General features: G+C 40.9%; 1 protein-coding gene across 4 annotated transcripts; it reads left to right on the forward strand.

Annotated features, from left to right (window-relative positions):
- The first annotated feature begins 21,673 nt into the window (after positions 1-21,673).
- On the forward strand, positions 21,674-58,380 carry cnr1 (cannabinoid receptor 1). 4 transcript variants are annotated; one of them, XM_043686833.2, is made up of 4 exons: positions 21,674-21,751; positions 22,090-22,205; positions 23,909-24,025; positions 53,661-58,380. In XM_043686833.2, the coding sequence occupies exons 3-4, from the start codon at positions 23,942-23,944 to the stop codon at positions 55,107-55,109; spliced, it is 1,533 nt and encodes a 510-aa protein (XP_043542768.1). In that variant the 5' UTR covers positions 21,674-21,751; positions 22,090-22,205; positions 23,909-23,941; the 3' UTR covers positions 55,110-58,380. The 4 variants fall into 4 exon arrangements, with proteins under 4 accessions (XP_043542768.1, XP_087838396.1, XP_043542775.1 ...); XM_087982270.1 differs by lacking the exon at positions 21,674-21,751 and adding an exon at positions 21,773-21,789; XM_043686840.2 differs by lacking the exon at positions 21,674-21,751 and having other exon boundaries at positions 21,992-22,205.
- Positions 58,381-72,089: the final 13,709 nt, after the last annotated feature.

Raw genomic sequence — 72,089 nt, forward strand, 5'->3', positions numbered from 1 at the left:
TGAGGGCAGGAATAGGAGGATAGAGCAGATGAATGCATGGCTGAGGAGCTGGTGTATGGGAGAAGGATTCACATTTTTGGATCATTGGAATCTCTTTTGGGATAAAGGTGACCTGTACAAAAAGGACAGGTTGCACCGAGATTGAAAGGGGACTAATATACTGGCAGGGAGATTTGCTAGAGATGTTCAGGGGGATTGAAACTAGTAAGGTGGTGGTGTGGGGGTGGTGGTGGGACCCAGAGAGATAGTGAGGAAAGAGATCAGGTTAGAGACTGGTACAGTTGAGAACAGAAGCGAGTCAAACAGTCAGGGCAGGCAGGGACAAGGTAGGACTAATACATTAAACTGCATTTATTTCAATGAAAGGGGCCGAACAGGGAAGGCAGCTGAACTCAGGGCATGGTTAGCAACATGGGACTGAGATATCATAGCAATTACAGAAACATGGCTCAGGGATGGACAGGACTGGCAGCTTAATGTTCCAGGTTACAAATGCTACTGGAAGGATAGAAAGGGAGGCAAGAGAGGAGGGGTAGGGGCATTTTTGATAAGGGATAGCATTACGGCTGTGCTGAGGGAGGATACTCCTGGAAATACATCCAGGGAAGTTATTTGGCTGGAAGTGAGAAATAAGAAAGGGATGATCACCTTATTGGGATTGTATAATACCCCCCCCTAATTGTCAGAGGGAAATTGAGAAACAAACTTTAAGGAGATCTCAGCTATCTATAAGAATAATAGGGTGGTTATGGTAGGGGATTTTAACTTCCCAAACATTGACTGGGACTGCCATACTGTTAAGGGTTTAAATGGAGAGGAATTTGTTAAGTGTGTACAAGACAATTTTCTGATTCAGTGTGTGGATGTACCTACTCGAGAAGGTGCAAAACTTGACCTACTCTTGAGAAATAAGGCAGGGCAGGTGACTGACGTGTCAGTGGGGGAGCACTTTGGGGCCAGAGACCATAATGCTATTAGATTTAAAATAGTGATGGAAAAGGATAGACTAGATCTAAAAGTTGAAGTTCTAAATTGGAGAAAGGCCAATTTTGACTGTTTTGGGCAAGAACATTCAAAAGTTGATTGGGGGCAGATGTTCGCAGATAAAGGGACAGCTGGAAAATGGAAAACCTTCAGAAATGAGATAACAAGAATCCAGAGAAAGTATATTCCTGTCAGGGTAAAAGGGAAGGCTGGTAGGTATAGGGAATGCTGGATGACTAAAGAAATTGAGGGTTTGGTTCAGAAAAAAAAGGTAGCACATATCAGACACAGACAGGACAGATCGAGTGAATCCTTAGAAGAGTATAAAGGAAGTAGGAGTATACTTAATCAGGAGGGCAAAAAGGGGACATGAGATAGCTTTGGAAAATAGAATTAAGGAGAATCCAAAGGGTTTTTACAAATACATTAATGATAAAAGGGTAACTAGGGAGAGAATGGGAGCGCTCAGAAGGCAGCCTTTATGTTGAGCTGCAGAAAATGGGAGAGATACTAAACAATAACTTTGCATCAGTATTTACTGTGGAAAAGGACATGGAAGATATAGAAAGTAGAGAAATAGATGGTGATATCTTGAAAAGGTCCATATTACAGAGGAGGAAGTGCTGGATGTCTTGAAACGTATAAAGGTGGATAGATCCCCAGGACCTGATCAGGTGTACCCTAGAACTCTGTGGGAAGCTAGGGAAGCGATTGCTGGGCCTCTTGCTGAGATATTTGTATCATCGATAGTCACTGGTGAGGTCCGGAAGACTGGACGTTGGCTAACGTGGTGCCGCTGTTTAAGAAGGGTGATAAGGACAAGCCAGGGAACTATAGACCAGTGAGCCTGACGTTGGTGGAGGGCAAGTTGTTGGGAGGAGTCCTGAGGGACAGGGTATACCTGTAATTGGAAAGGCAAAGACTGATTAGGGACAGTCAACATGGCTTTGTGCGTGGAAAATCTTGTCTCACAAACTTGATTGAGTTTTTTGAAGAAGTAACAAAGAAGATTGATGAGGGCAGAGTGGTAGATGTAATCTATATGGCCTTCAGTAAGGCATTCGACAAGATTCCCCATGGGAGACTGGTTGGCAAAGTTAGATCTCATGGAATACAGGGAGAACTAGCCATTCGGATACAGAACTGGCTCAAAGGTAGAAGACAGAGAGTGGTGGTGGAGAGTTATTTTTCAGACTGGAGGCCTGTGGCCAGTAGAGTGCCACAAGAATTGGTGATTTGGATGTGAGCATAAGAGGTATAGTTAGTAAGTTGGCAGATGACACCAAAATTGGAGGTGTAGTGGACAGCGAAGATGGTTACCTCAGATTACAACAGGATCATGACCAGATGGGCCAATGGGCTGAGAAGTGGCAGATGGAGTTTAATTTGGATAAATGCAAGGTGCTGCATTTTAGGAAACCAAATCTTTGCAGGATTTATACACTCAATGGTAAGGTCCTAGGGAGTGTTGCTGAACAAAGAGACCTTGGAGTGCAGGTTCATAGCTCCATGAAAGTAGAGTCACAGGTAGATAGGATAGTGAAGAAGGTGTTTGGTATGCTTTCCTTTATTGGTCAGAGTATTGAGTACAGGAGTTGAGAGGTCATGTTGCGGCTGTACAGGACATTGGTTAGGAATATTGTGTGCAATTCTGGTCTCCTTCTTATCAGAAAGATGTTGTGAAACTTGAAAGGGTTCAGAAAAGATTTACAAAGATGTTGCCAGGTTTGGAGGATTTGAGCTACAGGAGAAGCTGAACAGGCTGGGGTGGTTTTCCCTGGAGTGTCGGAGGCTGAGGGGTGACCTCACAGAGGTTTACAAAATTATGAGGGGCATAGATAGGATAAATAGACAAAGTCTTTTCCCTGGAGTGGGATAGTCCAGAACTAGAGGGCATAGGTTTAGGGTGAGAGGGGAAAGATATAAAAGGGACCTACGGGGCAACTTTTTCACGCAGATGGTAGTACGTGTATGGAATGAACTGCCAGAGGAAGTGGTGGAGTCTGGTACAATTGCAACATTTAAAAGGCATTTGGATGGGTATATGAATAGAAAGAGTTTGCAGGGATATGGGCCGGGTGCTGGCAGGTGGGACTAGATTGGGTTGGGATATCTCGTTGGCATGGATGGGTTGGACCGAAGGGTCTGTTTCCATGCTGTACATCTCTATGACTCTATGATAGCTTTGGCCAGCAAAGAATGTATTTATTCAACATAAAAACTAATAATTGAGAAAATATTTAATTTTTTGTGGGCAATTTCCACATTTCGTGAATGATGAAATGTTTCATAATGTGTCTCTTCAAGATGACAGCATTTAAATATGTTATGTGACTGTTTTAGAGATTAATGATAAATAATGGCGAAAGGAATATCAATTTATTTTCTATTTCTTGTATATGTCATATAGATTTATGCAAACTGGAAACAAATTCACAGACTCTATGGTGGCATCCTTCCATCTTGAAAAATGATGATTTGTATTGTGGCTATCAATTCTGAGTTAAGTGTCATCGACGTGAGCTCAGGAGCCGCACTCTGTGTGGTAGTCTCAATTGAAATTCCTACAGAAGATGTCAGTGGGCTCGAACAATGTATGATTTACTGGCACTTGTTTTCCTTGGGTCTTTTCCATGACTAGTGGAGGTTTTTTTTCTCTGCTTGCCTCTTTCACTACTCTTTCAACTGTCAAGCTTCAGTGGCCATGGCCATCACTAGCCATCTCCCAGTTGCATCCAAACAAATTCTTAGCATCTCTTAGTAGGACAAGGTCACCGAGTTAGAATTCACAGAGTGTACTGTTTCTATCAGCATACATTCACTGCTTAGCCAATAATGCCTGTACTGGTTCAGCCATTTTCATTGCTAGAAAGACAGCTGTATACCCAAAGGCCTTGTGTGTGTAAATTTGCCACTAGGTTACAACCTCCTGAGTATTCATACCTCCAGTTCAAAAAAAGCTACACGTGAGATCTGAAGACAGTACATATTGACATAGACAACTAGGAGACAGTCTCACTTTGTGACCTATACTTTATCATGATAAGAAGTCAGTTTTATTCTTTCTCACATGGATTCACATACATGCTGGATCGAGGGATAAAGATGGTAATTTGACACATTACTAGTATGCATAGTTCCATGCCAACTTGACATTTCCAACTGTAAAAAAGAAGTTTCCAAATCTATTAAAATGTATATTGAACATTATTGACAACTACATATAAACAGTTGAAAAACAAAAAGTGAACAATGTCTATTTGGCTCATTCCAATAATTTTAATCTTACTAGCCAATATAAAGGATTGACACTGTACGTACAGCTGGGCAAGAACCCTGAACTTATATTATATGCCAGGGTTTGTTGGCTCTGGAAGGTGCATTTGTAATGTGTCTAAAACAGGTTGTTAGCCTGTATATCACACGAAAACACACGATGGTAAGCAGTAAGATCAGCATAGTGTCCTAGTTAACCACCCTATAGAGGCAATGGCAAATGATTGCAGGACTTTGCCTGCATGTGTAGACCAATACAATGGAAACCCATAGTCCAACTCCCGGTAGTTATAGTGGTTAAAAAAGACAGATCTAGTATGTCGGAATATTCCAAATATTATTAGCCTCTGATTTAAGATGTATTTCCTATATCTATACATTTTCCACTTTATCTTTCACCATTTTAAATTTATGCTTTCTGTTCTTAATGACCTGTCTTACTTTTAAGAGTTTATCTGATCTATAGCATTCATTTAAATATTTCCCTCTTGCTGAGTTTCCCTCTCCTTCTCCAAGTTGGCTTTATGATTAATTTCCCTTCCATCTGGAATAATCCTAGTTGCTCTTCTACATATTCTGTCCAATGAAGCATATCTAGCTTGGAGTTTATTAACTTAAAACATATTCAGCACACCAGTGTAATCTAATTATGCAGTACAAGTTAACATAACCTCTGTGGACTTGTTTGATATTGGCAATTCATGTCTCTACAAATTGTGAGAGATGCTGAGAATACTTGCTGCATGGACCCAGACAACAACAGGTGTTGTAAAAATATTTCACCCTGTGAAGCGTTGTGGGATGTTCTAGCTTTAGATGGTTAAAAATCACACAACACCAGGCTATAGTCCAACAGGTTTAATTGGAAGCACACTAGTTTTTGGAGCGACGCTCCTTCATCAGGTGATTGTGAAGCGACGCTCCTGATGAAGGAGCGTCGCTCCAAAATCTAGTGTGCTACCAATTAAACCTGTTGGACTATAACCTGGTGTTGTGTGATTTTTAACTTTGTACACCCCAGTCCAAAACCGGCATCTCCGAATCATAGCTTTAGATGGTGTTTGAAAAATGCAAATATTATTAATTAGATTTGTTAGCATTTTCACTGATTTTACACACATTCTTGACACTGAAAGTATTAAGGGGGGGATCCAAGATGGCGGCGACCCAGCAAGTCTGAGTCTACAGTGCTCCTCCCAAGACTTGGGCTAAGTGGGTCACCCACCCCCACCACACTCACCAAATCATTTAAAATAGTTGTTTAATTTAATTAGTTGTTTAATACTGAATTTAAATAATTTAATCTTTAGTAAAAATGACCAAAGGGAAGGGAGCCCGCAGCTCTCAGCAAGTGGGAACCCCTCCCCCACCCTCTCCAGCTGCAGCAGAGGCGTCCGCAGCCGCCTCGGGGGAGCTACAGTGGCGAGCCTCGTGGAAATCATCTCTAAACTGGATGCGAAGATCAACGCTTTTATTGAAGAATCCCGAAGCCGATGGGACTCACTCTCGGCCGTGCTGCAAAAGCACGACTGAGACATTAAAGAAATCGAGCGCCGAGTCGGAGGGGCGGGGCTAAAGGCCATGACCTCCAAAACTACAGCGCAATCGGCCGTGGATCGGGTCCAGACTCTCGAACTGCGAGTCCGGACCTTACAGAATCACATCGACGACCTCGATAATCGAGGTCGTCGAAAAAATATTCGTTTGCTGGGCCTTCCCGAACAGGAAGAGGAAGGCCAGCTTACAGTGTCTCTCGAACTGTGGCTGCCACAGCTTTTAAACCTGGAGGCTGGATCAGGCCAGGTAAGGGTGGAATGGGCCTACTGGGTCGCAATACGCGGGCCAGGCTCAAACCAGCGCCCCCGTCCGTTCCTGTTCCGGCTGCCGAGCTATAGAGAGAGGCAGATACTCCTAGAAGCTTCTAGAAATCTTGGAAAAGATCCCCAAGCCATCATCTATAAAGGATCCAAGATCATGTTATTCCAGGACTTTTCCCAAGCTCTGGTCCAAAAGAGGAAGGCATTCAATGAGACAAAGAAGTGTTTAAGGGACTTAAATATTCAGTACTCCTAACGCTTTAACCATGAAGGATCCGTGTATAACTTTGGATCGCCGGAAAAGGCTAAGGAATTTTTGGACTCTCTTAGATAAATTGTAAGAGATAATTGATGTTGGTTTGCCTTCCCCCCACTCCGGTTTATATTCCCCCCTTTTCTTTTTTTACCTTACTGTTTAATATTATCTTGGGGATTGGGAAGAGGGATTTATGTATTTGTTCTCTATTTAACGATTTTCTCTCCCCCACTTGGGTTTTTTTTTATTATTCTATATATATATAGGCCGGGGGGGTCTAGTTAATGTTGGTGGGGGCAGGTGGTTACCTTATTCTATTTTACCTCTGTCTCTAGGAGCGGGGTTGTTTTCCCTTGTTATTTTGTATTATTATATTTAATTATTACTTTTTGAGGTTGAAATTTTATAGTTATATATGTTTATACATGGTATTAACATTACCAAATATATCCAGGTGTTGGTGTGGGTGGGGGGGTGGGGGTAGGGTGCTCACTGTTAACTCTAGCTCTGTAGTATATTTGAATTTTCCTCGTCCTATTGAGGAGCGCCTGGATCAAGGGTGGGGCACTGGTTGGGAGAGGATATGATGGACCTTTGGAAAGGAAGTGATACCCCCTGCGACCAAGGGGAAAATCTCCATTTAAATACGTTTTATATTTTTTTTATTTAGAAATAGTTTTTTATTATATTGTTGTGAGTGTATCAGAGAGCCTTTATTTTTGTGAATTTTATATGCTCTATGCTCGGGATGTTCTGGATAGGGTTTCCCCTCCCGAGGGGTCTCGGAACTGCCCGGACGATAATGGTTGATCAGTCGGTTAAGTGGTGCACCTGGAATGTCAAGGGGAGTAATTCGCCAGTCAAAAGGAAGAAAATATTATCAAATCTCAAGAAAGAAAGGGTTGATATAGCTCTTCTACAGGAGACACACTTGTTGGATAAAGAACACTTGAAATTGTGACAGGGTGGATTTGATCAGGCCTTTTTTTCTTCTTTTACCTCAAAAAGCAGGGGAGTTGTTATTCTGATTTGGAAGAATTTCCCTCTCAAAATTCTAAAACAGATAAAAGACGAATCTGGATGATATATTCTGATTAAAACCCTTATAAATGGAGATGAATATGGGCTTTTAAATTTGTACTGCCCTCCAGCACACCCCTTTAAATTTATAACGGAAGCCTTTTCAAAATTGATGGCTCTCGGTGCCTGTCATACAATTATAGGGGGAGACTTTAATTGTATTATGGATCCAGAAATAGATAGGATTCCCAAGAGTACTGCAGGAGTATCCAGACAATTGGTGGATTTGAACAAAGAATTAGGATTAGTAGATGTATGGAGATGTCTTCACCCACAGGGCAGAGATTTTTCTTTTTACTCCAATCCACATAAATGTCATACCAGAATTGATATGTTTTTTTGCCCCCTCGATTTTTTAAAATTCCATATCATCCTGTAAAATAGGTAGTATAGCAATTTCCGACCACGCTGCTGTATATATGGAAACCAAGGCGAGGAACAATGGGACATCCCCTCGGCATTGGCGTATGGACCCCTTCCTGATGAAAGATAGTAAATTTGTAAAGTACTTCTCTCAAGAATTTAAAACTTTTTTAGAAATTAATTTAGGTACGGCTAGCAACCCATCAATGATGTGGGAGACCATCAAAGCTTACGCGCGAGGTTTGATCATCTCATATTCAGCGATCCAGAAAAAAATTAAAGGGAGAACAACAGCGTCTGCTCAAAGCTTGCTTAAAAGCAGCTGAAACAGCATACGCCGATAGACCTTCTATTATCAAATTGCAAAGGATTACGGACCTTAGGACAGCTCTAAACACTACGCTTACCCAATTGACTAAGAGGGAAATATTATTTGCAAAACAAAGGTTATATGAATTTGGCGACAAACTGGGTAGATACTTAGCATTTCTTGCAAAGAAAAAAAGGCCCCTCAAGGAAAGTACGGGTATTTTGACTCATGATCATAAAAGGATTAAAGCAATCTTTAGAAAATTTTATTCTGATTTATATAAATCGCAGGATTGTGAAGACAGGACTAGGAGGATGCAATCATTTTTTAAAAATTTGACCTTTCCGGACCTAACTCCAGAACAGGTATCGGTCCTAAATGCTCCCCTAACAGTCCAAGAAATACTTGACGCAATCAGGCAACTTCAGAGCGGCAAGGCACCTGGCCCAGATGGTTTTCAAGCTGAATTCTATAAAGAATTTACAGGAATATTGGCTGGTCCTCTTATGGAGATGTATAACTACGCAACAGTCAGGGTTGTCTCCTGCCTTTGTTGAAAGAGGCAAATATCTTTCTTATCCTTAAAAAAGGAAAGGATCCAGAAGATTGTACGTCATATAGACCAATATCCTTGCTAAATGTAGATTTTTAAATCCTTTCTAAAACGTTAGCATTGAGACTAGAAAGGGTACTGCCACATATCATAAAGGAGGATCAGACGGGGTTTATTAAGGGCCGTAGATCATCCAATAATATTAAAAGGGTTTTGAATATGATTCAAGCCTGCCATCAGGGAAAGATACCAGGAGTAGTAGTTTCATTAGACGCGGAAAAGGCTTTCGATAGGGTTGAATGGTCATATTTGTTTTACACATTGGAAAGGTTTGGCATTGGAAAAGTGTTTACCAAATGGGTCTCAACATTGCATAGTGATCCCAAAGCAGCTGTGGTTACCAATGGATTAGGCTCGGATAGCTTCAGTGTGGATAGGGGCTACCGTCAGGGATGTCCTCTCTCGCCATTGTTATTTACGCTAATAATTGAACCACTAGCAGAAGCTATACGGGCTGATCCTAATATAACAGCCCCGAGGATTGGTACAGGTAAACATAAAATTACCCTTTATGCAGATGATGTTCTTCTATTCCTCAGTAATCCTCTGATGTCCGTACCTCGCCTAATCCAAGTTATTAATACATTTAGTGCATTCTCAGGCTATAAAATTAATTTCTCAAAATCGGAGGCTATGCCAATGGGTGGCCTTGCTATGATACCCCACTTAGTGGACGGATCCCATTTTCCCTTTCGGTGGTCCCTGGAGCGTTTCTTATATTTGGGCATTTTTATTGCCCCAGTATTTGGTCAGTTATACAAGGCTAATTTTGTGCATTTACTGGAAAGGATAAGGCAGGACCTCCAGTGATGGGGAGACCTTCCAATTTCCTGGCTGGGTAGAATAGCACTAATTAAAACGAATGTCCTGCCCCGTCTCCTATACCCTATGAGAATGCTTCCGGTGATGCTGCCGAGGCTGGCACTACGTAAATTATATGGCTGGTTGGGTTCCTTTATCTGGAATCATAGACGGCCCCTCATTAAGCTGAAGAAGCTACAGCTTCCACAGGAAAGGGGAGGATTGGACTTCCCAGATTTTAGGAAATACCAGCTAAGTTCCCTATTAAGTTACATAGCTGATTGGGTCTTGTCTGACCCGCAATCAATCTGGCTGGACATCGAGGCTTCTCAAGTAAAATGCCCACTTATTAACCTTTTATTTTCAGACAAGAGGAAAATCATTACGGATCACTGTAAAAAGCCTATAATACTAAACACAATTAAAGCTTGGAATATAATGCGGCAAAATGAGGGCAACTCACATAAAACATCCCCCTATGCGCTGATAGTGGGAGCATGGGGATTCCAACCGGGGTTTACAGATGCCACTTTTAAACTCTGGAGATCCAGGGGTATCTCATGTTTAGGGGACCTATTTAAAGAAAGGGTCCTGATGTCTTTTGAACAGCTGCGTCAGAAATTCGGATTACCTAATGGAGACCTCTTTCGATACTTCCAAATTCGAGATTATATACAGAAGAAGACTACGTTATTAGATAGTCTTTATAAATCAGATAGAGAATGTAGAGTGCTACGACAAATGGGGGTATCTTCCGTCAGTACTATTTATCATTTACTACATGATGAAGTATCGGGAGATATGGACAATCTGCTTAAAACATGGGATCGGGATTTGGGACTAGAAATCTCTATAGAAATGTGGAATGACATTTGGGAAAATGCCAGAAGAATCACCATCTGCAACAGAACTCAGGCTATCCAGCTGAAGATACTTCATAGGGCCCATATAGCACCGGATCGATTGGCAAAATTTAAGGCAGGAGCATCTCCAAGTGTCCCAAATGTAAAATAGAGGTGGGCACTCATGTACATTGCCTATGGACCTGTCATAAGATCTGTAGATACTGGACTAAAGTAGCAGGTACCCTGACAGAAATGTTAGGAACGGAAATTAAAGTGGACCCTATCTCTCCTTTTGGGCTTTTCGAACTTAGCCTCCCTGGATATGCATTGGAAGAGAGTATTTTCTATTCTCTCTTTCTGTGCACGGAAAAATATTTTGGTAAACTGGGTGGCTGAGGGCCCCCCTGGACTTTCAAATTGGCACAGATTAATTATGGAATGTATTCCCCTTGATTTCCTTACAAATATGGTGCACCGAAAGACCGAATTATTTCATAAAATATGGCAGCCCTTCTTGAATTTTATAAATACAGATATTTCGGCCATCCTAACAAGGGCTTTTATTTAATTGAGATTACGAACCTGGCTGGTCCGGGGCCCCTTAGGAGAGGAATCCCGCACGAATATGGGTTTTGTTATATTTGATGTTAACACATTCTGAGCATGTATCTCACTATCCAATTTCTGTGTTATCCATTTTTTTTCTATTTCTCTTAGTTGAATAATGTAAGAGACTTAATTATACACTTTGGTTAGTTGGAGGTTAGATTAGTCGTTAGTTGGGTTTTGTTGTTTGTTTTTCTTTTGGGTATTTTTCTTTTGTTAAATTTGGGTTATTATTTATTTAAGATTTAATTGTATATCAATGTTTGTACTTGAGATTTTTGTTTATTTTTGTAAACTTGTGAAAATGCTAAATTTCCAATAAAAATATCTATTAAAAAAAAGAAAGTATTAAGGTATTACACCTAGTTTCACTTCTATGTCACCATATATACATTCTTACTATTATTTTTAGGATGTCATGTTCATTGCAATAAGGCCATTTTCATAAGCAAACCATGTCCCTATGAAACCTGCTTTTTAAAAATATATATTCTATCTGAAATAGTAAGAACCCTATGACCGCAATGGTATATGGCTGATCAGGTAGGTTTGCCATCAAGTATCTCTAGTCATCTTAATTTTGAAAATGCCCACACCATTTGACCAAAATGCATATCCTAAAACTAACAGTCAGATTTATTTACAAATACAGTTGATGCAGATAGTAATTCACAGCAAGTTCTGTAAAGTATACTATTTAAAATAATATAAAAAGAATCACATGACACAAGGGCTCAAAACACTGCTGTTTTCGGACGAATGACAAGGTTCTTGGATGGAATAGTCTCTCACGGACCATCATAAAGCAAATTAACTATTTGACAACGCAAGTAACCCAGCCAAAGAGGTCAGGGCCATGAAATTCAATACGACCAGAAAACAGGCACAAAGGCCATCACTGGTGATTAACACAGACTTGTTGAATATAGGAACAGGAGCAAGCCATTCAGCCCATCGAGCCTGCTATGTCACTTAAAATGATTAAGACTGAGTAAGCACATCAATTCCTCTGACCTGAACTATCCCCATAACCTTTTATGCCATTAATAATCAAAAATGTATCAACCTCTAGTTTAAATATATTCAAACACTGAGCTTTCACAGATCTGTGGTCTATAGAATTCAAAGGTTCACAACCTTCAGAGTAAAAAAAAATCTGCTCTCCTCATCCTAAACATCATCCACTTTATTTTTAGATTGTGATCCTCAAACATAGACAACTTGGTTGAATCTCTTAATCAATAGAAAGAGTGTAGGGGTATTCTTAAGAAGGAAATCAGAAAGGCAAAAAGGAGATATGAAATAGCATTGGCAGATAAGATTAAGGATAATCCAAAGAGATTCTACAAATAAATTAATAAGAGGGTAATAGTGAGAGGGTAAGACCCTTAAAAATCAAGGAGGTCACTTTGTGTTGAACCCCAGGTGATGGGAGAGATATTAAATGAATATGCTGTGCTAGTTTTTACTGTGGAGAAAGAAATGGAGGCTAGAGAATGCAGAGAAATAAATTTTGATGATTTAAAAACAGTTCACAATACAGAAGAGGAAGTTTGGGAGGTCTTAGAGAATATAAAGGTGGATAAATCTCCAGGATATGATCTAATGTAACCCTGAATGCTGTGGGAAGTAAGTAAGGAAATTGTGAGTCCCCTTGCAGAAATATTTGCATTACTTATAATTATGCACAAGGTGCATGATGATTGGAGGATGGCTAATGTTGTACCTTTATGTAAGAAAGGTTGTAAGGAGAAATCAGAGAATTTAGACCTGTGAGTCTGACTTTGGCTATGGGTAAATTGTTGGAACTGACTTTAAAAAATAGAATTTATGGACATTTAGGAAGGCAAAAATTGATTCGAGAGAGTCAGCATGGTTTCGTATGAGGAAAATCATGTCTCACAAACTTGGTTGAGTTTTTTTGACAAAGTTACCAAAAGATTGATGAGGGCAGAGCAGTAGATATTGTTCACTTGGACTTTTGTAAAGCTTTTGACAAGTTTCTGCACATTAGATTAACTAGTAAAGCTAGGTCATATGAAATTCAGGGTGAGCTTGCAAATTGGTTGCAAACTTATCTTAATGGCAGGAGACAGAGATTGGTGGTGGTGGGGTAATTTTTGGACTGGAGGACTTTAACCAGTGGTGTTCCTCAGGAACAGTTCTAGGTCTTCTTTTGTTTGTCATTTATATAAATGATTTGGATGAGAATATAGAAAAAATGGTTAATAACACCAAATTTGGTGGCATAGTAGACAGAGAAGAAGGTTTTGAAGTTTGTGTCACATCTGAAGTGAATGGTTAAAAAGGCATTTAGCATGCTTGCCTTCATTGCTCAGTCCTTTGAGTATAGGAGTTGAGAAGTCATGTTGAGGTTGTACAGAACATTGGTGCGGCCACTTCTGAAATATTGTGTCCAGTTCTGGTCGCCTAGTTACAAGAAGGATATTATTAAGCTGGAGAGAGTTCAGAAGAGATTTACCAGGATATTGCCAGTAATGGGTGGTTTGAGTTATAAAGAAAGGCTGGATAGGCTGGGAATTTTTCACTGGAGCATAGGGGATTGAGAGTTGACCTAATAGAAGTTTATAAAATAATCAGGGGTGTAGATAGAGTTAAAGAAGGTTGTCTTTTCTCTAGGAGAGGGGATTTCAGGACTAGGGGCACATTTTTAAGGTGAATTTAAAAAAACATGTTAGACAAATATTTTACACAGAGGATGGTTCACATGTGGAATGAACTTCCTAAGGAAGTGGTGGATGTGGTTACAATTACAATATTAAAATACATTTTGATAAGTACATGAATAGGAAAGGTTTGGAGGAAGGTGAGCCAGGAGCAGGCAGGCAGGGCTAGTTTAGTTTGGGATTATGATCGGCATGGACTGGTCTGACCGAAGGGTCGGTTTCCACGCTGTATGATTCTATGACTCTTGGGTTTTAGACTCCCCAGCTAGGTGTAACATCTTAACTGCATCTATCCTGACTGGCCCTTTAAATATTTTGTAGGTTTCAATGAGATTACCTCTCATTCTTTGTAGCCCTGGAGAATATAGACTCAATCTTTCTTCATAGTTCAGTCCCCAAATTTAATCTTGTGTACCATGACAGCAAATTTAACAAAGGAGTTGTCACAAGTCATTCACCAAAAGGCAAGAAAATGTCACAAGATTGAATTAGAAGTAGGAATGGAATGTTATGGAAAACAGACAATGCTGGAGAAATTCGGCTGGTCTGGTAGCATCTCCAGAGAGTAGAAATAGAATTAATGTTGTGAGTCCAATGTGATTTTCATCAGAACAAGCTCAAAGAAGAATCATATTGGACTTTATGTTTGTCTCCACAAATGCTGCCAGACCTGCTGAGTTTCTCCAGCATGTACTTTTTTTATTTCAGATTTCCAGCATCCACAGTACTCTGCTGCAATTAATGTGGGAAATGTAGTCTCTCGTGGTGAGCTAGTTGACATCAGTCATTCCAGATACCACCAAAATTGAGTGTTGTCTCCAGCATTAAACACCAAAAGTGAGTGTTGTCTCCAGCATTAAACGCAAGAGACAGGCTTTCCTGTGCATCCCAAATGCCTCCTGCCTTCAGGGTGAAGTCCGTCAATGTCTGCTCAAAGGATCCAGGGTTAGAACTCAGGGTGGCTGTTGAAAGGCATACCCTCTGCCCTTCTCTCTCACTCACTTTGCCAATCCCTCTGCAACCCTCATCCAGCCCTCACTCAGCTAAGTGCAGGATCCAGATCTGGTTTAAAGCCCAGGAACAACTGATCCACTGATCCTGATGATGCTGACAGCTTTGGCATGTGGGATTTCCATTCCCAAGGTTCAATCTGCAAGGGAAATCCTGACAGATATTTACATTGGTCAGGCCTGTCAAATGAAAATGATGCAGAATCCTGGCCAAGTTCAGAAGGGGATATTAAATACTGCCAGTTATTTCTGACATAAATTTCGCTGATGTTGAGATTGAAGAATGGTGCCCTGGCAGATTTAGTTTCCTTCCTTTAATCACTTCCTCTTCTGCCTCCTTCTTTGAGCAGCTTGTTCTCCTCCGTGTCACCTCTGCTCATATTTGCCATCATACTGCTGGCAAGGGATATACAAGCTTTAGCTCCCTATCTGGGACAAATGTCTTGAGCACCACAAAGTCAGAAACAAAGCTATCGTTGCGCATCTATTCAATGCTTGCAACTTAAGCAGTTCTAAATAACATTGCAAATTACCAGGCATGTCTCCAAGCTCGGTAACAGCCAATAAAAAATAGTAGTTGATGATCCCTTTAAAGAACACTATTGAGGGCAGTCATTTTGATGACGATTGCACATTTAATTGTGAGATGTTAAAGAGGGATATTAGTTTCATGAGGTCAGCTTTGAACGCTGCCCGATATCAGAGGCTGTACATAAAGTTATAGAGCCTTCAGGCCCTTCAAACCAACTCAGAGAACGTGAGGACTGAAGATGGTGAAGATCAAGATTGTGGTGCTGGAAAAGCACATCTGGTCAGGCAGCATCGAAAGAGCAGGAGAATCGACATTTTGGGCATAAGTCCTTCATCAGGAATTCTTCAGACCAACTCTTCCATGCTGACCAGATATCCAAAATTAAACAAGTCCCATTTGCCAGAATTTGCCCATATGCTTCTAAATCCATCCTATTCATGTACCCACCAGCCTCCACCACTTCCTCTGGCAGCTCATTCCAAACACGCATCACCCTCTGCATGAAAACGTTGCCCCTTAGGTCCCTTTTAAATCTTTCTCCTCTCACCTTAAACCTATGCCCTCTAGTTTTGGACTCCCTCACCCTGGGGAAAAGACCTTGGCTACTGACCCTATCCATGCCCCTCATAATTTTATAAACCTCTAAAAGGTCACCCCTCAGTCTCCAACGCTCCAGGGAAAACAGTCCCAGCCTATTCAGCCTCTCTCTACTACTCAGACCCTCCAAACCTGGCGACATCCTTGAAGATTTTTACTGAATCTTTTCAAGTTTCACAACATCCTTCTCATGGCAGGGAGACCAGAATTGAACGTAGTATTCCAAATGTGGCTTAACCAATGCCCTGTACAGCTGCAACATGACCTCCCAATTCCTATACTCAGTGCACTAACCAATAAAGGCAAGCTTAACAAATGCCTTCTTCACTATCCAATCTACCTGTGAGTCCACTTTCAAGGAACCCATAAACCTGCACCCCAAGGTCTCTTTGATCAGCAACACTCCCCAGGGCTTATCATTAAGTGTATAAGTCCTGCTCTGATTTGCTTTCCCAAAATCCAGTGCCTCACATTTATCTGAATTAACCTCCATCTGCCCCTCCTTGGCCCATTGGCTCATTGGCCCATCTGATCAAGGTCCTGTTGTAATCTGAGGTAACCTTCTGCATTGTCCATTACACTTCCAATTTTGGTGTCATGGAGTCATAGAGTCATAGAGATGTACAGCACAGAAACAGACCCTTTGGTCCAACCCGTCAATGCCGACCAGTTATCCTAACCCAATCTAGCCCCACCTGCCAGCACCTGGCCCATATCCCACTAAACTCTTCCTATTCATATACCCATCCAGATGCCTCTTAAATTTTGCAATTGTACCAGACTTCACCACTTCCTTTGGCAGCTAATTCCATACGCGTAACACCCTCTACATGAAAAAGTTGCCCCTTAGGTCCCTTTTATATCTTTCCCCTCTCACCCTAAACCTATGCCCTCTAGTTCTGGACTCCCCCATCCCAGGGAAAAGACTTTGTCTATTTATCCTATCCATGCCCCTCATAATTTTGCAAATCTCTATAGGGTCAGCCCTCAGCCTCCAACGCTCCAGGGAAAACAGCCCCAGCCTGTTCAACCTCTCCTGATAGCTCAAATCCTCCAATCCTGGCAACATTCTTGTAAATCTTTTCTGAACCCTTTCAAGTTTCACAACATCCTTCCGATAGAATTGTTCACATCCAAACCATTTATAAAGATGATGAAAAGCAGTGGATCCAGCACCGATCCTTGTGGCACAGCATGGTCACAGGCTTCCAGTTTGAAAAGCAACCTTTACCACTACCCTCTGTCTTCTACCTTCGGGTCAATTCTGTATCCAAATGGCTAGTTGTCCCTGTATGCCATCTGATCTAACCTTGCTAACCAGTCTACAATGAGGAACCTTGTTGTATGCTGAAAAAGTGTTGCTGGAAAAGCACAGCAGGTCAGGCAGCATCCAAGGAGCAGGAGAATCGCGTTTCGGGCATAAGCCCTTCTTCAGGAATGACCTTGTTGTATGCCTTACTGAAGTTCATATAGATCATATCCACCGCTCTGCCCTCATCAACCTGCTTTGTTACTTCTTCAAAAAACTCAATCAAGTTTGTGAGACATGATTTCCCATGCATAGTCATGTTGATAATCCCTAATCAGTCCCTGCCTTTCCAAATACATGTAAATCCCATCCCTCAGGATTCCCTCCAACAACTTGCCCACCACTGACACCAGGCTCACCACTCTATAGTCTTCAGTGTATGTTCCCTGAAACTGCCCTTACCGAAATGGCAGGTGTGTGGCCAGACCTTGGATGCCAGTTTGCATCGGAAACAGTGCTCCTTGGCATTGAAAGTACAGAAGTCACACAACCAAACTTTGTAACCTAGATGTCCTCTTGTGGAGAAGATACTAATATCAGAATGTTGCTGCTATCCTCAAAACTCTCTTATTAACATTTCAAATATCAACATAATTGAGATCAGCTATCCTCAGTCTGTTGATTTTCATACTTTCCACAACAGTTAGTGCCAGTTGTTGAGCATGACTTAATTAATTTCTGGGCACAGATATTGACACTGTTAGAGAAACCATCCAAAACAGATACCTTCTTTGCCATGTATAATTACATAGCCAGTTGTAAGTATCGACCTCCTTCTTTTGCAATTGGCTGAATGTTGAATTCATATCTCCCTTATCTAGCTGAGCTGTTTGAAATTATAATAAATACATCTTCTATTTTATTATGTTTATCTTGCTTGTTTCTCATCAAGTAAAGAGTGCTTTAGTACAAATTTTATCTGTTTCTATCTATTCAGTTACCAATCTAAATTCCTCTGTAAATTGATTTTAAAAAGTCTATTTATCTCCACTGCCTTCTCTGTTTTAGTTTCGTCTATAAATTCAACAAAATTACAAATAGTTTGGTGACCAGGTTATCTGTGTCAAGAAGTATTTTGTATTCCAGCACCATCAATGAAGAGCTCCCAGCTCCCAATTCAAAATTACATCTCACAATGCCCTTCATGTCATTACCCCTTAACCACTTCCCTCAACTGTCACTTAATCTCCCATTTAATGTTGGTTTGTTATAGTTTTTAGTTTAACTAGAAGTCTTCAAGGTGGATTAAGTTTTTGCTCTTTTTTTCAAAATTGTTCACATGTTTGTTACAAATACAATGGGAATCTATCAGAACCCTTTGATTCTGTCATGGTTCTTGTCAGTACCCCAAAATCTCTGCCTTTCCACATCTTCCAATATATTCATGCACAACAGTGTACCAACACTTTGATCTTTGGTGAAAAACTTTAAGAATAATTCATGATTTGGAGGTGCTGGTGTTGGACTGGGATGTACAAAGTTAAAAATCACACAATACCAGCTTTTCGTCTAACAGGTTTATGTGGAAGCACTAGCTTTTGGAGCGCTGCTCCTTAATCAACCACCTGATGAAGGAGCAGTGCTCCAACAGCTAGTGCTTCCAAATAAACCTGTTGGACTATAACCTGGTGTGGTGTGATTTTTAATTATGTCAATTCAGCATTTTTCCTTTATTTCAAGTTGCTTGTTACTCCTACTTTAAGATTTTTACCTCTATTCAGTTTTGCACCAAGGTAACAAAACAAAACAGTTTTCATGAGTTTTGCTACATTCTGCTCTCATTGTCCTGGATTGTGCTATCTCTGTTAATTTCCTTCAGAAATATTCCATATTCCTTCCAAGATTCCACTCTTGCTCTTTCTCAATAGGTGTGGCACAATTCAAAAAGTTAGTGGGTGGCACAATGGTTAGCACTGCTGCCTCACAGCTCCAGAGACCTGGGTTCAATTCCAGCCTCAGGCGACTGTCTGTGTGGAGTTTGCACATTCTCCCTGTGTCTGTGTGGGTTTCCTCCGGGTGCTCCAGTTTCCTCCCACAGTCCAAAAATGTGCAGGGTTAGGTGAATTGGCCATGCTAAATTGCCTGTAGTCTTAGGTGTAGTGGTCTGGGTGGGTTGCGCTTCGGCAGGTTGGTTTGGGCTGAAGGGCCTGTTTCCGTGCTGTAAGTAATCTAAAATATGGAAATTTTCAATTTAATTTGAGTATTGCTGAAAAAGGCGCATTTCATCGAAGCTTTCATCTTGACCCGCATCAGAACATTTCACAAGAAATATCAAAGAAAAAACAACATTTATAATGTTGCTTTCCTTCACTTTGGCATTTTTTTTGTCAATCTAATAAAAGCAGGATGTACAACTTCAACAAAATGTGTCTTTTTTTTCAACAATACTGAAGTTCTGTCCTTCCAAGCAATTTAATTTCTTGATCCATCTACTTTGAGGGTTCTATCTTGGGGTTACAGCTATTCCTTTGTATGATGCATTTGTTTTGTGCATTTTACTTGGAAATTTGGGAAGACAGCTATGGTACCTTGGAAAGTGTGTTCCTCCTCCATTCTAGGGACATGGTAAGGGTTTCAGGACCACCTTGTTGTAATCTTCAGTTAGTTGGCAAAGGACAAATTGGTCAGTTACCAAAAGTACAAAGCTACATTACCCACATCACTGTTCCTACAAATAAATTATGATTCTGGAGAGAAGTCTAAAACTTCTAAGAAAAATATCAATATAATCATAGTTTTATCTTTCCAAAAGCTTTTGATAAAAAATAAATTGTACTTTTTTCTCATTATACCATCAAGTAATATGAACACTAATCTCCTCGCGGGTAACCCAGTGAGATATTTTTCGGTCAATCCATGTCGGCTCATTCTGATGTTTTGAGTTGTCCTTTTAGATGTGTTTTCAGGTTTAGTGTTTTAATTGGGATAAGAATTTCACTTCCATGTTCCTTTTGCAAACACGTTTGAGTTCGTGTGCTCTCTTTGTGTCTGCTCCCTGTCCTAAAATGTCAATCAGCCAGAGGTTTGCCCGGGATTATCGCATATTGCAACACAATGAGAGCAGCACTCTGAAATCTTGACGTTTGTCTGGAATCCGTTTGAATGACCATAATGTCCTACTCAGTGACAGTAATGCGACATGAATACCCGGCTTTAGTCAGACAATGTTTGACAGCAGGCAATGAAAGGGCTCGGAGGCTGCAGTGACAAGCGGTAGTACAGTGTACACTCGGGCAGAGATGCTGCCAACATATTAACTTCCAGGCGAGCTGTTGGTAAATTTGCCGTCCACTGCATTTAGCATGTCCACTCCGGAGGTCTGATGGGACATTACAGGGAGTCAGGGAGGATGGGGGTGGGGGGTGGGGGGGGAGACTTGGTGTGCGGAGGGTGTCATTCACTCCAACATGCACTGGAAATGTTATCAATTGATTCACTTTCACAAAATGCAATGGAGACAGTGAGAGACTTCACGGCAGGACTGTAACAATAAGCAGTTACATATGGATAGGTTAAAAACAAAGCTCGTGCTGTTAGGTAAAACAAGTCACGCCTTAAACGATTGAGTTCCTCTTTGAACCCCACCCCCCGACCACCCTCACTATTCCAGATTCCGGGAGGTAAATTAACCAGCTTGTGCCAAATGGGATTGGGAGACTGCCCCAAATTCTCAGCAGGTCAGGCAGCATCTGTAAAGAGAAACAGAGTTAGCAATTCAGGTCGACAGCTTTTCAAATGCAGCTCGGGAGTTCCCTAAAGTTCACAAGAGATTGAGTGCGGTCCAAGGTGGAGGGGGTATGGGGGACCTGGGTGTTTATTTTAACGGCAGGGAGCTTCTTTCAGGACACTGGACAGCAGCCTGAAGGTGTGGGTGGGATTGTGTCTGCTGATGGTCGATGTGTTATTGACATTCCCCCCCCCCCCCCGCTGAGGTTGTGCTGGGGTGTATTGTTGGTCTCGATTCAGACAACAACAATTAAATCGCTGGCCGGAGATCAAATGCCAACCGGCCGCCCCTGTCAGTCCTGTTCATTCTCAGTCAGGTCTTCAGGAAGACTGCGGTTTGCCGGACTCCTCAGCCCTGTGGCTTTTTGCAAGCGTTTCCCCCTCTCGAGCAAACTTGGAGCCGGGGCATTTACGGGAGCCCGCTCTGTCACCTTAAAATGACAATGGAGATTTGTTGGTGATAGGATGCAGGAGACGAACAGCGAAGTCGGTCTGGATATCCTCCCCAACGCCTCAATATTCATTCCCCCACCCACCGCCCTGTCCCAAGCCTCACTCTCCTGCGGTTTTGTTGCTCGCCTTCCCTCAGAAAGTCTTCCGTTAAAGAGCACTCGCCTGTGACTGAGCACTAAAACCAACAGCAGATGAACAGCAACACGTTAAAACCGTTGTGTGCACAAATTATTTGTTACAGATCTAGGAGGTGGGCTGTTTTAAGGATGTCAGGGGGGAGAAAAACTAGGGAATTGCATTTGTTCTAGGAGCTGTAAAGCGGCTGTTGGATTTATTCCTTGGCCAAGGTGACAGGATGGATTCCAGATCTTTTTTGTGCATTTCATCCTCTCACAGCATTCCCCCCCCCCCCCTCCCCCCGCCCCTCCTATGATTTACATGCGAGGTCCACAGTCCTGCAGAGAGCTCCCGGCGCGGATCGAGCATGTAAGAGTCTCCTTGACAGGGTGTCAACACGTGATAAGGTGACAAGGGCTTCATAAATGTGCCGGAGAGAGAGAGATAGAGAGGCGGAAAGCGAGGGAGGGAGGGAGGGAGAGAGAGAATCCCAAAAGCTAGCCCAGGTCGGGAGGGGGCAGCGGCGTGAGGTTCCCGGGAGAGACAGAAAATAGAGAGTGAGTATATGTGGGGGGGGTTGGGGGTGGTGAGAGAGATCAGTCAGCACTGGTACAAGCTCCCAGCAAATCAACTATGGAAATCTAATCGACCGAGCGCAGTATGGGAGGCAGCAGCGTTTTAATCCAGTCTCCAATTCCTTTCACTAGAGAAATCTCTTAGAAGAGGAGGGGGTAAAGAACACCACACAAAGTGCTTGAGAACCAGATCAATCCAAGCTGACAAAAGAGATCCCGAAGCTGTAAATGCAATTCGTCAATTAACGGTAAGTTCATTTTGAGGGAATGCTTTTGTACATCTCATATGTTTTATTTTTTGTATTATAAAAGCTGTTAACTTTCGAATGCAACGAGGCTGTGAATTGCATTTTCCAGGGGAGAGAGGTATTTCAGCATATTTTCCCTCGTGATCCAGTTGAATGCATTGTAGTTTAATGATGTTTGCTAATGATTGCTATCAAAACGACATTGATGACGAACATGATTAGCTTGGAACTACAGCACAGAGTTTGAAACACAAAACAAAGGGAAATTTTTGATGCAATGTTCCATTCAACTTCTGGCACCTTGCAAAATGTGAGAAGGAGTCAGAAATGGAGACAGCTCCATCATTTCCAAGGTGATTATCTTCGGCACTGGTCCTTGGGCATTCTTGCACCCTTTGTGTGAGTGAATGCTTCTCTGCTTGAAGCCTTTCCTTGGAGAGGCAGGTGCGAAAAATCTAACCACCTCTTTCATGTCTCCAATGTTAAACTGTTGTGATTTTGCACAGAAATACCATCGGCCGAGTCCAATTACTGTGTAGAATAGAACTATATAAATAAATCCTAGTGGTTAAAATTATGAAAAAAATTACCTTTGTTAAAAGAACCTTTTAATTTGTAATCATATCATAAATCTACAAAATGCAGCAGTTTTTTATGAATAATCTAAATATATTTGAAACAACTTTAGATACAAAGGGGAAAAAATAGTATTCTATTAGACCTGATTATGTTATTAACTTTTTATAAAATGTACTTTTGAGACCTGGGATTCTGTTTTAAAAACTAACAAACAAAAAGATAGAATTTCGGAATAAGAAGCTGGAGAATTCTCTCCCTGTAAAGAAAGAATGAGTTGTGTAGCATTCAAAGTACAATCATTTTTAAAAAAAAATACATCATATACAAAAATCAAACTTTGAAAATGTGAGACGTTATAGCGACGATTATCCCGTGCGCGTATGTAACTCTCATTCACTTAAATGCACTCGACAATACTAGTCATCCAGTACCTTGAACCTAAATGTTTCATGTCGCCAAAACAATCAATCATCACATGATCCTATCTTGGCAATGATCAGTCAGCCATTGAATGAGTGGGCGAGTCGCCCATCAACCTGAAAACCCAAGAGATTGATTGACATTTCAGCAAAACATAACTACATCAGTCAAACAACCCAGCAATTAAACGGAATTAAATTGTTTGATATATGTGTAGCAAATTCTCTTTTAAGAAAAAAATGCTCTTGCTTCTCTTAAATCTACGGACGGCTTGTCACCCCATTAGACGTCTGACTGAACGGCCGTGGACTGGCCCTAGATGATCACTGATTCGTGTTAAACAGTAACGACTCTGTCCTGGCACCGCGTGCCAGTTTGTGAGTTGCCACAGACACTCCTGAGTCTATCAGTCATCAGTGTGAATCATGATTCAGAAGGATGACTTCTTCCATCGCTGATAATTTAAAACAGCTCACATACCACCAGATCAGGTTATTAGCTTGTACACACGCATATTCTTGAAAGGTCTTTACAGTTAGTTTGTTCAGAACGGACGCATAGTGGGAAGTTATTTGACCCAATACCGAAAGAGCGCTGAATTTACTACAAACATCAATCAATGTCCCTGAGAACTCTGGAGGAGAGGAGTCCATTTAAATCTAGAGCTAACTGTACAACTTATTATTCACAATTAATACCCGCAGATTCTTCAAGACAACCTAAGTTGACAGATCAAGATGAGAGTACAGACGAAAAAAAAGCATTGGCTTCAGATATTGTACTTGGCGTCAGTTGAGTGGCTGACGATCATCGATGCCATGGTAAAGACTGAATTAAGATAGAACAATAGGATTTACAGAGGGATAATCTATTACTTCATGAAATCTCGCCAGAAGAACAAAGTTTCGTTTGTCCTTTGCAATATCGTCCTCACAATCTACTTGTGTAGAACGATTACCCTAATTTCCATACATCGTTGTAACCAGCTGTAAAAAAGACTTTGCAATGCTTCTTTTTAATATTTTCCAGCGGACTACAATCCTTCACATCCATTCATTTAAAGTACCTTTTTTCTTAAATCAGTTGACATAAGAGACAACGCACAAAAGAAATCTCAAACCATAGACATCTACAGCAACTCATATTATTCATGTCAATCAATTTTTTTTTACCCACTAAGGGTTTCTGGCAGATTAGATGCATCATCTGGTGCTTGGAGGCACAGGCAATAATTGAAAGAAAACATAGATACACTTTGTATGCAGTATACCAAGAGGAAAGCTCATAATTCCTCGTAGTGTAAAGGGAAAGTATTTATGCTCCATGTCTTGTGGGGAATGAGTTTTGGTTCTCCATTGGGGTTTGTTCCTGTGGATTTCAGTTGACTATTCTGTGCGTATAATTCCTGGATATCACTTGCAAGTAGTCGTATGATTCCTGACATAGATGCTTACCTTGATTCATTGGCAGTATTCTTGTCTTTGGTTTAGTAAGTTGTGGTGTCAAAGTCCCTCTGCAGAGGTTCGAGTCTATAACCTCGGCTGACAGTTCAATGCAGTACTGAGGCAGGGCTGCACTATTGCAGGTGCTGATGGTTTGGTTGCGACTTTAAATTGAAGTCCCATATTCTCTTGTAGATGGAACTAAAAGATCTCAAGGCATCTCAAGATACCTCAAGGTATTCTGAAGAAAATTATAGGATTCCCCTAGGTCCTGCCCAATATTTATCCCTCCGCTAACACCACAAATATGGATTGCCGGGTTATTTATCTCAGTTGTTCTTCTGAGATCTTGCTGTGCACATGTTGACTACTGCATTTTCATGCATTACAAAACTGATGATAATGCAGAAGTATGCAATTGTTTGCAATGCACTATGGGAAATCCTGAAATTATGAATGTCCCTGTATAAATGCAAGCTCTTTAATTCCTTGTTTCTTAATTGGTGAATGTTGTGAAGTGTAATATTTTAGCAGAATACATGTATTTTGAAAGTTATTATGTTGGATGAGCATGCTTCTTGCTTTAACATTGCAGGAGGTGCATAAATTTTCAATAATCCAAATAGTGTGCATATTTTTAGGGAAGAGTAGAACAAGTGACCACTACAAATCTAAAGTTGGGAGTGAGATCTTGATGATACAGTGACAGTGCATTTCTAACACTCATGATTGTACATTATACCCATATTACCTTATAGTATGCTATCATGATGGCTAATTTTAGACTGTGCCTCGTTGAGGCACACAATGGCTACTACTATAGCACTCTTAATCCTGTATGCACTTTCCTTCAGTGCCACCCTCTTTGGTCTCTTCAGCTTTGCAAACTTCTTCCTTTTATGCATATTCCCAACTCTTCTAAATAAACTACCCACAACTCTCTTTAACTCATTGGCCTACCCTCACCCTTTCTGTTAGCCTCCACTTGGTTTTCTGTGAAATTTCTGTCTCATTACCATGCCTGAAACCTTTCTAGACATTCATAACCTCTTTCTGGTTCAAGGCTGGCTTCCACCATGACTGGATATGACAAAAAAGACTACTGCACAAAGCGAAGAACTCATGGTGTCGAGATCAATTTATTAAAATGGATAAAGGATTGACTAACTGAACGAAAGCAGTGAGTTGTGAGGAATGAATAATTTTCAGATTAGCAAACCTGTAACTTGTCAGTTGCCACAGGGATCAGTGCTGAAGCCTCAGCATTTACAATTTACACTACTCAACTTGGATAAAGGGATTGATTAGAGTGGTGTTGGAAAAGCACAGCAGGTCAGGCAGCAACCAAGGAGGATGAAAATTGATGTTGCGGGCAAAATCCCTTCATCAGGAATAGAGGCAGGGAGATTGCAGGGTGGAGAGATAAATGAGAGGGGAGTGGGGGTGGGAGAAAGTAGCATAGAGTACAATAGGTGAATGGGGGTGGGGATGGAGGTAATAGGTCAGAGAGGAGGGTGGGGGAAGGTAGCAAAGAGTACAATGCGTGAATGTGGGTGGGGATAAAGGTGATAGGTCAGAGAGGAGGGTGGAGCGGATAGGTGGAAAGGAAGATAGGTTGGTGGGACAAGTCATGGGGATGGTGCAGAGCTGGAAGGTTGAAACTGGGGTGATGTGGGGGATGGGGAAATGAGGAAACTGTTGAAGTCCACATTGATGCCCTGGGGTTGAAGTGTTCCTAGGCGGAAGATGAGGCGTTCTTCCTCCAGGCGTCGGGTGATGAGGGAGCAGCGGTGGAGGATGCCCAGGACCTGCATGACCTCGGCAGAGTGGGATGGGGAGATGAAATGTTGGGCCACAGGGTGGTGTGGTTGATAGGTGCGGGTGTCCCGGAGATGTTCCATAAAGCGCTCTGCGAGGAGGCATCCAGTCTTCCCAATGTAGAGGAGACCGCATCGGGAGCAATGGATGCAGTAAATGACATTGGTGGATGTGCAGGTAAAACTTTGATGGATATGGAAGGCTCCTTTGGGGCCTTGGATGGAGGTGAGGGAGGAGGTGTGGTCGCATGTTTTGCAATTCCTGCAGTGGCAGGGGAAGGTGCCAGGAGGGGATGGTGGGTTGTTGGGGGGCGTGGACCTGACCAGGTGGTCATGGAGGGAACAGTCTTTGTGGAAAGCGGAAAGGGTGGGGCAGGAAATAGATCTCTGGGGTCCATTTGGAGCTGTTGGAAATGTCGGCAGAGTCTATTCTAACCAAACTTGCTGATGACGCAAGTTCTGAGGAGGACACAGACTGGATGAATGGATAAGGATATGTTAAGTGCATAGACAAAAGTTTGGAAGATGCAGCATAAAAATGTGTGAATGTTGATTTTAATTACAATAATAGAAAAACAATTATAATTAAAATGGAGGGAGATTCCAGAATTCAGTGAGACACAGGAATCTAGATGCCTTCATGCATCAAACACAAAAGCTAACATGTAGGTACAGCAAATATATAGAAAGGCAAGGGAAATGTTATTCCCTACTCCATGAAGGATGAAATGTAAAAGTCGGAAAATCTTGCTATGACTGTATGAGTGTTGGTGAGACCACACCTGGAGTACCATGTGTGGTTTTGGTCTCTTTATTAAAGGAAAACAATGCGAATGGGATGAATATACCATCAATGAGGAGGATCCATACCTCTAGAGCAAGATTAACGTGGAGGTCTCTGGTAGCCAATGTCCTTTTAGGGCATGGAACCTGAAGAGATAAGACACTTGTAGTTGAGGTAGCACAGTGAAGCTTCATTAGATTGATTCCTGAATTGTTTTATGAGAAAAGGTTGATCAGACTGGACCTATACTCATCAGAGTTCAGAAGAATGAAAGGGACCTTATTGAAAGATAAAACATTCCGAGGGGACTTAACAGACAAAATGCTGAGTGGATGTGCAGTGATCTAGAACCGGGGGCTAGAATATACTGCCCCGCACCAATCAACCACACCGCCCTGTGACCTAACATTTCAACTCCCCCTCCCACTCTGCCGAGGACATGGAGATCCTGGGCCTCCATCACCGCCGTTCCCTCACCACCCGATGCCTGGAGGAAGAACACCTCATCTTCCGCCTTGGAACACTTCAACCCCAGGGCATCAATGTGGACTTCAACAGTTTCCTCATTTCCCCTTCCCCCACCTCACCCCAATTCCAAACTTCCAGCTCAGCACTATCCCCATGACTTGTACTACCTGCCTATCTTCTTTTCCACCTATCCACTCCACCCTCCTCCCTGACCTATCACCTTCATCCCCTCCCCCACTCACCTATTGTACTCTATGCTACTTTCTCCCCACCCCCACCCTCCTCTCATTTATCTCTCCACCCTTCAGGCACTCTGCCTGTATTCTTGATGAAGGGCTTTTGCCCGAAACATCGATTTTACTGCTCCTTGGATGCTGCCTGAACTGCTATGCTTTTCCAGCACCACTAATCCAGAATCTGATTTCCAGCATCTGCAGTCATTGTTTTTACCCACACAATCAGATCACCCAGATCTTATTAAGTGGTGCAGCAAGTCTGACGGATTATGTGCTCTTATTTCTTATATACATATACAATGGTAGTGCCAAGTCCATTAATCAAGAAGGAGACTTAATATGGTAAATGTGGAGAGTTTATTTCTCCTTGTGGGAGAGTTTTGGTCCAGAGAGCATAATTTCAGAATAAGGGCTTGCGCAGTTAAGATAGAGAAGAGGAGGTATTTCTTGTCTCAGAAGTTTGTGAATCTGTGGAATTTTTTACTGCAGATGGCTATTGAGAGTGGGCTGTTACATATATTCAAGACAGAGATGGTCAGATTTTTAATCTGTAAGGGATTCAAAGTTTATAGAAAAAATGAGTTGAGGATTATCAGATAAGACATGATTTCATTGAATGCTGGAAGAGACTCGATGGACTGAATGGTCTAATTCTGCTCCTATATCTTGTGGTCTTTATTAAATGTTTCATATAAGTTGCAAGTTGTTGCTTTTGAGACTACCATGAGGGCAACAAAATTGGAATAGTTGATCAATGGTTGTCTATCAAAGAGAAATTTTAGGTGCAGGATGAAGCTAAAGAAGTCAAACATGGATTGGTGGAGGAAGAGATAGATGGTAACTTTTTCCAAAGATAGATCTGAGAAGAAATAAAATAATTGAATACAAAAGGTGAATGAAGTTTGGGATGAAGGTTCTAATAAAATGCAGGATCTTAAAGGAAATATGTAAGTGGTGGAAGTGTGGAAGCCAAATTAAGACAACTGGGAAGCAAACACGAGTTGAGCTCTTCCAATGTGTATCATGACACCACTACAGCAGTTAGAATGAAATACGCACAAAACCAGATGTGTGGCCTGTAAGGAAAAAGGAGTGAATCAAGTGCGTTGACTTCCCCATTAAAATTGCTTCACTCCAATGTCCTAGTACCTCTAATATTAATGTTGCTACTTCAAGACTGACCTTCTAAACCCATTCCCATTTCCTTGTTCATTGCTGTCATCACTCCTTAGCACACCCCAACAAGATTTATGTCACCTCTCCCTCATCCTTCCAATAATCTGTCTAATGAACATCTAATATAACCCTTACACATAGCCCTGCAAAATGTTTCCTTAATGAGAAACATCTCAACTTACAGAAGTTTGACTCATTCCTTCCTTAAATTATGAAACTACGCTCTCTGGTCCTAGACCCTCCCACAGGAGAAATAAACTCTCCACATTTACCTTGTTGAATCCTCTAAGAATCTTGTATGTTTCAATAAAGTCACCTGTCATTCGTCTAAACTCCAATGAGTACAGGGCAAACCTACTCAACCTCGCCACATAAATCTGAGTATCAGTATTCTGGACTGCTTCGTCTGCTAGTATATCCTGGATAAGGAATTCCAAGTTCACTAAAATTCCCCATCTATGTCATTAATATTTACTGTGAATAATTGTGGGCCCCAGGACTGATACCCATGGCACTCCAGTAGTTACAGATTTGCATCCTGATAATACCTCCCCTTATTCCTGCTCTTTGTTTTCTATTAGTTAGACAATCCTCTCCCCATGATAATATGCTACCTCCAACAGCATCACGTTATTAAGTAGTATTATGTATGGTACCTTATCAAATCCGAATATATATATCATTGTCTACTTCTCCTTTATTGATCCTGCTTGTTAGTGCCTCAAAGAATTCTAGTACATTTGTCAGGTCTGATTTCCCATTCATGAAGCCATGCCGACTCTGTTTGATCATATTATATATTTTTAAATATTCTATTATATTCTTAATAATAGACTCTAACATTTCCCCAATAACAGATGTTAAGTTAACCGACAATTGTTCCTTGCTTTTTGTCTTTCTTCACTTTTTAAATAAAGGTGTTACACTGGCAGCTTTCCAATCCTATGGGACTTTTCCAAAATCTAAAGTTTTTGGAAGCTTAGTACCAGTATATCCACTATCTCTGTTATTACTTCTTTTAATATCCCATCAGGTCCAGGGGGACATACATTAAGCATGGTAAATAAGCATATAGTCAATCATGTAGCAATGCTTCAGAGGAATATTATCATCAGAATTTGACATCGAACCACATGAGGAGATATGAGGAGACAGATGGCCAAAAGCTTGGTAAAATTATATTCTTGATATCAATCTCCATAATACATTCAAATCTGTCCCTATCACTTCTTAAGGTGAAGTCATAATTCAGGTTTTCATCACCTCAAAGGTTTGATGTTTCCCATTTCTCATTTGACTTCACAAGCTTCCAAAGTATACAGACTCTGTCCAAATTAAATTATTACCCTCGACTCCAATATATGCCTTTGGAGCAGCCTGTCAGATCCAAAATTCTTCATAGTCTTGCTCCATCTGTACTTTGCAATCCACTCCTGATCTACTTTCTAGTGTGTAAACTCTGCTCTGCTACTCTGGACTTCCCCGCGACTCAGAATTACTGAATGGTGTAGAAGGAAACCATTTGATTTGACCATCATGTCAGCACCTGTTCTTCAAATGAGCAATTTATCTTGTGTCATTCCTCCCCCTTCTTCTCTCAATTCTGCACATTCTTTCTTTGTTCACTCTGTTCTGCTATTGCAAAATGCTTCTTCAGATATTATGCTCCTCCCCACCTGAGTTCAGATTTATCAACCTTTACTGCATCCCATTCTGTTTCGAAAGACTCGACTTTGCCTTTCTGATTCTGATCTCGCCAATAATCTTTTCACTTTCCAATACTCCCTTTCCTATTTCTTGGGACGTATTTTAGGATATTGTCTCCATGCAAAAAGCCTACAAAAAGAATCATGCAACATAGAAGGGAGCCACTTAGCCAAACAACCTTGTGTCTGCTCTTTAAAAGAGCCATTTAATTAGTTCCACTCTCCTCCTCTTTTTTCAAACCCCTGACATTTCCTTTATCACATATATACCAACTTCCCTTTGAAGCTTCAACAGATACTGTGTTCCTACTCACAGCAATTTAATGCATTAAAACACTTTACGTCTCAATTCTGGTTCTTTTGTCAATCATCTTAAAATCTATATTCATTGATTAGCAATCACACTTGCCTTGGAAACAATTTCTCCTATTTATCACATCAAATCCGTTAAACCTTTCTGCTTCTCTCCTGTAAGAACAACTTTAGCCACTCTAATTTCACCACATAACTGGAGTCTCTTGTATTTATGTACCACTCAATAGCCTCTGCATGCTCTCTCCAAGTTATTGACATAATGATTGTGTGGTGCACAGAATTGGAGCACCACAGAATTCTGAGAGTATTATGATGAATCCTATAAGTCTTATTAAAGGTTAGAACGATCCAATTGTTAGCTTTTATCTTAGTGCTAGCATGATTTCAGTTTCAGATTTCATAAATACCTCAAATGTGGACATAGCATAAATGAAATAGTCAATAATTTCAAATAAGAAAGGAATAGAAGGTTAAGCTGATATAGTTTGATGAAGCAGGATGGGAGGAGGTGAATTTAAATTGCAGAGATTAACATAGGCCAGTTAAGTCAAATAATGTTCTGTTTTCTACATATATAATATAAATCTAGAGATACTCTATATGTAAATGTCTATTCCCAGTTTGATATTATTCTTATTTTTGGCAGAGTAATTAGGTTCACACTTGAGATTATATTAGATTCCCTACAGAATGGAAACAGGCCCTTCAGCCCAACCAGTCCACACCGACCCTCTGAAGAGTAACCCACCCAGACCCATTCCCCTACCCTATGTTTATCCTGGACTAATGCACCTAACACTACAGGCAATTTAGCATGGCCAGTTCACCTGACCTGCATAGCTTTGGATTGTGGGAGGAAACCGGAGCAAACCCACGCAGACACAGGGGGAATGTGCAACCTCCACACAGACAGTCGCCTGACAGGGCAGGAATAGAACCCAGGTCCCTGGTGCTGTAAGACCACAGTGCTAACCACTGAGCCCGTGAGTATAATTTTGATGATGGTACATATTTTTTATAGAATGAGCACATATGTGACAAAGCTAGAATTTGTTACCCTTTCCTAATTGTCCTTGAACTGAACAGTTTGCTAGGCCATTTCAAAGGAATCAACCACATTATTGTGGATTTGGAGTCACATGTGAGCCACATTGGGTAAGGATTGCAGATTCACTTCCCTAAAATATATTAGTGAACCAGATGGATTTTTTTGACAAATGGCAATCGCTTAATGGTACCACTAACAATCTTGTAATTGCAGGTTTTTGTTTAATTCCACCAGCTTCCATGGTGGGCTATTTCCCAGAGCATTATCCAAAACTCTGGATTACAATATCTAGTGACATTACCACTACACCACTATATGGTCCCAAATTGTTAGATGTTATGTCTAGCAGTAAACACAAACACTAGTTGGGACTCACCAAATATTTCAGTACATTTGCACTACTGAGCTTACATAAGAAATATGTTGCACTTTCACTCAAGTCTGAAGGAAATTGGAAAATAGTTTAAAAAGTAGCATTTCTTTATACTGCCTTCAATCTGCCATTAATGTCAAGAGGAGACAAAGGCCAAGTGCACACTGAGGGTTTCCTATTTGTCATTTAGCTACACTTTTACCATTTCACAGACTTATCCTTTTTTGTGTTTTCCTACTTCTTTTCCTACCTCTGTACTTTCTTAAAACTGTTACGTCTCTAATTCTAATGAAATATCATCAATTTGAAATATTAACTGTTACTAGCTACACAGATGCAGAAAAGCCACTAAATATTTTAGCCTTTTCCAGTTTTATTTTCAGTTTTCCAGCAACAGCAGTTTTTGTTAAGTAAGTACATGTTGTTTTGGCATTGAAGGGGATTAAGAGACACAATTCTGTCTGAGTTTACTAATAATCTTTATATGCAGGTTTCTAAGTTTACTGTTGTGGTTTTATTTCTAGGTCTAAATTCCCAAGACAAACACAGGGCTTAACTACATTCTGGAGACATATCATTGAACACAGGAGGAAATTATAGCTAAGTATCTGTAACTCCCTCTGTGGGTGTCATTTAGTAAGCGCAGAATAGTACAAAACTCCAATTCTATGCTCAATGAAACTGAACATTATGTGGAACGACCTCCAGATAATCACTCAGTAATATCAGGCAACAAAACTAGTATAGTTACAACAAGTAGATTTCCTTATGATGAAAGCCTTTTCTCAGCAATTTCTGGAAACACCAAACTGCGCAGCATTCTTTATCCCTCAGAAGAGTGGGCCATTATATTTCTAAGTGTCTGCAGCTCTCCGGATATGGGAGTGAGTGTACTTTGATAATTACATCCTAGTCACTGTCAATTGCATACCATGAGACATGTGAGGAAGCTTGGATAGCACTCTGAGAGACAATTAAACACAGAGAAGGCAAACAATGCATGCCCTTGCTTTCTGTTATGCAGCATGTATACCGTATTTGTTGTGCAGTCGAATCAGTAATTCCCACCCCCTCGCTGCATGAAGGGCGACCTCTAGTGACTGCGACACAAACAATATTCCAAAACGCCCAACTCCGTATTTTCAGTTTCTGAAGGACCAGCTGTTATTGTTTCTTAATTATCCTGCGGATTGCACACTTAAAGCAGCCAGTTTGCAAAAGATACATAAGTAATATTGCATTGGATTTTACATTATTGATGACTTCACAGCAAAGCAGCTCAATACTTAAAAAACAGTGAGAAGATGTTTATGACCGTTTACATTCCTATTGCTTTCCAAGATGCCACATTAATCTTTTGAGGTTAATATTGGAAATTTCCTTTTCTTGCATATTTAGAGATGATTAGAGGAATGTATTAGTATATTGAGTTTGTCTATGTCGCTACAATACCATAGCGAATGGACACCCACACACTATTACACTGTTGAACTAACTTTACACCCTTTGTGAAGGCTTCTGCACTTCAAAGGCATGCAATGTCCTTAATATACATGACACATTTTTAAAGGATATTTTAGCAAAGATGTAGCATGGGACAGCTAAGGAATGCCAATGTGGTCAGAAATTATCTAACTAATTTTCCCTCTGTTGTCTCCGAATTACCATCATCTTGTCATTGATTGACTGAATCCTAAAGGAAATAACCGCTAGACTGGATCTATGGCAGATAGTGAGGAAAACAACAAGAAAGAAAAATCAATTTGATTGCATCCTCACCTATCCACCTGTAGCAGATGCACCTGTCCATTACAGTATTGGAAGGAGAAACCACCTCGCAGTCTTTGTGGTGATGATGTCCTGCCTTCACATAAGGATATCCTTCATCATGCTGTATGGCACTACAACTATGCTGAATGGGATAGATTTAGAACAGATATAACAACTCAAGACTAGGTATCCACGAGTTGCTATATTCAACCACAACCTCATAGCCCAGCATATTCCGCATTTTACCATTACAAAACAGGCAACATTCCCCATATTTTATGAATAAATAATAAAGGAAAATCCCATTTTTCCTTCAGTTCAAAAATATATAAGAATATATATATATATCTGGCTTGAGCACCTAAATAATGAAGCATTCCCAGCCCCCTAGAATGGAGAAGTACATAGATTTGCAACCCTTTGAATAAAAACATTTCTCGTTATCATTAATGGTTGACCCCTCATCCTGAAATTATTACCTGTCACCCTTACACCATTTGAACAGTTATATTATATGCGATTTCCTTTCTTTAAATTTGTCCAATGTATATGATCATTTGCAATGCAACACTTCTCCAATATTGTCCTGCAGTATCAGGTATGATTATTGATTAACCACAATATGGGATTTTAATCCATAACAAGGCATCCAGTTGAGCCAAGCCGATGCACACTAAATGGCTATTATCAACTACTTCCTGAATCTTCTGAATGTAACTGCATTTCTACTTTCAATTTATTGAAAGAGAACTGCCCCCTGGGTCCTGAAGTATCTCACTTGTCATCCCTTGCCAGCTCACAATTTTCTATTTATGGCATTTTTTTACGGCTTGGGTTTGAACTATTTCCTGCCAATTACTTTTCTATAGCCATTTATCTTAGCTGCTGATTCCTGATAGGGAACCACATAGAGTCATGGAGTCATAGAGATGTACAGCATGGAAACAGAGCCTTCGGTCCAACCCGTCCATGCCGACCAGATATCCCAACCCAATCTAGTCCCACCTGCCAGCACCCAGCCCATGTCCCTCCAAACCCTTCCTATTCATATACCCATCCAAATGCCTCTTAAATGTTGCAATTGTACCAGCTTCCACCACATCCCCTGGCAGCTCATTCCATACATGTACCACCCTCTGCGTGAAAAGGTTGCCCCTTAGGTCTCTTTTATATCTTTCCCCTCTCACCCTAAACCTATGCCCTCTAATTCTGGACTCCCCGACCCTAGGGAATAGACTTTGTCTATTTATCCTATCCATGCCCCTCATAATTTTGTAAACCTCTATAAGGTCACCCCTCAATCTCCGACACTCCAGGGAAAACAGCCCCAGCCTGTTCAGCCTCTCCCTGTAGCTCAAATCCTCCAACCCTGGCAACATCCTTGTAAATCTTTTCTGAACCTTTTCAAGTTTTACAACATCTTTCCGATAGGAAGGAGACCAGAATTGCACGCAATATTCTAAAATGGCCTAACCAATGTCCTGTACAGCCGCAACATGACCTCCTAACTCTTGTACTCAATACTCTGACCAATAAAGGAAAGCATACCAAACTCCTTCTTCACTATCCTATCTACCTGCGACTCCACTTTCAAGGAGCTATGAACCTGCACTCCAAGGTCTCATTGTTCAGCAACACTCCCTAAGACCTTACCATTACATCAAACACCTTTGAAAATCCAAACAAATAGCATCAAGTACAGGACCCCCAATATTGGGGTTGCAATATCTTCTTCATCAAAACATCAACATTTAAGTTTAAAGGGGTAATGTTCCTTCCCGAAGGTGTGTCATTTATCATTGCTGTCATATCTGTTAATGTTCCATTTCTGCTGTTGGGGTGCTGTGGACGTCCGGGACTGATGGTAAATCTGTTATTGTGCAAATGGTGAGTTCACATCTTCTTGATCAGATGGCTGCAGTAGAAGAACACCTCCTTAAGTTGGTCATACATGCATACAGTTATGAGAGTATATCTGGTCATTTACTTCCACTACATACCTTCGAACTGACAATTGAATTTTCCTTTCTCAAATTGTCACATAGTTTGGCTCTTGTTGAGAGCATTGAAGGTTTTACTCTGACTGTCCCTCCAATTCTCAACTCCAGCAAAGGTTTAACTGTCTTCTCAAAATTAAATCTGTCTTACTGCCAATTCACCTTGATTCTATCATTCACTACTTCTGACTTCAGTGGATGTTTTGCTATTGGAAGAACAGTTTGGATATGGTGTGGCATTAATCTTTGTATGACTACTTTTCATGCCTTCAGTAGATGTATATCTCCTCTTGAGGATTACGTTGAACTCACATATGCTGAATTTGCTTTATCACATTCTGATACTTATTAAATTAGATTAGATTACATTACAGTGTGGAAACAGGCCCTTCGGCCCAACAAGTCCACACTGACCCGCCGAAGCGCAACCCACCCATACCCCTACATTTACCCTTTACCTAACACTATGGGCAATTTAGCATGGCCAATTCACCTGACCTGCACATCTTTGGACTGTGGGAGGAAACCGGAGCACCCGGAGGAAACCCACGCAGACACGGGGAGAACGTGCAAACTCCACACAGTGAGGCGGGAATTGAACCCGGGTTTCTAGCGCTGTAAGGCAGCAGTGCTAACCACTGCGCCACCGTGCCAATACCTTTGAAGATTCTCAGCCTTTCTATTTGACTGGGAATAGAGTGGAGATAATACATTGTGTTGAATTTCCCAAACATTTATGAATTGGCTGAATTCTTCACTCTTGAATTGAAAGTCCTTGTCACTTCACAATGTCAAGAGTGCTGTAACAGTTGAAATGTGTTCTCAAGGTGTTCAACAATCCCACTAGTAGCTGTTGAAATCAGCTGGTCTACTTCCAGTCAGAATAGTAGTCTGGTGACAAGATAATCATTTCATGTGAGGGTGAAAAGGTCTTCTCCTAGCTTCATCCATAGCCTATCTGGAATTTTATGTGTCATCAGTGGTTCCCTAGCTTGATTAGCTTGATCATTATTAGAAGCACTGGACTGGCTGATATGGTCTTTGATTTTGTTGCCATGTTTAGCCGGTAGAGTACATCACTTGCCTTCCTCATTCTTGGTTTGACTCCTTGATATGGGTGCACTTTGGCATCTCTCCTCTCAACTCTTTCGATATCATGACTCCATTTCTTTTGTACAATACGCCATCTCAGACTGTCAATTGCAGCACTGGTGTTGTCACCCCGAGTGGCTTGATTTTAGTGAATACTGCTTCTTGTTTAGTGCCTCAAAACCACTAGACTTCCTTGGCCATGAGTTGGTATAACATTCTGATGACAAATTGTCAAGAACTAATTAGAAATCCAGAAAATCATTGTGCTGTTCTATCACTGTTATAGCTTTTATCTTTTCATGATAAAGATGAAAATCTTTTGCTGTCAGTAAATGACCTGTGTACTTGATTTTGGGCATCTTTTATTGCAATCTTTCTTATTTGTTTGAGGTTAATCTGGGAGCTATCTCTAGCAGTCACACTAGCTTTTGACTATGGTTTAGGGGCGGCACAGTGGCTCAGTGGTTAGCACTGCTGCCTCACAGAGCCAGAGACCTAGATTTGATTCCTGCCTTGGGCAACCGTTTGTGTGGAGTTTGCACGTTCTTCCCGTGTCTGCGTGGGTTTCCTCCGGGTGGTCCAGTTTCTTCCCACAAACCAAAAGATGTGCAGGTCGGGTGAATGGGCCATGCTAAATTGCCAAATCACAGGTAAATATAGGGTAGGGGAATGGGTCTGGGTGGGTTACTCTTCGGAGTGTTGGTGTGGACTTGTTGGGCCGAAGGGCCTGTTTCCATACTGTAGGGAATATAATCCACATGGTGGTTCAGTGGTTAGCACTGCTGCCTCACAGCACCAGGGTTAAATTCCTGCCCCGGGTGATTGTGTGGAGTTTGCACATTCTCCTCGTGTCTGCGTGGGTTTCCTCCGGGTACTTCAAAGATGTGCAGGTCAGGTGAATTGGCCATGATAAATTGCCCATAATATTAGGTATGTTAGTCAGGGGTAAATAGGGGGTAGGGGAATGGGTCTGGGTGGGTTGCTCTTCAGAGGGTCGGTGTGGATTTGTTGGGCTGAAGGGCCTGTTTCCATACTGTATGTAATCTAATTTAATTTTTTCAATGTGATTCTACAACAATAAATTAGCAGATCATTCACAATGTAGCTCCAATTCCAGCAAGATCACTAATTATCTCGTGTCTTCTGCATTAATATTCCACTAGAGCTATGGAAATGCAAATGGCATGTGAAATCATGTGTATCTCAGGAACAGAATCCAATAACTATCCATCACATCCAGGGTAGTGAAGATTTTTGTCTTTGCAAGTTATGGCAACATCCCTTCAATGTGGCTTAGGCCACTGAGATCTCTTCAGAATGATATTTAATTCCTTTGGGACAATGCACACCCTTTGCTTTCCTGGTTGTTTCACTGCTAAACCATTCTGTCACAAGATCTGTCACTTTCTTAGTTACTCCCATCTTTTCCAGCTCTTCTATGTTTTCTTTCAGACTGGTCTTTATGGAAGCTGGAACATTCCGTAGCAGATGCTGAATTATACTTTCATCTGCTTTGAAATGATTTTACCTAGGAAAACATCTTAAACCGAACATTTACTATTGTACATCTTTCGGATCTGGTCTATGGTCAAAGTTGTGGCACATTACAAAACTGTTGAGGCATGTTTAGGATTACCAGCCAAGCTTTAGACTTGCTGCGGCTGAACGTAGCCACATTTGCTTGCCATCTATGATCTCGGAATCCAAATCTTGGTTCCACACATTGCATTAGACTCTCAGAGTTTCCTGTCATTTGTTTTCAAGTGTTGCTTCATCATACAGCCTTCCCCTTATTTTTGAAAGCTTAAATTTTGGATTTTTATGTTGAGTAACTTTACTCATTCCTGTGAAGCTCGTGATGTTGCAGGATTCATTTGTGTCTATCTGGCACATTAGGTTGACCCGGTGTTCTCCTTCTGGTGTCATCACTCCTATAGTTTCAAACTATTTGTTACCTATCAACCGAACCAATCTTTTGCTTGGTGTAGATTTGTCAGAATCTTCAGCTGATATGTCTCTAGTATTCATCTGTCTCTATTTGTTGCACTTCCTTCCAGCCCAGCACCTGTATGCAAACTAACCTCTAGCTGTGAGAAAACTGCTTCCCTGGCACTGACCAAACCTTCTTTTCTTTTGTGTCTATACTATTTGCATTCTTCCCTTTATCCATGATCTCTTGGCTGTTATAGCCCAGAATGTCTATCGGCATGGTGGTTAGCCCAGCTGCCTCACAATCCCTCCCAGTGGCCTTGGGTGACTGTGTGGAGTTTACATGTTCTCCCCTTGTCTGTTTGGGTTTCCTCCAGGTGCTCCAATTTGAACCCACAGTCTAAAGATGTACAGGTTAGGTGGATTGACCACACTAAATTGTCCTTGTAATGTCCAGGGATGTGCCAGCTAGGTGAATTAGCCAAGCAGGGTTTTATGGTGGGAGGCGTGGGTCTGGGTGGGATGCTCTTCAGAATATAGATGTAGACTCATTGGCCTCTGCCTGCACTACAGGGATTCCGTGATTCGATGAATGTAATGTAAGGTCTAGTCTGTCCTGCCATGAATCTGCTCAATTCCTATTTTACAACAGTGACATCTCAGCACATGTCATTTTCTTTTGAGAATACATTTCTCCTCTCTCAGTAGACTTGCTGTCATTGTAGGGTCTCTTAAATCTGTTGCAATCTATCAATAATTAGATCATCTTTTAGTTGCCTATGCCACAGGAGTCTGTGAGATGTTTTAATGCATTTACACATTGATCAATGGATTATTCTTCATCCTGATCCTAAAATTGAACTCATACCATTCATAAGTTATTTCTTTTGAGGTTCAAAGCATGCCTACAAGCCTGTCAAAATTTATGCAACTCTTTTTCTGTTTCCTGAGAGATTTGAGGTGGTATACACTTTGAAACAGGCTCTCATCAAGATAAAAGTACAGTTACTCAAAGCTGCTCTGACTGGTGAACTAGATCTTCACCATTTTTAACTGAGCTATTGGTGTGGAAAAACTGCCAGTTCTGTTTCACCTTATATTTCATTTCAACTGGTCTGGAAGATGAAAAGTTGCAGTCATAATTGTATCTTACTCAATGTTTCAGTGACTTTTAGTCGCTTTCATAGCCCTGAACATTCCTATCTCCAACTCTTTGGTTTTATGCAGATTTCCAATACTCCATCCCATCTTCAGTCCTGACAACATGTTATATGTTCAATCTGATACTATGCTGCCAGTATTATCTCCTTATTGAACTTGGCTGCAAGATGTATATGCCCTCTCAGTGCCTCATGCTAGAGGTTACATGAGTACAGCAAGCCAGGTGGCATATAGGTTGCAGTGATGCATTTCTAACCCAAACACCCTATGCCTTTGTTCTGATATCTTTGTCACAATCAACTTGAGATAATTTTGTTTCTGTCTCCACAGATGCCACCAGACCTGCTAAGTGCCTGCAGAACATTCTGTTTTTATTTCAAATTTCCAGTATTTGTAGTATCTTGGCTTTGTATTGCAATACAAAAGCCCTGTCTTTGATGAGAATTTGGTAAAACAGGTCTCTTTGCCTTGGTGGACATTTGCTAGTTCCTCCTAATTCCCACACATAGTGCTTTAATATATTCTTCTTGTATTCCAATGAACTCAGTGACTACTTTGACATCTTTTTCATGCATAAACATATACTGCATATGGCATATTCTCCAGTGTATGCTGTGAGTATATTACTGCAGTCTATGTTTTGTCCTTGTAGTTTCAATATTCCGCTAAACTATTCATATCTGTCAATATTCCTAAGGCAACATTAATATTTCATTTTGCTGACAGTTGTGCACATATTCAGTGAAGTAAATTTTGTTTGCTCTCTGTTGTCTTCCTACTTGCCAGTGTTGGATATATTTCTATGCACTAATGTTACAATAAGCCAATCTTTCAGTTATCTTTACCATGAGCTAACTATGATTATTTACAAGGTGTCCACAGTCTTCTGGCTTGATGAAAATGAAGCATGTTGCTCAGTATCATGTGTGCCTCCGGCCTGCCCATGCAGATGTAGGGATTGTTCACTTCACTCCAATTGTGGCCATGCTCAACATTCCCAACCACTACATCCAAATGTAGTCAATGCTAAACTCTTATCTGTTGGCTGTAAAAATTCTCCATCAGGTAGATCAACCATTTCCTAGTGTGCAGAATTACATACTATGAAATTCTGTATGTAGAGTACAGAATTTCATAGTATCTAGAACTTGGCACTACACTGATAATTACTCACCTTTTATTATGCTTGAACTTCTAAGTCACATTCAAATAATCAATTATCAATAGAGTCATAGAGATGTACAGCACCGAAACATACTCTTTGGTCCAACCATCCATGCCGACCAGATATCCTAAATTAATCTAGTCCCATTGCCAGCACTTGACCCACATCCCTCTAAACCTTTCCTATTCATACACCCATCCAGATAGCTCTGCAATGTTGTAATTGTACCAATCTCCACCAATTCCTCTGGCAGCTCATTCCAGACATGCACCACCCTCTGTGTGAAAAAGTTGTCCTTTAAATCTCTTTTCAGTCTTTCCCCTCTCACCCTAAACCTATACCCTCTAGTTCTGGATTTCTCCACCCAGGGAAAAGACCTTGTCTATTTACCATATCATTGCCTCTCATGATTTTATAAACCTCTATTAGGTCACCGTCAGTTCCAATGCTCCGGGGAAAACAACCCTAGCCTATTCAGCCTCACCCTGTAGCTCAAATCCTCCAAACCTGGCAACATCCTTGTAAATCTTTTCTGAACCCTTTCAAGTTTCACAACATCCTTTTTATAACAGGGAGATCAGAATTGGACATAGTATTCCAAAAGTGGCCTAATCAGTGTCCTGTACAGTTGCAATGTGATGTCTCAACTCCTGTACTCAATACCCTGACCAATAAAGGAAAGCATAACACACACCGTCTTCACTATTCTACCTACCTGCGACTCCACTTTCAAGGAACTATGATCCTGTACTCCAAGGTCTCTTTTTTCAGCAACATTCTCCAGGACACTGCCAGTAAGTGTATAAGTCCGGCCCTGACATGCCTTTCTAAAATGCAGCAATTCACATTTATCTAATTTAAACTCCATTTGCCACTCCTTAGTGCATTGGCCCAGTTGATCAAGGTCCTGTTGTACTCTGAAGTAACCTTCTTCACTGTCCACTACACCGTCTATTTTGGTATCATCTGCAAACTCAGTAAATATATTTCCTATGTTCACATCCAAATTATTTATATAAATGATTTAAAATAGTGGACCCAGCACCGATTCTTATGGCACACCGTTGGTCACAGGCCTCCACTCTGAAAAGCAATCATCCACCACCACAATCTGTCTCCTTAACTTGGAGCCAGTTCTGTATCCAAATGGCTAAATCTCCCTGTATTCCATGCGATCTAATGTTACTAACCAGTCTCCCATGTGGAAGTTTTTTGATGCCTGACTGAAGTCCACATAGATCATGTCCAATGCTCTACCTTCATCAATCCTCTTCATTACTTCTTTAAAAAACTTAGTCAAGTTAGTGAGCCACAATTTCCCACAGACAAAACCAATTGAATGACATTCTACTGCTCTCCTCTGTGTGAGTATTTGTGAAATGTCCATTAGTGACATCACAGTGAAATAAGCAGTTCCAGTCTAAATATGTAGAAAAGTCTTGCTCTAGCAGTACAGGATCATCACATACCTCAAAACTGCCTTTATACTTCCCATGAATCCCACTCCTTCGATTATGAACATTACCGACGTTTGGTTAATGATTGAGCTTTGCATTCTTTTGACCTTCAGAGGTTGTGTATGTGCGTATGTTGTGATAAGATTAACTGACTGATACAAGTGAAGCACACTAAGCAGATGCTGAAGCTCATCATGTGAAAAACTATAACAGTAGAAAAAGGGAAGGGGTTTGCTTTTTTGATACAATGGTACTGTCCCAACATCTGAGACAGGAGAATTTGGTTCAAGTTTCACCTGCTCCAGAGTGGAGTAATAACATCTCTAGGCAGGTTGCTTAGAAAACATCTTGCACTAGAGGGGCCGCAAGAATTGCTGGAGTGAAATTCTGTAGTTGCTTATTGAGCTTTGAGGTCCAGCCGTGAATCATGCTTCTGGTACAAGAATGGATATGTGTTGCAGTAAAATCCTTCACTTTGATGAGCAATAAAAACATTAACAAAGAGCTATCTTTCCTGGAAAGTAAATTGGGAAAACAAAGCATATAATATCTTGTTCCAGAGCTTGCAAATCCTATCTTTACACATCACATAAAATATATTAAAATAAGATTTAATTGAATACTCTCATGTCTCAGTTTTTGTTACATTGCTGGTACAATGTGCAGAATAACTTGTTTTTACTTATTCAAGGGTGTAGGAGTCTCTGGCTAGATCTGCAATAATTGCGCATCCCTTGTCGCCTCTTTGAAATAGTAATTCAAAACGAGAAAAACTTTCAACATTGGTTTAAGGCTTAGTTCAATAATTAATCATGAACTAACCTTTGAAGAATCAGTAATTTTAAAATGTGAGCTTTTTTACCATTAATGTAACTATGGTTTTTGGAGACCTCTGACGTTCCTGACTGTAGAGTAAGGATATATATGGAGATTTAAAACTTCCATATCATTTATTTGCTTCAATCCTATTTAAAGGTGTCCTGTGATAAAATCAATAGTGTCCTTGCTTCTGACCTGGAAACTGTACATTCAAATTTCACACCAGGACTTGTTGTCTAAGGAAGGGCTATCAAGAATGTATCAGACAAGCTGAGAATCATCTTGTAAATCTTCCCAGCACATGCCTGTGGCCAGTGTTAAGATAGAGTGAGATTCCTGGTCAGTCCATGTGATGGAAAGAAATTGGAGCCTCAACCATCACTATCCATAGATCCTTCCAAACTTATGACCTCCTACCAAATGGAAGGATAAGGGCAGCAGGAGCCTGGGAGCACCACCAGCTGCATGTTCCCTCCAAGACACAAACCACCTTGATTGGAAACTATGTCATTGTATTTGGGTCCTAATCCTGGAATTCCCCTTCCCATTTCATTATGGATGCACCTACAGCACAAGGACTGCAGTAGTTCAAGAATGCAACTCATCAGCACCTTCTCACAGGCAACTACAAATAGGCACTAAATGCTGGTCCCGCCAGCAATACTCACATCCTGTGAATGAATTCTTAATAAAGCTGAAATGCTAACCTGCTTTTTCCTCCATTGCCATGCCAACAGATCTGTTGTATACTTTGGAACGTTTTGCTATTATTTTGACTATTAAGGATTAGTAATTGGAAATTGTGACGGCTTCCATAAAGGGGCAAGTGATCCATTCCATCAGGTTAGCATCCAGGAAATCTATGCTGAGTTGCAGAGATGGTATACACTGTTGCCATTGATGGTGAAGAGAGTCAGTATTGATGCTGGTGCACGTGGTGCCAGTTAAGTAGCTGCTTTGACCTGAATGATGTCAAGCTTCTTGTTTGCTGCTGGAGTTCCTCTCCTCCAGGCAAATGAGGAGAATTCCATCGAACTCCTGAACTGTGCTTTGTAGATGGTGAACGGCTCTGGGGAGTCAGGAGGTGAGTTACTTGCTACAACATTCCTAGCCTTGACCTGTTCTTGTAGCTACAGTATCTATATGGCTGGTCCAGGTCAGCCAGATTGTGGTCAGTGACAGAATATTGTCAGCAGGGCAATTTAGTGATAGTAATGCCACTGAATATCAAGAGGCAATGGCTAAATCTTTGTTTGGCAATGGTCATTGTGTGGTTATACTCTGATTGCCAGATTCTCTTCAGACATGTTTAATGAAATGAAAGACGCTGTGATCTGCTCATTGATGTTCTCAAATTCCAACCATCTCCTAAACATCAATGCAGTGATTTTGTTTTTCAGCCTTCTTCAATCCTTTCTGAAAAATGTTAATAATTAATGGAGACCAGTGCCAAATTAGAGGCAGTTAGCTCTATCCAAACATATCCACTCAAAACTAATACGTCTCTATCCCTTTTTTAGGTGTCCCCACAGGATTTCTCACTTCCAACTAAGGAAAGGAAAATGGATTTTCCTTCTGTGCTACATCCAACTCTGCAAAACATAGGAACAGGAGTAGGCCAGATAGCTCCCACAACTGGTTCCATCCATTCAAGAGATCATCTCTGATCTACAACTGAACTCTCTGTATCTTTGTCCCATACCCCTTGCTATCTTCGGTTAGCTAAAGACTGTCAAACTCAGATTTAAAATCATCAAACATCAGTTAATGCTCGTGGGACAGAGTTCCAAGCTTTTGCCACACTTTGGGTGTAAAAGTGTTGCCTAATTTCATATCTGACACTGATTTTCAGGTAATATCTTCTATTTCTATACTTACCAATCAGTGGAAATACTTTCTCTCTATCCACTCTATGTTTTCCTCTTAATATCTTGATAACTTCCTACCCATAAACCTCTAAATACAGCCCACATTTGTATGATCGCTCCTTGTGATCTAATACTTGAATCCAAGCATCACTCTAATAAACCTATGCTGCACTCCTTTCTAAAGTGCCCAGCCCAGGAATGCTGACAGTATTCCAGATGTGGTTTAACAGCTACAACGTGACATCTATTCCTTACGTGTATATGCGCTAATTCCATTAGTCTTTAATCTGTTTTGATTATTTTCTATTTATGCTCATGACGATTGAATGATCTACATGGAGAAAGTGAGGATTACAGATGCTGGAGATCAGAGTCAAAGAGTGTGGTGCTGGAAAAGCACAGCTGGTCAGGCAGCATCCGAGGAGCAGGAGAATCGACATCTCAGGCATAAGCCCTTCATCAGGCCCTTCTTGATGAAGGGCTTATGCCTGAGATGTCGATTCTCCTGCTCCTCGGATGCTGCCTGACTGGCTGTGCTTTTCCAGCATCACACTCGTGAATGATCTACATGTCTGGATTGTTGAGTCTGTTAGATTTTCACTGCTTTTAGCTTTTCACCATTCAGAAAGTACCCTATTCTATTCTCTTAAAATCCAAAAGAAATGACTTCACACTTGCTGACCTCAAAATTCATTTGCCACAATTTTAACCCATTCACTTAATCTCACAGTCACATTTTAATGCTGTGTTTCCACATTTTAATGTTGTGCTTACCTTTATGCTATCATCACATTTGGATATGTGGCTATCCATTCCCATACCTAAATTGTGAATAAATAAGGTGAATATATGAAGATCCAGAACAGGTCCATGAGTATCTGCTCTCATCATAGAATCATACAGTATGGAAGAGGCTGTTCAGCCCATTGAGCCTATATTGTCAAAAATACAATACCTACACTACTCCTATTTTCCTGCACTAGACCTGTAAATGAATCACTCAATGGTTTTCTTATTCTTTTAAGATATTTCTTGAGAGCTCAGCTAAAAACATGTGGAGAATCATGAGCAAGATTTGCATCCTATGCTAACATAATGCAAAAACAGCAATCATCCTGTTAGACATCTTTGATTAGATTGCAAGCCTCTGAGAGTATATTGTAAATACAAAAATCAATATCATAAATATCAAGTATTTATCTTATTGCTGATGTGGCTGTGTCCCAGCAGTGTAATGTTATGCATCTAATGTGTGGGTGAAGAGTGTTAACAGGCTTTCTGCTTTTCTGCACTGGTTGCTGTTATTTTTAACCCATATCATGTCTAGCAGCAATGTGAGAGGAAATGGGAACCCAATGTGTAAGTCTCCCCATGTCAGTATAAAGCCTCTCCATTGGCAGGTTCTTGGCAGTCCTCCTCATAGCTACCCACAAAAATTGGGCTTCTCATGGCCCCAGGCTAAAACTTCAAAAAAATCAGGAGGAGGAGGCTTTACCTCCAAACATCCAGTGAGCAGCCGCACTAGTACACTGACACACCAGGCACTCATCGACCAAATTCCCAGCTATGGGCAAATGGCTCCTCTGTCCTTGTGGATACCTCAGAAGTTGCATGTCGTAAATCCTGACAAATAAACTGGAGTTCAGCCCAAAGCCAGGCTGATGGTTAGGTTTGCCATCTTTCCAGCAACTCTGACGACAAGCATTGAGGTTTGAATTTTTTCTAACTCAGCTGGGGAGGTCATGCAGAGGAACCTATTTTTTGGGCGGTCCATGGGCTTCATTAATTTTCCCAAGGCCTGAGCTTTGTAGAGGACACTCCAGCTCGGCTGAAGAGCACTAACAGGAGACTGCAGTTACAAGTGATAAGGCCAACTCGATTGGTGGAGAAACATTTGCTACAAACTGTCTCCAATGGTTGGAGGAACCATTGTGTCCCACTGGCCAACAAGCTAGGGCCTCAAGTCGTATAGTCCAACCCAGTGAGGTGCTAATCCACCATGGTTCCACCTGCTTCAAATGGGTGCTTGGAGCTTAGAGTGTCTGCTGAGCAAATGGAAAGGATCCATCACATCAGGCAAACAACAAAAAACAAGGAGGATTCCAACTCTTCAGTTGGTAAACTGGAACATTGGGCATGGGATGAGCATAAGATTGACAGACAACTTAAAGCTTATCAATAACAGCAGCTGTGATCAACATGGAACTGGATAGAATTATCATGGACACAGCTTCATTCCCAGGATCGCTGAGACCAGATCACCGAAACATAAACATTACATGTTCATCTGGCAGGGAAGACTTCATAGGAAATGGAACACACTTCTTTTGATGATAGAGGCCTCACAACTGTTCAGAATATGACCCCTACAACTGCCTCTCAACTCAAACATGATCAGTTAACATCACAAATGTCCATGCTCCACTACAGAACTGGAAGACCAATTTTAATAGAAGCTTCACACTGTTATTTTTCATGATATAGAGTCATTAAGTCAGACAGCAGGGAGACAGACCCTTCAGTCCAACTCATCTGCACTGAGAGGACATCCAAATCTGACCTACTCCCATTGCCGACATTTGGCCCACATCCCTCTAAACTCTTTCTATTCATATAACTATCCACATGTTTAAATGTTGTAATTGTACCCACCTCCACCACTTCCTCTCGCAGCTCGTTCTGTGCATGCACCACCCTCTGTGTGAAAAAGTTGCTCCTTAGTACCTTTTTAAATCTTTCCCCTCTCACCTTAAACCTATGCCCTCTAATTTTGGACTCCCCTATCCTAGGCAAAAATCCATTGGCTAGTCACCCCTTGTGTTTTATAAAACTCAATAAGGTCACCCCTCAGCCTCGAACACTTTAGGAAATAAAGCCTCAGCTTATTCTTTACCTACTGAGGAATTTCATAGTGGGCTTGGTTTGTGGGGCACAGCCTTCTGCCTTGGGCATTATGGTCTGACAAAAAAAAAGAGAGGTCTATTGAACTTCAGTGTTCCCATAAGCTTTATATAACAAATACCTTCTTTCAGAACAAGTCAGGGAAACTCGGTCTTCTGGGAATATTCTCTACCAAAGCATTGGCACCTTTCTGGAGCTGATCATTACCAGCATGACTTGTCAAACAGTATTCCCACGGCTACCACAGCACTGACTGCAATCCAGATCACTCCCATTCTGCACTAGGGTTAGGATGCAACAATTTCCCAAGAAACGTCAGATTATATGTGGGGCATAGCTACAAGTTGAGGGGTGACAGATTGAAGACAGCTGTCAGAGACAGGTTTTTTACTCAGAGTGCTAAGGGCATGGAATGCCCTGCCTGTCAATGTAGTTAACTCAGCCACATTAGGGGATAAGCGCCTAGATGATGATGGGATAGTGTTGGGGGATGGGGTTAGATTAGTTCACATGTTGGCGCAACATCAAGGGCGGAAGGGCCTGTTCTGTGTTGTATTGTTTTATGTTCGATGTTCTATGTTTTAAGCAATGCTTTCCTTGTATCAAAATCAACCATACCACATCACCAGATTAAAAAAAAAGTTGTTTGAGTTAATTAAACAAGTGCTCTCTGGCATTTCCATGAAATGTGCAACACCAAAATGAAAAATACTTTCAGACACTGTCTACAATACAAAACCCTCAACATATGGGAAGAAAGAGCAGAAAAATGCTGATTGGTTCAAGACTAACATCACTGTGATGGAACTTGTCATTAAAGTCAAGCAGTCTGCCCTTAATAGTTGTAAGAGCTCCAATTGCGATGGGGTTAAATGAACCAAGAACTGCATAAAACAAAATCCAACAGACTGGTTGGTGACACACCAATGACTATGGATGATGGTGGATTACTCTGCCAGGATATCCAGATGTACTTTAATACATGAACTAGCAGGGGTATTTATGAAAGGATCAAAATGACAGCAGGTCAATTAGTAAATAAAATGACTCAATTGAAAACAGAGGGAGCAGAGATCATCACCAACCACAATAAACAGTTGGAGAATAGGTAAAGTACCTTAAATTTCATGCTGGGAAGAATACTGCCACCAAAGAGATTCTAGACATAGCAGAACTGGAAATCAAACCAACAGCAGAGGAGCTTAGCAAATCTACTCACTTGCTGTCCATGAGCAAAGCTTCCAGGTGCTGAAGCTATATCGCCTGATAAGATGCAAGAAACCAGCACTCCTGCAGCAGTGGTAGTGCCCAGGATATGTGTAATGAAAGACCGTGACATTGCATAAGAACAAGAACAAGGGTTACGGCACTAACTGAAACAGCATTGAGGTGTCTCACTGGTGACCATCATAGAAAATGTGTTTGCTCCTGTTTGCTCGCCAGACTGTACATCCTGGCTGAACATATCTACACTGGATTCCAGCATGGTTTCGGAACTGAATTATCTACAATCGATACTACTACAGAGCTGTAATGGAAATGCTGTGAACAAAGGTGACCATTATATATTGCCTTCATCAATCTCAGTGAGGTATTTAACCTCCACATCATTCAACCATGTGAGCAGATGTATTTAAGCTGCTGCAGAAAATTGGCAATATGCATCAGAAAGGCAAATATCATGGCCCAGGATGTTGCTAAAGCATTGACAATATGGTTCTGAGGTTGTTGATACTTCACATAGCTAAGGTCTACAATTGCCAACAATCTGTCACTTGATGCTGAAGTCAATTCAGGAATCACAAAAGCTTTATCTGTTATGTCCAAGCTAAGTAAGAGAGTGTGGAGCACCAGTAACCTGGCTGAGAATATGAAATAGTGAATGAATAACGTGCAGTGTGTTCCTGCATACTGGTGAGACTAATATACTGGGCAGGAGAAAAGGCTGAAAAGTTCCACCTTCACTGTGTCAGATGTCTCCTCAGCACCTCTTGGTCAAATAAAGTTAACCAACAAGTTGAAGCATGCTAATTCCATCAACTCACACTCAATATCTATCCAACTCAATTTCCCTGTATTTCTCAGTGATATACTACAAATGCCTACTCACTTCATCTGCTCCCTCCCATCTGCATCTCTTTCCTAAATGTGGTGACCTCTTAGATATTTTCACCTCAAAGTTCAACCATATTCTCAGCTATCTATCACCTCTCAAACTTCCCATATTCTGTGATATCTACAACTGTGATATCATTAGTTATGTCCATGCCCACCATTTCCTTATGCCTCCTTTCAATTATTTTCTATTCTGTGCAAAGCATCAGGATTATTATTAACAGAACTATCAAAAAGATATGTGATTGCTTTTTTGTTGCTTCAGCTCACCTACCACACTCCAACATTGTCAACTGCTTAACTACTTTATCCAATTCTATCATCACTCCTCTATCTATTACCTGGTGATCTGTTAGAAATATCGAGTATTGTGATCAATTCAGGTCTTCATGTTATAAAAGAGAACATAGAGGCGCTGGAGGAGTTGCAATAAAAATTTAGTAGAACACAATCAGAACTGAGAAGTTAAACCTATGAGGAAAGATTGAATAGGCTGAGGATCTGTTCTATTTGTACTGAACAGATAGAGACTTTAATGTAATATTTGATTAGAATAATTGTCAAGAAGAAATGTCCAGGTAAAGCCAAAACAAGAGACCATACATGCACAATAGTCACTAAAAAAAATGAATAGGGAGTTCTGGAGAAATTGCTTGAACCAAAAATTCATTAGAATGTATAACTTAATAACATCAGGAGTGATTAAGGCAAATATCATAGACATGTCTAAGGGGAAGCTATATAAGCACATTAGCGATTAAGGAATACAAGGCAATGTTTATGGCATTATCTGAACATGCGGGGAGGAGGTTCATGATAAGCAGAAAATAAATCTGTCAGGTCAAATTGTCTTGCTTCTGTGCTGTTACTTCTCTCTAAGACTTTGTAACACAAAAAAAAATAACATTTATATAGCAGCTTTCATGACTTCAGGAACTCCCAAAGTGCTGTACAGCCAATGAAATGTATTTGTGGTATAGTCACTGTTGCAATGTTGCAACATGATTCTGTTCAGATAATTTGTTTTTATGATGGTTAGAGTAATGTCGCCAGGGGTAAACGTCTCCTGTTCTTCAAAATCATTGCATGAGTTCTTTTGGATCTATCTGAAAGTGCCTAAATGGTTAAAGTCTCATCTCACTCATTACTGCACTGGGTTGACAGCCTAAACAGTTGTGCTTAAGCTAGGAATGGAACTTAAATCTATAAGCTGCTAGTGCAGAGGCAAGAGTGCTTCTAACAAGTCATGCCTGACACAGTAAGAATACATTGTTTACCCATGTTCTTGTATTATTGGGCATTATGTCAACTTTACCATCTGGGATTAGGTATGCTTGAAGAAGGTGGACTTTAACTTATCACATAATACCTTGGTGAAGACTATATATTGAAATCATTGAGTCAATGAATTCATAATGTGTTGGGACTTACAAATAGAGTCATGGGAAGGAGTCTAGTCCACCGCTAAGTCTCTTCACAAATGAAATGGCTTCTATTTCACAACATGGTTTCCCAGCTGATGGCAATACTGGATACATCAGATTCCAAAATGAAAAACTTGACTTGAGAAGCTGTAAGTGTTATTTGACTTCATTCTGACATCACTTTAATTTTCTGCTTTTAGACTTTTCTTCTCACATTTCTAAGTTTCTCAGGACTTTTTCCCACCACTGACTACCTGGAGATTGCTACTAACTGCATCTCTGTTGTCATGCATAAAAGCAAATTACTGCGGATGCTGGAATCTGAAACCAAAAGAGAAAATGCTGGAAAATCTCAGCAGGTCTGGCTGCATCTGTAAGGAGAGAAAAGAGCTGACGTTTCGAGTCTAACTGACCCTCTGTCTAACTAGTATAAATGCCTCCCTATTTCTCCCTTTTATTAGCTTTGACAAAGGGTCAGTTAGACTTGAAACATCAGCTCTTTCCTCTCCTTACAGATGCTGCCAGACCTGCTGAGATTTTCCAGCATTTTCTCTTTTGGTTTCTGCTGTCATGCACCTGTTTTCTCTACATGAACCTACTCACCTCCCTCTCAAGAGCAACCACCATAGCAATTATCTCTCCTTGTGGCCTGCAGGATATTTAAGCTCAAATCACCTGACTTCATTGAAATGTTATTGAACTCACTGTTCGAAATAACATGCTGACCTTTTGAAAAAGGCAGTTAGACTATCACAGAAGAGAAACATAAAATCCATTTCCTTTAGTTTAGAATCTAGAATCCCAAGTATTAGTAGCGTATTATAACCTTGATTATAGAATATTACAGTAAAACATTTACGGTCAATATTTAAAAAGTTTCTGTAAAATACAGAAAGAATCAGGGGTGTTATTTCTCCTGATAAAAGCTTGGTGACACCTCCAGCAAGTGAGTAGAGAATAATAGTAGAATAAAAACTGGTTATTTCTCAAGAAAAATACAGTGAGTGGAGGAAGGATGGTCTCATATGTAAATTTTGTACATGATCTTACTTTTAGTCACACACATCCTCTGGTAGTGATTGATAGGATATTGATCCAATGAGAATTATTCTGTCAGAAATACAGTAGCTGGTTTTGTCATTATATGCAGCCATTCTGATGAACAAACGTTTGATGTCTTCAGATGAAAATTCTCCCTCTATGGTTTTAACAGATGTGGAAAGTAAGAGTTTCAAAGAATAAACTTAATTTGGCAACATAAAAGGATGTATTATTTAAAAAATTTCAATGACAATTAACAGCAATCATTTAAAAGTAATGCTAATTTATTCACATATTTGTTTAATAATTTCTATTTGTCTTTGTCCTAATTCTTTCCTACTTCAATTTGTAGCCTTTTGGAAAGAAACTGAAAGCTATTATGAAGTCTCTACTGGAAGCTCTTTCTGATACGACTTTCCGAACCATCACTACTGACCTCCTTTACATTGCATCCAATGAAGTACAGTATGATGACACTAAAGTAGACTTCAACATGACAAAACTTGGTTATGTCACTCAGAATCTGCATTCTTCCCTTGGAAAAGGCAATGCCTATCTCGAAAAAATGACAGCTGGAGAGGAGCTTTTATCCAATGCCAACCTCCATGATTCAATAAATGCTACTAATTACCTGTACAACCAATCAATTATGAACGATGAATCGACAATAACTTGTGGAGAAAACTTTATGGACATGGAATGCTTTATGATTCTGACCCCTAGTCAACAAATGGCAATCGCTGTATTGGCTTTAACTTTGGGAACATTTACTGTGCTAGAGAATGTATTAATTCTGTGTGTTATAATCCGATCTCGCAGTCTCAGATACAAACCATCCTACCACTTCATCGGCAGCTTGGCAGTGGCTGACCTCCTGGGCAGTGTGATCTTTGTATATAGTTTCGTCGACTTCCATGTATTCCAAAGGAAAGACAGTCCCAATGTCTTCCTGTTCAAACTTGGTGGTGTCACAGCCTCGTTCACAGCTTCAGTAGGCAGTCTCTTCCTGACAGCCATTGATCGATACATCTCCATACACAAGCCCCTTGCCTACAAGAGGATTGTCACACGGCCAAAGGCAGTCATTGCTTTTACAGTCATGTGGACCATATCAATCATGATCGCTGTGCTTCCTCTGTTGGGCTGGAACTGTAAAAAACTGAACTCTGTCTGCTCAGATATCTTTCCTCTCATTGATGAGACTTATCTGATGTTCTGGATCGGTGTTACAAGCATTTTGCTGCTTTTCATCATTTACGCCTATGTATACATTCTGTGGAAGGCACATGTTCATGCTGTCCGTATGATCCAGCGTGGCACTCAGAAGAGTATAATTGTACAGGTGACTGAGGGTGGAAAAGTGCAAACTGTTCGTCTTGATCAAACACGTATGGACATCCGACTGGCCAAGACGCTTGTCCTTATTCTGGTCGTCCTCATCATCTGCTGGGGTCCACTCCTAGCCATCATGGTCTACGATGTCTTTGGGAAGATGAACAAGCTGGTAAAGACGATATTTGCCTTTTGCAGTATGCTGTGCTTACTTAATTCAACAGTTAATCCTATTATCTATGCTCTGCGGAGCAAGGATCTGAGGCATGCATTCCGCAGCATGCTCTGTTCCTGCAAAGGGGCATCAGCTCAGCCACTAGAAAACAGCCTGGAGTCAGACTGCCAACAGAAACAGGGGAACCATCCTGGTACCATGCAAACAGCTGCCAGGACCTGCATCAAGAGCACTGTAAAAGTAGCTCAAGTGGCTATTTCAGTCTCCACAGAGACATCAGCTGAGGCCGTCTGAGTGGAGGAGTCTGACCATTCACAATGACAATAATTCTTAAAGGTTTAATTGTAATAATCGTATTGAAAAGAACTTAGGCAGCTCTTCTGCCATAACATCATTAGCACTAGCTCTGGAAATACAGCAAAGCCAGTTTAGAAACTGCATCCATCCAATTGGCTGATGCATGTCAAACTAAAACCATGCTTTTCACTGACAACTTGGTTTGTACAGTAAGAGTAAAACAGAACTATATGTGGCAATATAGCAGGTCTCACGAAAAAGCCATTCTCAAGGACAGTCCCTGAACTATCTTGAAACAAGGATGTCCTTTTAAGAATGTCAAGGAAGTTAATATCTGTCACGCACAATATTGATGCAGGTACTTCTAGTATTGCAAGGGCACTCACTTCATGGATGATGCCATCTCCGTGTTGCTGCTTCTCTATCCTGGCCCTGGTGATAACGTCTAGTTAGGACAGAACCAAATTTGGCAAAGCCTATACCTTTCTAATTATAACTGTCAGAATAAGGCAACACCTGAGAACACACAACTGCATAATGAGCTGCCCTTACGATACACGGTGATCCAAGAGACAAATGACTTATTGACTCATTATTAATGCAATCAGAGGTGCATTCCCTGTTGAATTAATATTTAAATTCACAAATTAATTATTGGCTTATAAAAATGAAAGAATTTATTCTTTTTTACCAGCAGCTAAGATAATTTTAATTCTTGGTGATGTGGCAGATATTGACCCTACTTATTCCTTTGAATGTGTAACACTGCTTGTTGCACATATATACACATAAAGATACTCAAGCTTGACATATGATGTGTGATATAACCTAATTGCTAGATCCATTAATTTTCAAATACTGGATTGAGCAACTTAGATTAAAAAGCACCAATTGTGAAACTATCTCATAGTTCCAGTGCTATTGGGCCATTTAGTGGACTAGTTCATTTCTCACTGATTGCCGCAGATTGATTTATAATTTGAATTTAGGTGTGTTGATACCTGAGATAAAAGCATTCAGTGTAGCATCAAGCAGTTACATTAATTTGGAGCAATTTAAAAGTAAATAATGGTCCAATGATTTATATATTTCAGTAAAATGTCACAATGATGGTTAAATGCTACCTTTCTTCCTGATCTTGGTTGTTGATTGGAATAATTACTCAGGTGGTTTTGAATTCAGAGGCATAACTCCTTTGAAAGTTGCTCAAAGCTGTTTTTCAAAATGGTATTATGCAGGTGGGCTACTAAATTGGGCTCATTTGCAGTTGAATTCTGGGTACCATGATGCTTTTAGAGCATCAAAGTGGTGCCCGTGATCCCCACGCACACTTGCGGGTGAACCAAGCTGAATTGTGCAGACATTAAGACACAAGTGAGATCCATTGGAAGTATGCAAAGCAGAAAAGTCACAATGTCAATTAGAAGCGATGTTGATTAGACGTCAGCGGTGGATTTTTGAAGCTCAATGCAGCAGCTAAAGCCCCTCCTAACCTTACATATCTGAATACATGCTTCCCCCCCACTCCGCCACAACCATTTCTCTGGTTCAAGGGATCATCAACTGCTTGTATGTTAGTTTGTAGTTAACGTCTCCTCTGGTTTCTTTTAAGTATTAGACTTCATCTTACAATTGATTCAGTTTGCAAATTCTACAGTAAGTACGACAGGGCAGCATGGTGGCTCAATGGCTAACACCGCTGCCTCAGAGCGGTCTGGGTTTGATTCCATCCTTGGCCGACTGTCTCTGTTTCTACTGGGTGCTCTGGTTTCCTCCCACAGTCCAAAGATGTGCAGGTTAGATGGATTGGCCATGCTAAATCATCCATAATGTCCAGGGGTGTGCAAGCTAGGTGAATTAGTCATGAGAAATGCAGGGTTACAGGGATGAGGTGGGTCTGGGTGGGATGCTATTTGGAGAGTCGGTGTGTACTCGATGGGCCGAATGGTCTGCTCCCACACTGTAGGGATTCTAGGACAGTTGCAGAAGGGGCTTATTGCTGACTTCAAAGCTTCAGCACAAGGCAGTTGCAAAGAGACGAGTGTGCACTATTAGACATCTCCCTTGGACTATAGTGTAAATTGGAGAATGGAAACAGCTTACACAGGACATAAAAATTACGAGCAGAAGTAAGGCATTTGATCCTTCATCCCAGCTCGGCCATTCAACAGGTCTTGTTTGATCTGTTCCAAATTCCACATTCCCATCTGTTCCCTGTAAACCTTGCCTAACAACAATTTATCAGCTTCTGCCTTAAAAATATTGAACAATCCTGCCTGTATTGCTTTCTGAAGCACAAAGTTGCATATCCATCTGAGAGAAAAAAAAATCCCCTCATTTCTTTTCCAAAAGGTTTCCAAAAATTTTAAAATGGTTTCTCCAGAGCAAGTCAAACTGCAGAAGGAGGGACTAGGAGAAAGTGAAGAGGTCTTGGTATGAGATTATTTCCATCCAGGATGTTCAGTGACCCTATCTAAGCCTCAGGGAGGAACAGTATGTGCAACAACTGTCCTTCAGTAAGGATGTCCTTCCTTGAAACTGCTGCAACATCAGTTTTTTTGTATTTGGCATTGCTGGCTGGGCCAGCATTCATTGTCCATTTCTAATTGCCCTGGAACTGTGTACCTTGCTATGCCATTTCAAAGGGCAATTAAGAGGCAATCACATTGCTGTGAGTATGGAGTCAAACACAGACCACAGAAGGCAAAAATTACAGATTTCTTTCCCAAAATAGCATTATTGAACCACATGGATTTTGCAATACTCATCAGTGGTTACGTAGTCATCCTGGGGCTAGCTTCTAATTCCAGATTTTACTGCATTCAAATTTCACCATTTTCAATGGTGCGATTCGAACACATGTTCCCAAACCATGTGCGTGGAGTTCTGGAATGCTAGTTGGTGTCTGTGAAGTTCCCTTTGGGATGTTTGTACATCTGCATCCTTCTAGGCTAGAGTTGGAATTGAGAAACATAATTGGTCCCTTTCTGCCTGGGATGTTCATGGACAACTGATCGGAATGTGAGGCCAATAACTGCAATCCATTCCCCAGTCCCCTGCAGTGTCTCACCTTGCCTTCTCTCTGTCACTGACTATCATTTGGACAGAAAAAATATCCCATAAAATCCTAAGGAAAAAATGAAATGATGTCCGATTACATAGAATAGTCACACACTCTCCCTTGAGTATTCCTTTACTGCTTCCGATTTGGAGATGCCGGTGTTGGACTGGGGTGTACAAAGTTAAAAATCACACAGCACCAGGTTATAGTCCAACAGGTTTAATTGGGAGCACACTAGCTTTCGGAGCGACGCTCCTTCATCAGGTGATATCACCTGATGAAAGAGTGTCGCTCCGAAAGCTAGTGTGCTTCCAATTAAACCTGTTGGACTATAACCTGGTGTTGTGTGATTTTTAACTTTATTGCTTCCAGTCTTGATTGTCCTGGCTCGGCTTAATAGTGCTATCCCAATGGTTACAGCGTGGCTAGTGGAATGCTGCTGATTTTCAGTGAGGTAAAATGAAGTTTTGCTTGAAGGTTAATCTCTAGAATACTGGATTCTGAACATCAGGTTGCAGACTGCAACATCTCAGCAACACTGGTGGAGTAGCAGGAATCGTCACTGTCTTACTGAGGTCAGTGGTTTTGTGCGTTGTGGGAGTCGTTGCCAGTTTCCAAAGGTGGCACCTTGGTAACACTTGTAATCTATTAGAGGATAGGTTACTGGTTTACTGCATTGTACACTGTAATTCAGTGCCATATACACAGCAAGGTGGAGGTTGTTTAGGGAGCACTTGCTGATAGTGCTGTGCAGGCTTGTTCCACTGAGGCAAGGAAGGGGTGGTAGGGTGAAGGAACCTTGATGTAGTGGTGTAGAACATTAGTCAAGATGAAAAAGGAAGCTTACTTAAGGTTGAGGAGGTAAGGATTAGAAAGGGTTCTAAGGTATTACAAGGTAGCCAGGAAGGAACTGAAGAATGGACTTAGGAAAGCTTGAAAGGGGCATGAAAAAGTGTTGGCGGGTAGGACTAAGGAAACTCCCAAGGCATTCTACACTTACGTGAGGAACAAGAGAATGGCCAGAGTGAGGGTAGGGCTGATGAGGGATAGTAGAGGGAACTTGTGCCTGGAGTCAGAGGAGGTAGGACAGGTTCTTAATGATTACTTTACTTCAGTATTCATGAGTGAGAGGGTCTTGTCATTTGTGAGTACAGTGTGAAACATGCTTGAACAGGTTGATGTTAAGAAGGAGGATGTGCTGAAAATTTTGAAACACATGAGGATAGATAAGTCCTCTGGGTCAGACAAGATTTACACACGGGAAGCAAGGGAAGAGATTGCTGCGCCTTTGGCGATGATCTTTGCATCATCACAGTTCACTGGAGTAGTGCCAGATGATTGGAGGGTGGCAAATGTTACTCCTTTGTCCAAGAAAGGGATTAGGGATAATCTTGGGAATTATAGACCAGTCACTGTTATGTCTATAGTGGGCAAATTATTGGAGAGGATTCTGAGAGACAGGATTTATGGTTATTTGGAAAATCATAGTTTGATTAGAGATAGTTGAGATGGCTTTGTAAGGGGCAGATCATGACTCACAAGCCTTATTGAATTCTTTGAGGATGTCACAAAACACATTGATGAAGGTAGAGCAGTGGATGTGGTGTACATGGATTTTAGCAAGGTGTTTGATAAGGTTCCCCATGGTAGGCTCATACAGAAAGTAAGGAGGCATGGGACACAGGGAAATTTGGCTGTATGGATACAGAATTGGCTGGTGCAGAGAAGACAGAGGGCAGTATCAGATGGAAAGTAGTCAGCTCGGTGATCAGTGGTGTTCCACAGGGATCAATTCTGGGACTCTGCTTTTGTGATTTTTAAAATGACTTGCATGATGATGTGGAGGGGGGGGTTAGTAAGTTTGCTGATGACACGAAGGTTGGTGGAGTTGTGGATAGTGTGGAGGGCTGTTGTAGGTTGCAACAGGACATTGACAGGATGCAGAGCTGGGCTGATAAATGGTAGATGGAGTTCAACCTGGAAATGTGTGAAGTGATTCATTTTGGAATTTGAATACATAATACATGGTTAAAGGCAGGATTCCTGGCAGTGTGAAGGAACAGAGGGATCTTGGGGTTCATGTCCATAGATCCCTCAAAGTTGCCACCCAAATTGATAGGGTTGTAAAGAAGGCATATAGTGTGTTGGCTTTCATTAGCATGGGATTGAGTTTAAGAGCTGTGAGGTTATGCTGCAGCTCTGTAGATCTCTGGTTAGACTACTCTTGGAATATTGTGTTCAGTTCTAGTTGCCTCATTATAGGAAGGATGTGGAAGCATTAGAGAGGGTGGGGAGGAGATATATCAGGATGGTGCCTGGACTGGAGGGCATGCCTTACGAAGAAAGGTTGAGGGACCTTAGGCTTTTCTTATTGGAGCAAAGAAGGATGAGAGACAACTTGATAGAGGTGTACAAGATGATGAGAGGCACAGATAGAGTGAATAATCAGAGACGTTTCCCCAGGGCTATCACGAGGGGGCATATTATAAGGTAATTGGAGGAAGGTTTAAGGGAGATGTCAGAGGTCAGTTCTTTACACAGAGAGTGGTGGGTGTGTGGAATTCATTCCCAGTGGTGGTAGTAGAGTCAGATATATTAGGGACATTTAAGTGACTCTTGGATAGCCCATGGGTGATAGTAAAATGAAGGGTATGTAGATTAGTTTGATCTTAAAGTAGGATAAAAGTTGGGTACAATATCGAGGGCCGAAGGGCCTGTACTGTGCTGTAATGTTCTATATTCTATGTTCAATATAGACATTCTAAAGCAAGCTAATTTTGTAAGACAGAAGTCTGAGCTTCCACTGCAAACTCACATGTTGGATGAATGTTGTTTGTGCAAATGTGGAAGCTGAAACAACATCTGTTAAACTTCGTATTGTGGTCGGTTCCAAACTGTGCAAATAGATTTTGCCCTTCCGAGCTGAGAAAAATGAGTTCCAAGCTCTGTGCAAAGTCCTGTAGGAAGTAGGTGCTGGACTCCTCCATGTTCATTGGCATTGTCAGCGGGATGTCTGGCAGCTTCTTCAGTGTTTTGAGTGACCTTGCCCTCCCCCCCCATACACACACACACACACAACTGGCCCTCATGTTCAAACCTCACCTCGATGCTCTTCTCAAATGTATGCACAATGCCAATTCTTGGGCTGGTTGCTGTGTGTAAACTACCTGACACTTTCTAGATGATTTCCCCCACTGTATGATCGGGTTACATGTCCTTGAGTCTGCAAAGAGAAAGACACAAGGGGAAGAGTGGGGATGGGGCTTCATGCGTACGTACCTTGAACCGTTTAAAACAGAAGAAATCATGTGATGAGAAGCACATGGCACCTGAGAAGGAATAGTAGGCATCCTCTTTCGCTCCACATGCAGGCCACAACCTCAGCATTAGGCAGTAATGACTGACACTAATTACTAACATGGACATGCAGGGCCTTCCATTATTGCAGACCATCTTGTTCTGCAAGAGAGGGAGGGCAGCGTGTCAGTGAGTTTTGTACAACCTGTTTAGCTGATGGATACATAGCTGACAGTGCACAAGCCATAAGCTGTGGATGTGAGGCTTCGATTAGTACTAAGAGTGTGAGGATGAGGTGGACCATATGGTTACAAGGTATGAACTTTGACTGATAAAGATTGAAGGTGGGTGAGTATTTAGCGTATAAGTGAATTGAGCAGTTTGACAGACAAATGATGCAGTTATTGGGAGAACACATTTGAAGATAAATTCACTGACATTGATCACTTGAAGTCAGTGAAGTTGCAAAAATGCATCCAATTCCTTGGAATTTGAATTTGGCATTGACATCCTTGGCTATCTGCTCTCACTGACTTGAGAGACTGAGAGTTCCTGGATACAGGGCTCTCACCTACTTCCTATGTCCTCCATAAAGATGTCCAGCACTGCACCTGAAACCCTTGGGACCCACCCTCCATGCCTCACTCTTTCAGTATAATTTCTGTTCACTGATGAGGCCCAGCTCCGGCAACAATGTACTCCCCCTTTTCAGAAATCAGCAACACTGGCCTCTACTGATGAATGGACATTTCGCACCTTGACTGGAAACAGAGATCCGTTAAATGAACAGGCAACACAAAGTTGGCATTACACTTGCATTACGGTCTATCGGTGGGTAATAACAAATGTTGTGATACACCCATGTTTTGGGTTATCCAATCTAGCCTCCAAATTATCAACTGGTCCAAGTGTATAATTTGATATATGCTCAGTTGTGAGTGATTAACAAAGTAGCTTCTTTGTATTCTTCACTCTTATCATTAATTATAACCTAAAAATTATCATTGAACTTTTTTTTGAATTACTCCATTCTGTTAAAGGATGAATAGGACACATAAGCCAGTTCCATAACGATAAGTACTCTGAAGATTTTCCATTGACGTATTGTTTGTCACATTTGCTTAATACTTTTCTATCCATTATCTTTCATCTAGCAGTAATAAGTTTATTTTATGTGGCCCAATATCTCTATTCAAGTAGCATTATGATGAATGGCTTAGAAATGATTTAAGATTCCATCCAGTAATATTCTAAATACTTTTTTAGCTAACGTGTCCATTTGATGCTGTATGCAGGACTCCAAGGAGCTTTTTTTGACATTCATGGAATGATATTGCTGGATGCATTGTTTTAACCAAACAACATGGGTGCCTTCATTAAGGTAGGCTACATGCTCCTCAGAAATTGTTTAGTGTTGGATCCTGCAAAAATCAAAAATCAACCCTACGTCTTGATTTCAGAGCATTCCTCACAGGTGCAAAGTGTACCAACTCCGCTCACAGTGCCAATCATTTTAAATGAAGATAGTTTATAGGTTTATGTCCATTCATGGCACCCTTATCTAAAATGTCATTTCATGGCACTGATAGACTCATTCAGTTGACGAATACCTTTCAGAATCCTGGTTTCTATGATTGTTATAATTATTTACCTTCAGCATTTGAGTGTGTAATGAAACTGGCTGTTCTCTGAATCCAGAACTGTAACCAATGTATTCAGCTTATAGTTAGAACGGATAGGAATGACAGGCGGCAGTCACATTATAAGGTAAATGTTTTTAGTCACATAAATGGTATAGTAAAGCAACTATTATTTGTTATAATATGTCCCATCTTTTTTGGGGCTATCCAATTTATCCTTTTGGGTCGGCACCATTTGAACATAAGGAAGTAGAGATGAGGGGAATGGCCAAGATGAGAGAGAGTAATAGTTTTATTAGAGACTCCAGTATTAGAAGTGAAGGTACAAATCAGTACCTGCAGAAATGTTGGGGTGAAGGTGGGCACTGAGGAGGGCAAAGGCTAGTTACTTGTGATTTTCGAAGATCAGTTATAAATTTATTATTTTGTAGTAGATCATCTAATTTGTTATCCTCACCGAGAAAACCTGATCCTGATTCTCAAAATCTTTTGCAAAGGTCAAACTTCAAACTTAAACTGCTATTCAAGTGGTGTAATAATTTCTGATTAATACATAATTCACAATTGAATGTCTACACAATGTCAGGAACATTATTTATGCCATGGAAGAAACCATTGAGACTATTCAGGTACAAAAAGGAGCCAAAAGGTGTGTAACCTGCATGGGAACATCCAGGTTGATGAGCAGCCTCATAGATTGCAAAGAACATTGGTTACAAGATAGAGCGATAGAGGCATCAGGACATAAATAGGCTGTTCAGTTCATTAGAGGAAGATTTCCAGACAACGAGAAACAGAAATGTCTGTTTATAACAGCCAGTGCATTAGTGCAGCCAAGCTGTCAGTAAATCATTAATGAAACTGACAGCCTTGGAAGGCTATGACCAGTGAAACTGAAGAGCTCCAACCATGGCCAAGTGAAATACTATTACTGAACTTCTCCAAAAGTGTACTATATCTACTTGACAGGTGATTACTGACCTCTTGTCAGACACCTCACCTATCCAGTACTTAACCCCACATTAAGTTGGACATTCCTGCTGCCAGAACTTTCACCTCAGCACGAGAGCACTCTATTTCTAGCCTCCATTGAGGGACATGAGGAACAGCCATAGCAATAATCCTCCAATGGTAAGTAACTCATCAATCACTGGTAATGTGCATCCATCTCCTCATGGGCGAAGCCAATCTAGCTCCAGGAGATTTTTACTCTGTTTTGAACCTTCTCTTCAACTGCATGCCACTCCACAGGGCAAAGAGGATGAATACAAATCCATTTGAAAGAGAATGGGACCACCCTCCCCCCAAAACAATGTGTACAGATGAAGGATTCAACTTTCTCATTATGTACTTTGGGGGCTTGGGCAATAATAACAGGTTGCTGCTGACATCCACCATCTCCTGGAGCTAGATTGACTTGTCATTGGGCAGGTAGATGCACATTGCCAATGACTGATAGGTACTTACCATTGGAGGGTCATCCCACTCAGTCACCTTCAGATCTCTGACTGCCACTGAAGTTGTGTACTATTTTCTCCTATGAGAAGAGAAAGTGGAGAGGTGTGAGTGATATGGATGTTTATGATGGATGGACAACATTTATGAAAGGTGACTATGAGGCATGGGCATGAGAGGGCTATACGTAGAGTATGAGTGTGGCCCGTTTTGATTGATGGTGGTTCAAAAAGGAGGAGCAGGAGAAGCTGCTAGGTGTAACATTTATGTAGTATGTCCTCCTGGGGTACAAAGTCCCCAAGATCACCCTCCTGTTGCTGACTTGCTCAGTCGCTTCCATCCACACTTAATTGGAAAGGCTTCCCTCTTCTTCTCATTCTTGCAAAAGATCACACAGCAGAATCTCCAGGTCAAAGGTGAAGAGCCTTCTTAGCACCCTGCTCTGCCTTTCATGGTCCCACTTGCTGAGCCTGATTCACCAGGGAAGCCACAATCAGGACGCTAGTGCCATGCCTCCATTAAAGACCCCCTGAAGCTGTCAACCCCCTAAAGATCCCATCATCTGGGCAGGGAGCAAACTTTTCTGTGCTGACCCTTTGCTACAGCAAATGCACCCTAAGCCCCACTGCCCATTTCTCTCATATATATCCTCCTATACGTTAAAAAACATTGCTAAATTTTCCCCAGGAAAGAAGCAATGGTGCTTGATGAAGCATAGTCAGTAGTGAAGAATCACATGTTCTGGTGATTCTCAGGATAAAGATGCTCCTCCTAATTGTCTCCTTACTTGCTCAGAGGCATATTTAAATTCTTGAGTACTCATTAGTGACTTCCCAACTAGGGGAATACTCTCTCACTATTAATTCTAAAAACACTTCATAACTTCTTGTAGCCCTGTCTGTATCTTTGGAAATATTTTCAACATCTTAGATCTCTCCCCATAACTATAGATTGGCATCATTCTGGTATTATAAGCAGCTTTAATGACCTTTCAAGACTGCTTGGAGCATACCATACTCTTTAACTGGAGCTGAATTAATAACAAGATTTAACATTACTGCTTTACTCTTGCACTCTGTGATCCGGTTTATATATGTTTTCCCTGGGTTTGGTTGGAATTACCTGTTAATGTAATGCATGGAATTCCATTCAATGTAGAGCACAGAGGCAGGGCTTTCAGCCCATCAAGGCCATGCTTCCATTTACATTCCTTATTTCAGCCTTCGCCATCATTGTCTATTGTCAGAAGCCTGTATTCCACTTCCATCATTAAATGCACCCCAACCAATCTCTGTGGTGGCAAGTTTCACATTGTCATCACTTTGGTGTAAAACAGCTTCTTTTAAATTTCCTATTTGATTTCTTGATGACTATCATGACCTTTAGTTTTTCACAAGTAGAAATGTTCCCATCACTATCACATTACATAGTTTTATGCCAGAGAACCCATGTCCATTAAAAGCTGGTAACTGGCCAAACTCAAATCATTATTCTATTATCACTATTGACCTCTTTGATCTGTGTGAGAGAGTAGAGTTTCATCCAATACAGTAATGCACAAGCAAGATTTGAATCCCATTTCTCAAAAATAAAATAACAGCAGTCTAACTCTCTGCAATTCTGAAATGACTTTTTAAAAGTGGGGTTTGTGTGATTTTCCCCATATGCATCAGAAGAGAATACTTCAAAATTAGTCCTGATGGACTCAAGTTTTAATCATTTATGCATATGTAAATCTGAAATTTGTAGATAGTCACTGGTAAGTTTGTACAGGTTATATGTCAATTAAACTCAGCACCTCTATACGAAGAAACAATATTCTATGGAGTAGATCTTTACAGTTAGTGCTGTTGAGTTTGGCTGTGTCACAGAAATTCTGATTGCTTTAAACAGAAGTCCATGGGACATATGTGTTGCAATAATAGTATTTAACAATTGATTTTGGCTTTCAGAACACTGATACACCCAAGTATTAGTTGACATTTATTAGTGTTGTACTACATCAGTACTTCAATTGCTAAATGTCTCTTGGTTAATTAGACGATTGATGGCAATTGTCAACATTTTCATTTTTGCCAGTATGACCCATTCACAGAAAATGCTGTCTGGTCTAAAGTACATAGGTAATTAATAGAGAGGCTTAAGTTTGTCCCTTATAGATTGCCTGTAAAATCAAATCTCAAGAGATTGTACAATAAAGGTTGAAACAAGAAAAATGTTGCTTCATGTAGTGTCCACTTGAAAACTCCTAAGCCTTTTTAAAAGCTCGATTATAAAAATAAATTTGAGGCAGCAATGCAGTCTCTAAAATACTGCACTTGCATGAGCATCTGTGCCTCCAGATCCCTGGAGTGTGACTTTTCAATCTCAGTTGGGTTGTTAGAGGAGGAAGGAAAGTCGAAGAATGAGTCACTCAGAATGCTCTTATGCACCTGCCAATAATTGACTTAAGAGCAGCATTGGCAGAAACCTTGGAGCAATCACCTCTGCTTGTCATGGTTAGGGAATGTATTGCACATAGCAAGGAGGGATTCTTTTTAAAGAGACAATACATAGTAAAACTTTAAAATTGGTTAGCAGCAAAGACTGTAGAAATTTTAGGATAATTAAAGGAATGAGTTGCAAAACTGAAAGTAAAAATCTCAACAAGGAAAAGTAATGTGCAGCCTGATTGCTGGCATTTCATGCTGCTGTCATCCTTATTGCTTGATGTTAATGGTTTCACCTTTTCATCAAAACAAATGAAAGAAAGCACAAGGTAAAAGTTTATTTTTTCAATTTGTTCAAAGATACCTTGATGATAACTGTCGCCTCTGAAAAGATGTAATATAACATTTGTTAGCAGTTCAAATGTTATCTACTAGAAAATGTGCATTACATTTGATCAGTGAGAAAATGCAATGTAATAAAAGACTCATCACATTACAAAGGCTGCATTGTCAGCTGCAAAATGTGCAATTTACATTTCTGTTGCTAGGATGAACATTAAAATGGGTAAAAAGAAATACATGGGCACTCATTTCCCATCTGTTACTGTTAAATAATTTCCATGCTTTGTTTAATGTATTTGCTCTGTACACCAAATTATAAAGTGGAAATAGTATTTTTCTCAAACTTGGTTATACAATAATAACTGAATCTTAGGTCAGGGGAAATTCCAGATTTACACAGTTCAGTTTGAGCAAAAACTGAGAAGAGAGAGAGAGAGACTGTTCTGCAGCTGCAATATGATTCATGAGTGTTACAGAAGAGACATCATCTCTTTGAACATATTAAGAAAATTGTACTTGTTATTTGCCAACAGTTGGCAGCTGTTTGACACAGTGGGTTTCTATAATGTTGTTCTACTGCTGAGATCTAGGTTCATATCTAGTCCAGTCTGATGAGACAAAAGGTTCTTCAATCTACTGCCTGTAAAGGTCCTAAGAGAAATGATTTGAGCAGCTTCGACTTAGTTCCTAATGGGTATGAATCCACAGCACAAATGGTTCTTAATTTGTCACGAAATTGGGCAATCTCACTCAGGGAGGTCACAAGTATAGCTGCTATGGGAAATGGGAAGAAAAATTACACTAATGCATTAGGTTTTGGTCTTCAGAAGTAAGGGTTAAGGATCTTGTATCTCTGCATTTAGCTGTTGCTGTACCTTATCAAGGAATGTTGTACACTGCCACTGAATATAATCAGTGCAAAAATGTTTCATTTCCCAGTTTTTTTAAACATGGCAAGAATGGTATTTAATTGTTTACTTTAGTCACAAATGTCTCACACTTCACTCAGCCTGGTAACAAAATTGGCACAGAAGAATTGGAAAGACAGAATATTTCTGAAAAACTATCAGCCTCCTTCCTTTAGGCATTTTCAAAATGCAAAGAAAAACATGAAAACAGCTCCAAGAAAGTCAACAGATGTTTGAAAAGTGTTCTTATAGACTTTGTTTTAAGCACATTTGACAGAACAAGTAGAGAATTTAAAAAAGCAAGTGGTACTGCCTATTTAGTTAAGCAACTGTAAATTGTGACAAGTTATTCTTAAAATGACAAACTAGCTGAGATTGGTATATGTAGTAGGTGTGTGAAATCTGTAACCTGAGATACACAGTTCTTTAGCAGGTAGGATGTGATTTCGCTTCCTGTTCTTTAGAGTCCTTTTCCTTGTACTATTCCAATGGGAAGCAGTGTTATTTATTTGTAAAATCTACTGTCAACCTCTGATTGTGACTTGTGTGCCAGGCTGTATTTGTATCTGCACTTTAAGACTGGTGAATTTGCATGTTAACGGTATAAATTCAATAAACTCCTGGTTTTATAGGACAAAGTCAATTGCTGTTTGCGATTTTTCATTGATGCCTATCATCCAGTGTATTAGTCTTTGAGATCCTGTAAAATAAAGATATGTTTGACGGCTAAGATTAATGTGGTGTTATTTTCTGGTGAAAATGTTATACGGGTATATGATTACATAGTCACATTCACATGAGCATATGCTTTAATCTGATAAAACACTACACATCATACAACATAGTAGGTATTAATCCTGCACTTTTTGCTGTCATATCCTTCTCTAGTTTCTGAATTTCTAATGTTTGATGTAGACATATATATATTTTTAGCATTCCACTTTGCAGATTTTTAATATGGCAAACTGAGGTTAATAGTCACAGATAGAACTAGAGGTCATAGCCTCAAAATAAGGAGTAGAAGATTTAGGACTGACTTGAGGATGAACATCTTCACCCAAAGGGTTGTGAATCTGTGGAATTCTCTGCCCAGTGAAGCAGTTGAGGCTATCTTGTTGAATGTTCTTAAGGCAAAGATGGATAGATCTTTTCACAGTGAAGGAATTAAGGGTCACGGTGAGAGGGCGACTAAGTGGAACTGAGTCCACAAAAAGATCAGCCATGACCTTATTGAAAGGTGGAGCAGGCTCGAGGGATCTGCTGGCCTACTCTTGCTCCTAGTTCTTACGTTCTAATGTCACAACAGTAGTGCTGCTCATCATCTAAAAACAAGGTACAACGACAACGACTTATATTTATATAGCACATTTAACACAATGAATCATTCCAAGGACCTTAAGAAGAGTATTATAAAATAAAATAAGACACCAAACCAAATAAGGATAAACTAGGATGAACAGATATTCAAAGATTGGTTGAAATGAAAGTATTAAAAGAAGAACACATGGTAAAGAAGCAAAAGGTGTACAGAGAGAATTCCATAGTTTAGGATCTTCGCAACTAAAGGTGCAGCCACCAATTGTGGGAATTATAATTGGGAATGCCCCAAAGGCTAGAATTAGGGAAGTGCAGATATCTTGGAGAGTTGTGGTTTGGAGGAAATAAGAGAAAATAAGGGAAAGGACCATGAGGGGAATGCAAACATGTATGAGAATCTTAAAATTAAGATTTTGCTTAATGATTGCCAATATCAATCAACAAGCCTGAGCCAATAGGAGATCAAGACTGAATACAAGTTAAGACTTGGCAGCATGGTTTTGAGGCCTTGCATTATGTGAAGTACAGAATGTGAATGACCAGTACATTGCAATAGTCAGATCAAGAGGTAACAAAATTATAGTTGAGAGGGAATCCCATCTTGGCCATTTCTGCAGGCCCTGATACAGTTGTCTGCCTAGGAGGCAGTTAGCCATTAGAATTGGTTTGTGGGTGACACCTAGGCAGAGATTTAGCCTGGGCCGTCCGAGGACAACCAGCTTTTCAATTGTGGCAATGCCACTGAGAGTGATGTGAATTGCTGGAACTGCAGTCAACAATGGTAATCATGTAGGCTCACTGTCCACAGTGCCCCAGGTAAATATGTGGGCTCACTGTACCAGTATCCCAGGTAAATATGTAGGCTCACTGTCCCAGTATCCCAGGTAAATATGTAGGCTCACTGTCCCCAGTGCCCCAGGTAAATATGTAGGCTCACTGTACCAGAGCCCCAGGTAAATACGTAGGCTCACTGTACCAGAGCCCCATGTAAATATGTAGGCTCACTGTACCAGAGCCCCAGGTAAATATGTAGGCTCACTGTCCCAGACCCCCATGTAAATATGTAGGCTCATTGTCCCAGACCCGCATGTAAATATGTAGACTCACTGTCTCAGTGCCCAGGTACATATGTAGGCTCACTGTCCCAGAGCCCAGGTAAATATGTAGGCTCACTGCCCCCAGAGTCCCCGGTAAATAGATAGGCTCACTGACCCAGGGTCCCAGGTAAATATGCAGGCTCATTGTCCATAGCGTCCCTGGTAAATATGTAAGCTCACTGACCCAGTGTCCCAGGTAAATATGAAGACTCACTGTCCCAGTGCCCGAGGTAAATATGTCGTCTCACTGTCCCAGAGCCCAGGTAAATATGTAGGCTCACTGTCCCCATTGCCCCAGGCAAATATGTAGGCTCACTGTCCCCATTGCCCCAGGTAAATATGTCATCTCACTGTCCCAGTGTCCCAGGTAAATATGTAGGCTCACTGTCCCTGTCTCCCAGGTAAATATGTTGCCTCACTGTCTCAGTGTCCGAGGTAAATACGTAGGCTCACTCTCACAGTGCCCCAGGTAAATATGTAAGCTCACTGTCCCAGTCTCCCAGGTAAATATGTTGCCTCACTGTCTCAGTGTCCGAGGTAAATATGTAGACTCAATGTCCCAGTGCCCCAGGTCAGTATGTAGGCTCACTGTCCCCATTGCCCCAGGTAAATATGTAGGCCCACTGTCCCAGTGTCACTGGTAAATATGTTGTCTCGCTGTCCCACTGTCCCAGGTAAATATGTCAGCTCACTGTCCCCATTGCCACATTGAAATATGTAGGCTCACTATCCCAGTGTCCCAGATAAATATGTCGTCTCACTGTCTCAGTGTCCCTGATAAATATGTAGGCTCACTGTCCCAGTGCCCCAGGTAAATATGTTGTCTCGCTGTCCCACTGTCCCAGGTAAATATGTCAGCTCACTGTCCCCATTGCCACATTGAAATATGTAGGCTCACTATCCCAGTGTCCCAGATAAATATGTCGTCTCACTGTCTCAGTGTCCCTGATAAATATGTAGGCTCACTTCCCCAGTGCCCCAGGTAAATATGTCGTCTCACTGTTCCAGTGTCCCAGGTAAATATGTAGGCTCACTGTCCCAGAGCGCAGGTAAATATGTAATCTCACTTCCACAGTTGCACAGGTAAATATCGAGGCTCACTGTCCCAGTGCCCCAGGTAAATATGTCGTCTCACTGTCCCAGTGTCCCAGGTAAATATGTTGTCTCACTGCCCCAGAGCCCAGGTAAATCTGTAGGCTCACTGTCCCCAGTGTCCCCGGTAAATATGTAGGCTCACTGTCCCCAGTGTCCCAGGTAAATATGTCGTCTCACTGTCCCAGTGCCCCAGGTCAATATGTAGGCTCACTGTCCCTATTGCCCCAGGTGAATATGTCGTCTCACTGTCCCCAGTGCCCCAGGTAAATATGTCATCTCTCTGTCCCAGTGTCCCAGGTAAATATGTAGGCTCACTGTCCCAGTGTCCCAAGTAAA

The sequence above is a fragment of the Chiloscyllium plagiosum genome, unplaced genomic scaffold (assembly GCF_037043375.1).
Source record: "Chiloscyllium plagiosum isolate Xiang-an unplaced genomic scaffold, Cpla_swu_hap1 HiC_scaffold_3, whole genome shotgun sequence".
Lineage (NCBI taxonomy): Eukaryota > Metazoa > Chordata > Chondrichthyes > Orectolobiformes > Hemiscylliidae > Chiloscyllium > Chiloscyllium plagiosum.

Excerpts from the sequence above, each read along its gene's own strand:
- cnr1 (XM_043686833.2), top strand. The coding sequence starts at position 23,942 with ATGAGAGTACAGACGAAAAAAAAGCATTGGCTTCAGATATTGTACTTG. Across the intron at positions 24,026-53,660 it reads TGACGATCATCGATGCCATG|CCTTTTGGAAAGAAACTGAA; the intron begins GTAAAGACTGAA and ends TTCAATTTGTAG.